The sequence below is a fragment of the Pinus tabuliformis genome, chromosome 8 (genome assembly GCF_031772625.1).
Source record: "Pinus tabuliformis cultivar Carrire ecotype Pingquan chromosome 8, CPIR1, whole genome shotgun sequence".
In the NCBI taxonomy this organism is placed as follows: domain Eukaryota; kingdom Viridiplantae; phylum Streptophyta; class Pinopsida; order Pinales; family Pinaceae; genus Pinus; species Pinus tabuliformis.
Window position 1 is genome coordinate 1,897,982,619 of NC_142294.1, and position 72,089 is coordinate 1,898,054,707.

At 36.4% G+C, this 72,089-nt stretch overlaps 1 protein-coding gene across 1 annotated transcript; it reads right to left on the reverse strand.

The window, feature by feature from the left end:
• Positions 1-32,423: 32,423 nt before the first annotated feature.
• Positions 32,424-34,380, reverse strand: LOC149243977 (peroxidase A2-like). Its single transcript, XM_089367895.1, has 4 exons — positions 34,126-34,380; positions 33,490-33,681; positions 33,187-33,352; positions 32,424-32,821 (listed from the first exon to the last, which is right to left on the reverse strand). Exons 1-4 carry the CDS (start codon positions 34,345-34,347, stop codon positions 32,424-32,426), a joined length of 978 nt encoding a protein of 325 aa, XP_089224021.1. The 5' UTR covers positions 34,348-34,380.
• Between the last annotated feature and the right edge of the window lie 37,709 nt (positions 34,381-72,089).

The following is a 72,089-nucleotide window of genomic DNA, read 5'->3' on the forward strand; positions in this document are numbered from 1 at the left end:
AAAAACAAATTTCTTTGTTTTTTAAAGTTAAACATTATAATTTGAATTGGTCAATGCTAAACTAAAAGTGGCCAGCAGGCAAATTGATTGCTATAGTCATACCATGGAAAATGCTAATAAATTGGTGAATAATTATAAAACTAATTCCTATCAAGTAACACATAAAAGAAATTGCATCTTAAAGAAATCAAATTTAACCTCATTTTAACTCAATATAGACATGGAATTTATATTTTATTCATATTATTGGATAAGATATGATAGTGGTAGAGTAAATTTATTTTGCAATCTTGTGTGTTTTTTAGTATTATAAGATTATTTTCTAGGTTATTAAATACACATAGTATAATAATGAAAGAGTATATATATATATATATATATATATATATATATATATATATATATATATTTTACATGAAATTGATTTAATTAATTAATTAGATAAATTTAATGCAATGAAACTAATTTTTAAAAGAAAATATTTCCAACAATATTAAGATTAGCTATATTTTTTTTAGCCACGTAAAATTCATAAATATTACATGAAAATAACTCATAAATATTACACCGACGAAACTATATTTCATATATTATTATTTTTACATAATATCACATATTTACATAGTAAGTTAGGCATTTAGATGGTTTGACTATATTAGCCACAATCTAGTTAGTTGAGTAAATATCTCAACAACACATTAATTTAGGACACACTTTCACATGGCTAGTTGATGATAAGGAAATTGATCTATTGATTTTAGACTAGATACCAATTTTATTCTTAATTTTATGTGAATTTCAATATTGATATAAGTTTGTATTTTTATTTCAATTTGAATATCAATGTATGTTTTTTATTATTTTAATTCTATGTCAATTTAATAAATCATAAGAATGAACATAAAAATCAATAGTATATAATATATAATGTATATTGTATATATATTGAAATGAATGAATTGAAATGTATATTGTATAAATGTAGAATATAAAAATTATTACATATTACTTTCTACTTCTATTTCAATTTCAATTTAAATATTGTTATTTTGTTGATGTGAGTTATGATGATTTGAATTTTAAATCTCATAATTTACATTATATTTCATAACATAGTAATGATTTTTAATTTAAATATCAATTTATTTCTTAATTTTGTATTTTATTCTATATAAAAAAAAAATAGAAAATTAACCTAAATTAGAAACACAATATTTACTCTACAACTTTTACTCAACTCCTTCCACTATTCTATACAAATTTCTATTATTACAAATTTTTTTAATTGTATATTTATTTCAATTATTATTATTATTATCCTTTTAATTAACCAATTTTATTATGGTTCATACTTACTGGTAAAACAGATTTATCTGTAAGCACATTCTGCTAATAAATTAATATAAAAAACAGTTGATATAAAATGCAACTATACAGTATACTCCACCAAAAAAATCACTATTAAAAACCCAGTACTTCATCACTAAGAATATATCAAATAACTATACAACATGCAACACCGATAAATCAATTACCAAACTATTGATCTGAGAAATAATACATTCCTGAACAATTTCAGGGATATGACAATAACACAATGCATATTTCTGACATTTAATATTTATAAACATAACCTATAACATTTAAAGATTTTCTAAAATATACAAAATAACAAAAGAGATTGATATTACTATGGTGAGTAATGATCTTGAGAGTGACAAGATTGTTGATATGATCCTGAAAGTGACAAGATTGTTGATATTTTAGTGATGTTTACTAAAACTAGCTTGTTATTTAGTTCTTTTATCATAGTTTTCAAGTTAAAAGCTAAGCTTCTTTTCCAAAATAAACCCATATTGGTTAGCTACAACGTGGCTAATCATAATAATCCTATAATATTCAAGGCATATAATAATTAGCCACTTATAACTCAAGACTATTACACTCACAAAACCATATTTAATATATTATTATCTTTACACAATATCTCATATTTATACTGTAGGTTTAGATAGGTTAACTATATTAACTACAATCTAGTTAGCTAGGTTAACTATATTAACTACAATCTAGTTAGCTGAGTAAATATCTAAACAACACATTAATTTAGGATCACTCAATGTCACAAATTTGCTCATAATAAGGAAATCAATCTACTGGTTTAAGACTAGATAACAATTCCTATTTCAATTTTCAATATCAATGTAAATTTCTATTTTTATTTCAATTTGAATATTAATGTATGTTTATTTATTTATTAATTCTATGTCAATTTAATAAATGAAAAAATAGAAGTAAAAATCAATCCATAGTATATAATATATATTGAAATGAATATATTGGAATATATATTGTATGATTGTAGAATATAAATATTAACATATATTAATTTTAATTTTAATTTTAATTTAGAGAATTTTCTTTGTTGGGAGAAGCCATCACCAAGGTTTAAACTTTAAATCTCATAATTTACATCATATTTCATAATAAAGTAATCATTAATTAAACTACAAATAAGAAATTTTAATTTAAATATCAATTTATTTTTTAATTTTATTTTTTATTCCATATTAAAAAATTTAAGGAAATGATTACCTGACTATCCATTAGAACTTGTTTGTATGGAGTTTTTCATCATTTTCACAAAAAAGAGCAGGTCTCTGGGACTTGAGCTCAACTATTTCCACTATTCCATATAATTTTTTATTATTACAAATCTTTTATTAATAATAATAATAATAATAATAATAATAATTATTTAATTACCCAGTTTTGGTAACCCTTCTATCACATACGTATTTACTTATTGGTACAGATTTATCTGTAAAGACATTCTGTCAATAAATTAATATGAGAAACAATATGTAGATATAAAACGCAACTATACAGCATACTCTACCCAAAAAAAAATCAGTATTAAAAACCCCCGACTTCTAAACTAATAATATATAAAATAACTATATAACATAGAACACCGATAATTCAATACCAAAGCCCCCTATTATCAAACTATTAATCTGAGAAATAAATGCATTCCTGAACCATTTCAGGAATATGGCAATACCACAACGCATATCTCTGACATTTAATCTTTATAAACATAACATATAGTTAACGACAAGTCGAATAATACTTCAATACATTTCATTTATTTTTATTGACTTAATCTTCAAAAAATGGCACACTCGATTATTGAAGATAGAAATACATTGTATATAAGTGTGACTTATTATGGCTGTACCTCTTCATTATGAATTATGAATTAATAAATCTACAATTGTGACGAATTTCCCCACTTGTCCCAGTGAGGGGTCGATTGTTTCCCATTTTGACCATGGATACTTTGAAGCTGTTGAAGAACGCCTCTTGGTTCCTCGTATAAAATTCCACCAACTTCCTAGTACTTCCTCCATTGGAATAAAGCAGCTGGTCTGAATCCAGTAGGCCTTGGCCAGAAGGTAGATTCTCATAATACTGTTTGTCGAAAGTAACCGGAGTCTGCAAATCTAGAAGTTGATCATTTTACTGTTTCATATCAATCCCACACACCCTACGCACATGTATATTTCTTGATCCTTTACACAGTTCATGTCTTTAAGCGTGGTTATTAAACGTTTACCCTTCACACTTTTTCATCCTCTGTGTGGCTAAAATAGATAATGTGTTCAGATGAATCTTATAAAGATAAATGGATATATAGATGAGACAACCTGAGAGAGTCACCAGATCATTTTCTGTGAGGCCTACATCCTTAAAATTGGAGATGAGTGTTGAAATATTCGATGTTGGGGGCGGAAGGCTGTTAGCTACTGCTGCTTTGCTTGCTGTTAAGCTATCTCTCCTCCCCAGCTGCACCTCCCAATATGGTCCTCGTGTCTGATCATAACAAAAAGAAAATTCTCCTCTTTTAACTCCAGAATCTCATTTTAAATCTATAATCTTCATAAATATCTGAACAGATAAATGCCCATTTATGAAATTTAAACTTCAGCAATAAAGCAGTAAAATTTTACCAAGACCACAGAATCCCATGCTGCCATTGCAAGAATATCAGCACATGAAACTTTTCCAGGGCATGCAGATTCAAGCTCTTCTTTGATGTAATCTATGACTTCGAAACCACTGGAAGAGTTGAGGTTGGGAGCTGCTGTCTTCTCTTCCTCAAAAGTCGGTGTGTACAACCACGAATGTGGAGATTCACGAAGTGTGTACAAAAACAACAAACTAGCCTATTCATCAGAACATCCATCTTCCTCATGAAGCATGGAAAGGAAATGTAAGAACTCAGGAAAGACCACTTCGATTTCACCATCATAGATGTACCTGGAAAAGAGATCGAAAAAAATCCCTTGTGATGGTAACAAGTTCAACATGCAAAAAACATCATGGAGGGAGGAGAGTGCAAGACTCCATGATAGATATGCAAAGGTTCAAAATAGGATGAGAGGAAAGACCTTGTCATCTAGCCCTCCTTCTTGTTCCAGAAATGTTGACGGTGTTGGATCCGCCAACATGTTAGGGGATCTCCCTAGTAAGAAGTCCCAATTAGACCTCAAACTGTTTGGTGTAGGAGTCCCAACAGTAGGTCGTATGGTAATGCCTTGACTGTGGTTTCGCACAGAGGCAAGTAAGATGTCCCTCTTAGTAGCAAGGGTGTGACAGCTGTAGTATGTTAAGGAAGGTGCATGAGAGGTTCTAACACACTAAGGATGAGGTGAGTGCGCCCCTTGGAAACCTGTAACAATACACGGCTTGGAAGGGAACACACAAGAGAAGATGCATCACAAGCTGGAAAGCAAGTTAGAAAGAAATCCAAAGTGATGGTTAAACCAACAACACATTTCAGAAAGATTCATACATGATTATATAGAATAGTCCATACATGCATGCGTAAGGAACAAAAAACATATATCATTTAGAGTAAACAAGATAGCTGGAATACAATACAACATATGCATGAAACATGCTGGATGTTTTATATTAAGAAGTGTAAGTACCAGTCATACAATACATCCATGTCCAACCACTAGCCACAACCACCTGCTCCTCCAAGGAGATATACTAGCTTTACATAGTGGAGAAGCCAAGGCGCATTACAATATTGCCCAAGATTTCTCTACGATACTCCTATCGAAGCTTGGCTGACCAAAATCCCTTACAATGAGTTATGAGGGACCATTTATAGCAAAGGGTGGGGTGGCCGTTGACATTCCCCTTTGCGACAATTCATCTATCCTCATGATTCTTCATCTACTCTATGACTGTTACATCCAACTACCGACAATTGAACTTACAATTGACAAGACGCTACATTACAATAAACATGTACCCATGTGAGAGAAAATGGCTTTAGCAAGTGATGAAAGACATCACTATGACTTGGACAAATAATGGAAGACCAACTCTTCGACATCCTCATGGTGGTCGACAATAGCGAACTGATGCCAAGATTGGTAGTCCGCGATGGTTTCCGTGTAATCCAAGGTGACATATTTTTGGAACCTGACTCTTGCCTCCATAGCATCTGGGTACACTTCTCAGGCTTCTCTGTCAACCTTGTCTGATAACATGCACATCATTGTCTTTAGTGTGGCCAGACCAACAACATACTTGTGCATGGTGTCTACAGTGATTGACAAGTCTAGGTTGGTGGCTATGCACATCAAATCGTCAAAGTACGATTCAAGGTCTAGTTGGACCTATGCCTTTGTCTTCCCCTGGGTGAGAGTCCTAATAGATGGGATCACATCTGCGTGCACCACAGCATCCATACTCTTGAATACATGTGCATGGGAAGCCTATAGATTAGTGATGAGCTGGAAGAGCTCTTCATAGTTTTGGATCTGACTCCAGATGCATCCCTTTAGCTCAACCGGTCTGGGCTTCATAATCTTAGGCAAGTGAAGTTGGGCTCCATTGTATCTCATCATCCATGTTTTCATGTAATCCACAACAACATGCACGTTTAAGAAAATACATGCTCTTCTAACACATCACTACTGTCGTCCGTTGAGATAGACGACTGCCTTATGCCTGGTACCAAACTTGGAATATAACGCCTACATGATTGTGTCAAGGGAAAATACTTCATCCAGTATTTCCTTCTCCAATTCTGCTCAAGCGGATGTTGTAACGAATTCTCCTCCTTGCTTGGTTGTTTTCAACTCATCCATTTACTTGTTCTTGGCTATCAGAAAGCAAACACTCGAGCTAGTGGCTTCAACATATGCTCTGGTGGCATCAGCCAATGCTACTGGATGTTTACACATATCATACACGATCACTCATTCCTAACACTACACAGGAGATGTATGATCTCCCGGAGTTGAAACTCTGCGAGATTGCACAACTCTATGTTGAGACTCGTCGAATGAGATGTTGTGCATTTCTCCTTCCAGTTGATGTCTAAGGATCTCAGTGTCTCCTTGGTCACTTGGGACTCGCTCATCTTATAGATGTGGTGAAGCTGGTTGGTTGACATCTTTATGGTGAGGCATTAGGTCAATGTCTTGCTCTAACTCTCGTCACTCCATATCCATATCTATTTGTTCAAGTGCTTGCTCTATCTCCTGAGTGAAGTCCTGCTCTTGCGGTGGTTCACCCTATTTTCCTCATGCTAGCTGTTTTGATGAGTCCACTAGTTGTATAGGCGCAGTTCATCTATCTATACAATTTTCACCCCCTATTGTACATGTTCTTGTTGCACTTCCTACTCATGTCTGCGCAGCTCTTGTTCCTTCCATAGTTTCTCCTTCAGCTCATGTAACTCGTTCTCTGTTTCCTCCATTCTTCGTTTCTCTATCTGCCTTACGCATTTCTCTTGTCGTGTTGTTGCCTCTTTTCCTGTATTTCATAGCAACTTTCTCCATAAATGGGTCTTCTCAGAACTTGCATATTTTCTCTTCCTCCATGTGATCGACAATCTTCCTCTTTCCCTTGTCACGCACTGGTCTATTCACCTCTGCTACTACTGCTGGTGCTCTCTAGGATGTTGCTTCACTATCCATTCCACAGCGAGGCCGACCAGTTCATTGAGTCTGTAGGAGTTGTAATAATATCTCCATGGGTCCTCCTCCGCCCAATGACATGCCTCATGGATCCAGTTGAACGGTACTCTTGTGCAGTGAGCTTTCACAAGATAATGCAAGTCATACTGATTGTAACTTCAGAGGTCGAATGGATACTTCTTCATCTGCTCTACTTTGACATCCACATGCTTGAAACTCCGTATCTCGTATAACTCGATCGACAAAGGAAGAGTGAGCCAAGGTGCCTTCTTCTTTTCATGCAGCCTAGCTATCAGTCCTTCTAGGATGTGATATGTTGCTTCTTGCATGACGAGTATGTCCAAGGAAAACTTTGGTAGAACATGCAAAGACTTCTCCGTGCTATACATCCGGATGAAGGTGCCAGATGGTGATGCATACCAATCAGATATGTATATCAGTGCCTGCATTGCTTCCTTCGACATGCAGGGTGGATCCTGTTCGAATATCATGTTGTAAACCAAGGTGACAAAATGATCAGACAGTCGTGTGATAACTCCTCTAAAGCTTCATTCGGACAATGTCTTACAATAAGTGTTCACAACAGTCTCTGTCGGTGTCCATGCCGACTTCAAGCCTGGGAAGTGCTGTCAGGCACAAATTGCATCCAACATGTAGGCAGACATGTAGATCTCCACTTGCATACTTTGGGTGGCTGTTGAGCCCTTGTTACCTGTTTCGTCAGTTAATGAGCCAACATTCCGGACCAGTTGCATGTTTTTCCTTCTCTGGCTAGTTGGTCTAGTGCGATCACCCAACTCTGTGGGAAGGTTTCTATGATTTCTTGGCCATACAATTGACATGCAAAGATGACCAACTATTGATACACCTTCTGCAATATATTCTTCTTGTAGATCTGGTTGGGTGTCATCCTGAATTTAACCAGCTCCTTTACCCAGTTCTTCAAAATGTATCTGGAGTTGGCATTGATGCTAGGTAAGCTGAAGGGTGTCTCCGTGATGATCCTGAGCTCCGATATCTAATACATTTCATCATAATCTTGTGCCCTGAAGGTAGAAATATCCATCCTGCTGACGCTGCTCAATATCATCATCTTAGGATCAGTGTGCGAGATGACCCAATGTATCATGTCTGCACATGGGAATGCGTGTTATCTGCATGCAATCTGGTATAAGGCGGACTTATGAATGTTCACATATACTTGGTAGTCTTTGAGGTCTTCCCCAAAATTGCCTGCAAATGCATCATTGAGCTCTTTCCATTTCAGCTTGATGCCATTATCTACAATCAGTTTGGTATCTTCCTAGATTAGTAGACTTGCACACACTCACTCGACTGTTGCTCCAGTTGCACTTCCGTTAGTGTCCTTTGATCCTGATCTCTTGGTGGCCATTGATCCTGAACCGGTAAGAGGCAGACGAACATCTTCTAGATCTGGAGACAAAACAATGTGCATGGCAAGAAATCTGTTAGTGAAAAGAAAATCAAACTTGAGGAACAACATTTGGGAATTGACTAGCAAGGATTGTGCAATTTCTTTTGGGAGGCTGGCTGATTGGCTTCCAGAACTATGCAAAAGGCAGTCTGGGCTATCTAGGGAGGCTGGTTGGCTGTTGGATTTTCACAATGTGCAATCCAGGCTAGCCTGTGGGCTATTGGAATTGCGCAATTAGAAATTTGAGCCGGCAGTGGTTGAAGGGCCAGTGACTGCATTGCGCAATTTTCTGGGCTATCAGTCACTGTCCCTTAGAATTGCACAATGTTGTCGTGGTAAGGAAGAGTCCAGGCCATGGCTGCTTAGACCTGCCAACAAGCAACTAAAAGCAAATGTGATTGTGAATGCATGGCGATACTGAGTGTAAGTAGGAGTAAATGATCATGCATGCAAACAGTGAATGAAAGATTTAGAAAATGGAGCAACATGTATATGGGTGAAGCGAGTTGCTGAATCGACGACCATTCATGCAAAACAATTTCATGCATGTGACAACAGTGAGATGCTAATGAAAACTGAAATGGTGCTAGTACAAGCTAGTATGCATCTAAACAACAGCAAGTGTTCCTAGAAATCAAGCAAACAACACTCATACAAGCGAAAAGACAAAAAGCGACAGAAATGATGCAAAAGACAAGTTAAGACAACTTACCCATGAATAGCTGATCTGGATGTGTCAAAGAGTCATGGATGTGCTGTGGGATGTCAAAGCTCCAAGATCGATGTGAATAAATGAGCTCTGAAGCGTTGAATAAATAAGTTTGAAGCTCATGATGTGCATACCACAAATCTAGGAAAAAAACGACACTTGGAGGAATGATTCTAAAATGATCTTTGCATGTAACCTCCAGCTGCTAAAAATAGCTCCCTAGAATCTAGGAATGACTTTTACATGTGGCTTTTTCTATTCCAAGAAAAAGAAACCCATGCATGCAAGTCAAATTTTCTTGGTCCCGTGTAGAACCGACCAACTCAACTGCAGATGCAACAGTGTTCTCAGGTGGCAGGAAAAATGTGCATTTCTAGGAGGGAGTTGGGCTGGATGCCCAGGAGATTTGCACAATTTTTGGGAAGAGTAGCTGACTGTTGCCTAGGATTGCACAATTCCTGGGCTGAGCAACACTACTGGGAGGAATTGCACAATTTTCTCAGTGAAGCTTGATTGGCAGATTTGCGCAATTCTGGAGCCTAACAGGCTGCCAGTCAAGATTCCGAAATTTCTAGAGGGAAGGATGGCTCCCCTCTAGAATTGCACAATTTCTTGAGGAAGCTGCTTGGCCTGCAGCTAGACCAAGTCTGGAGAAATGGCCTATGAGGGGGATGCAACAAGCTCTAATGGATAGCCTATCATTCTACAATAAAATCACTGAAGCTTGTGTACTTGACAAGGCAAGACATGCTGTTGTAAAAGGTTGGTAGGGAGGCTCCAAAACGAAGCTAAGGAAAAATTTTGGAGGGTGGTTGTAGCCTCTACAACAGAAGCATATATTTCTAAGGAGATATATGAAACATGAAACATTAAGGGAATACTTTAGCAAGGTTTGGAGGAAGGTCTTGCGGTATATGCACTTATATTTTGGTATTTGTGTCTATAGCCTTAGTTTTTAAGAACTAAGATGATCTAAAGATAGTAAGGGAAGGGAATTAGTTAAGGGTTTCTTCTTTGTTAATATTAAAACTTTGGATTCAACATGTTGATCCTCAAATGGAAAGATGTGCAACTGAACATGTATGGCTGAAATTACTTACATTTCGATAGAGTTATATAGTGAATCCATTGCAGGTAAAATGGGAAACAATTTGGGTTGTTTTTTTCCAAAAACAATTCTTGTGAGAGGATGTTTAAATAAATTGTTGTGATATTGTTGGAAATAGGTCTAGGAATACCTAACAATATGAAAATTGAGGTGGGCAATACAATCTTCATCCAAATTTCCAATTATGAGGGACTAACTTTTTGGTGTAGCTCTATTGTTTTTATGTGAACCTAAAGATTGTTTAGACATTGTGAAAAATGACAATAAATATTTGAGGAAGTTGGTCTTCACATTAAGAAGTGAGACTTACACAAAGGAAATGCCCTTGCCAATTTATGTGGTAACACATAATTGGTCTTAGCTCTTTCTTGCGATGAGGATTTGCTTCTATTATTTCATTCCAAGATTGGAGGAATGATGTCCATCCCAAATAACATTTAGGTCATGTGATAAAACTACTAGAAGAAACTGAATGTGCCAGTGAGGTGATCATAAAGGTGATCTTTGATGTTCCTCCATTGGAGCAAGATTTCTTTATAATGCAATACTTATCGCATTAAATTTAAAGTTGAGGTTAGGATATTTACAAAGATACATTGTTGAATTCAGTCTATGGAATATTGATTGGAAATAAAAATGATGAACCTGATAAATATAATGTCCTAGTTACAAAGTTTTTTGAAAAAATGGAAAAAACTAATAAATCATATATCTTAGAAATGGGTATATCAATATAAATGACAAGAAAGTCTTAAAGGAGGGTTTCAAGTCAATATGTCATCAAAAAGAAATGATTGAAGATACAATTGACAACTCCAAAATAGAGAAGGGGGTGTATATTGGTTAGACAAAAAAGGTATTTTCCTCTATATATCCTCATCTCCCTTCTATATCCCTTCCTTACTATGGAAAATATGCTCTTGATTGGTGGTGTTTTCATCACTAAAAAATACAAGAATTTTGTTGAGGCCACTTCGAAACCCAAAAGCATCTTCATATAAATTTTTATATATTATAAATTCAGGGTAGGAGAATCACGTATATATGAGATAGAAAGAGAAACTAAGTAATGTTGGGGATGTATATAGTTTTTATAGAAGGAAAAAAATCCATTGATATGTAAACTTCCATCGATATTCCACTTTAATAGTTCATCATACTATATTTTATAATATTCTAAAATCTTAGATTATAAAAAATATTTCCTTAGATGAGGGATTAATTAATTATTATACTCATGAAAATTTATGAAATAACTGAAATAGAAATGGAAAGCGCATGATCATGAAAACACCATCCACAAAATAAACAACAATTATTTTGGGAAACAAATATTAGGGAGAATGCAATTGTTAATTGATGCATATCATGTTCTATCTTTTCTTCGGTTATAAGAATGAACATATAAAGGAATGAGAAGTCCTATGGAGTTACCATTCATGATGTGACCTAAGCAACTGCTATATAATATTCTTATCCTATATTATACTTAGAAGATGCCACTCCACACTACAAGGAAAAGACCCTCTAATGGAAGCTTTTGCAGAAGCCCCTATAAAAATAGCCCAAAAATCCATTTGTAGCAGAGGTCACTAGCAGAGTTGGGCAGGTGGATGTTTTCTGATGATGCGTCTATAATATACTAATGTGTTGGTGTGTTACTATAACTAGATGCACCAGTTCTTAATATCATATCGTGCTCCATTACAGAGTTATTCTTTATAAAAATAAAAAATATAAATAGTACGCTAATAATATAAGGAATTCAGTGCCTATACTACTCGATAACATCGAAAATGGGTTAAATTTAAAAAGATGTTGGCCATAAAATTAATTTTTCCGAGTCTTGTGCTATATTGTCATGACGTCCCAATGCTAAACATGTATGCAAATGCCCTAGTGCATAAACAATATTGTGCACCGTTGTGGGGTTTTTAGTTTAAAAATAGTGGTGTTCTTCTTATGTCATAGCATTAGTTTTGTTAATTGAATTGAAGGACCCAATTCAATATAAAGTGGTGCACCATTGTAGGGTTATTTTCTATACAAATACAAATAATGGTGTGCTACATATATAAGCTACACCGATGCATATACTATTCGATAGCACCGGGAAAAGGTTAAATTTTAAAAAAATTGTCGGTCGTAAAACTTGTTCTTACCATTTTTGTCCTATACTCTCACAAATCGTGTAATAAGTGTTTACAAAATCCCCAATGCATAAACAACATAGTGCACCATGGCATGGTTTTTAATTTTAAAAATGTTGGTGTGCTTCTTTGATAATACACATTGGTGTCGTTAGTAGAATTGTATAATTTGGTGCCTAATATACAGTCGTTCACCATGGAAGGGTTATAATATATATATATATATATATATATATATATATATATATATAAACAATGCTCTGAATAGAATAGGTGCACCGGTTCCTACACCATTCGATAGCAATATGCAAGGGTTAATTTTTTTTTTTTTAAAATCAGTCGTAAAATTCATTTTCACTATTTCAGTGTTATATCGTCAAGAAGCATTGGTGCTATCCCTATTTATGAAAGCCCTCATGCATAAACAACATGTTGCACATTGAAGACATTTTAATTTACAAATGGTGGTCCCTTCGTACAAAATAAGCATTGGTACAGTTAATAGAATTGTATTCTCGGTGCCTAACAGAAAATAGTACATTGTGGCAGGTTATTTTCTATAAAGTTATAAAAAAAAAATGGTGTGCTTACTAAGTCGGCCAACCCAATGTGTATATTAATTGGTAGCACTAGAAAAAGGTTAAATTTTTAAAAAATAATGTCAGTCATAAAATTAATTTTCACCATTTCGATGCTATTTTCACCATTGTAAGATTTTTAATTCTAAAAACATTGGTGCACTACCCATATAATAAGCATCGGTGCCAATAATAAAATTGTATATCTTGGTGCTTAATAAACAATGTTGCACCTTTCAAGGGTTATTTTTAAAAAATAAAAAATTACGGTGCACTAATTAACTATGGAGCACCGATGCGTATGCTACTCAATAACATCGAACTAGTGCTAAAATTTAAAAAATGTTGGTCGTAAAATTCATTTTCACCATTCTGGTGCTATAATCCCATGGAGCCTTGGTGCTATTGCATTTTCCGAACGCCCCGATGCATATACAACATGGTGCACCATCGTAGGGTTTTTAATTTTTAAATAGATGCACGTTAGGTAATTTGGAGCACCGGTGCGTATAATACTTGATAGCACTAGACAAGGGTTAAATTTAAAAAAAAACCGGTCATAAAATTCATTTTCACTATTTCAATGCTACACTCCCACGAAGAACCAATGTTATTTATTTATTTATTTATTTATTTTCTCTTAATGACCTGCTGCGTATAAAACATGTTGCACCATGGAAAGGTTTTTTATTTAAAATTAGTGGTGCTCTTCTTGCATATCTAGCGTTGATGTTGATAATAGAGCGATATCCCCTGGTGCTTAATAAACAATGTTGCACTATTAGAGGGTTCATTTTTATAAAATTAAAAAAGCAATGGTGCACTAACTAAATAGGAAGCTTCAGTGTGTATACCACTCAATAGCACCAAAAAATTGTTAAATTTAGAAAAATGTTGGTCTTAAAATTCATTTTCACCATTTCAATGCATAAATTCCCTGTAGATTCAAACTGTTAATTGTATTACTAAAATAATAGACTTGAATCTACTCTAATCATCAACATAATTAATTAATCGATCAAGAAATCATGAAGCATACAAGAGAAAGGATTCAATAAACACATTAAAAAATGATTTTTTGGTGAAATCCATAGCTAAAACCCCCCATTATATGTGTATTGCATTAGTCTGAAAATATAGAAGCTTACAATGCTTTTCTTGTGTTGTTTCCTTTGGAATTAGACCCTATTAATTAGAAAAATTCCCCAATTGGAATTTTGCAATCCATCAAGGCCTTCCTCTTATGACATGCATCACTTGCACAATTTGGATTATTATACAATTGATAGTACACTTCCCTTGAGCTCTAATCTCAACTGTGTAGCTATTAGATATGACATGTATGAGTTATTTATGAGTGAATAATCAGTTAACTGGTTGAACACATGAAGGAGCACCCCACTATTTGACCTCCTACTAGTTCTTACATTAGTTGGAACTACTTTAATTGACTTTAACTAAATTAAACTAAATTAATTAATTACAACTCAAAATAAACTCAACCAGAGCTCCTATAAAGTAGGAGACACTCTACATGACTCTAGTTAGACCCTCAAATTGAATTAACTAAGCAAACTAAGTCAAATTAACTTAGTTAACTCATACAAGTTGTATTGCAATGTGGAATTAGATTTTTTTCCTAATTTAATTCAAGGGAGAATTAAATCAAGATTTTTCTTGTTCCATTTTCAACGCTCCCTACCAATAGGAAAGGGATTATCAGATACCCCAACCCTGCCTCGATGGAACTCAAATTTTCCTCTTAACCATGCCTTAGTCAAGTAGTCTGCATCTTGTTCCTCTACAGGAATGTACTCGAGCAACATGATTCTCTTATGCACACAATCTCGTAGATGGTGATACCAGATGTCGATATTCTTGGAACGATCATGAAAAATGGGATTCTCAGAGATTTTTGTACAACTTTGATTGTCAAAATAAATCATTGTAGGATCCATCTGCTGACCAAATAGCATACCAAGGACCTTCCTCATCCATATAGCTTCACAAGATACTTGACTAGCAACCATGTACTCTGCTTCTGCTAAACTAGGTGCAACTAATTTCTACTTCCTGATGTAAAACTATTGCTGACCCAATAATAAATATTCCCCCTTATGGTCTCTTCCTGACTGATGGAATCCCTACCCAATCTGTATATGTGAAGCCTTGCATCGTCACTCCCTCTGTCCATTTGTACCAAATACCAAACTGAGTTGTGCCTTTGAGGTATCTCAACACATGTTTAGCTGCCTTCCAATAGAGTTTGGTTTGCTTAACCATTGCTTGACTAAGCTAGTTAACTGTGAAACATATTTCCAGTCATGTGTTCACCAAGTACATAAGTGAACCCACAAGCTACCTATAAATAGTAGCCTCAAATACTTCAGCTAAAGTAGCATATTCCTTCCTCCAATTCTCCACTAGAGGAGTCTCCAGGGATTTTCTTCTCTCCATGTGGAACTTCTTCAGTATCATGTTGGAATACTTTCCCTGAGAGAAAAATAGTTCCTCATCTCCATTCCATACTTCCATACTGAGGAAATAATGCATGAACCTCAGGTCCTTAATCTTGAATTCTCTTGCAAGATCCTCTTTGCAAGATTTTACTAGCTTCTCATCACTTTTAAGAATTAAATCATTCACATATAATATTATAATCAATAATTTACCTTCAACCACAATATGGTAAAGGTTTGCATCTGCTTCACTTTTCGTGAAGCTTAACCTCATGAAATAGTTGTCAATCCTTGTGTACTAAGCATGAGGTGCTTTTCTCAATCCATACAATGCTCGCTTGAGTCTGCGCACATGCAACTCTTTGTTAAAGGTCTGAAATCCTTCTCATTGTTTAATGTACACCTCTTCCTCGATCACTCCTTTGAGGAATGTCTTCTTCAGATCCATCTGATGTATCTTCCATCCCATCTCCATTGAAAGTGTTAGAATATATTTGGTTTATGAGTACACTTCTAATATATTTGATTTAAGAGTACATTGCTACTAGAGAACAAGTCTCCTCATAATCAGTTCCCTCCACCTCAGAGAACCCTCTAGCCACAAATATAGCATTGTGTTTCTCAACACTCCCATATATTACTTTCTTTACCTTGTAAAGCCATCTGGAACTCACCACTAACTTGTCTGCTAGTCTTGGGACCACTTCTGAAACAATGTTTGTTATAATAAATTCATACTTCTCTACCATGGAATCAACCCATATTGGCTTCTACATTGCTTCCTCAAATGAGGATGGCTCAATCTCTACACTCTTGTTGATCATAGCCATGTAACCAGTGTACCAATATACTGACCTCCTCTACCTCCGTTGTGATGTGGGTGATCCCACATTCTATATAGTATCATGCATCAATATGTTAGCTTCTCTGGTGTGCTTCCTTTTATCTCTGGAAGTCTCTACATGAGTGGGTGATTCCACTCTCTGTTCCTTTGCATGTGGCTGCTCCAGATCATCCTAAGGTTCTTCCTTTGGAGATAAAATATCCTCATCTACTTGTAACTAAAGATCCCTCTCAAGGGAACATTTCATGGCCTTCTCTTCATCAAACTTCACATATCTACAAACCAATGTCATCTTGTGAGATGGAAGGTGCACCCAATAGTTGAGAGGTGTATCCATGTACCCCATAAATATACTCAACTCAGCGGTTGGCTCTATATTTTTCCTTACGTCCTTCTTACCATAATAGTAAAATGCTAAACCAGAGATTATGAAGTGTGCCACATCTAGTTTCTTACCTGAAAAAACTTCTTCTGGTGTACTCATCTCGAGAATCTGACGAGGATTCATGTTCTGCACATATACAGTTATGTTGCATGCTTTAACCCACAAGTGCAATGGTGGGCCCTGATCATGTAACATTACCTATGTAGCTCCCACAATAATTATGTTCTTCTTTCATCCACCCCATTCTATTGTGGGTTATGGGGTGTTATTAACTCTCGTTGAATGCCTTATGATGCATATAAGTTGTTGAATTCATTTGACTCATATTCTCCACTGTTATCGCTCCTAAGAGCCTTCACTTTCATGCTAGTGTCTTTCTCAACAAGTGCTTTATAATCACAAAATTTAGACAACATTTTATCTTTCTTTTGCATGAAGAAAATCTAGCACTTACATTAGAAATCATCTACAAATATTACATAATACATTTTCTTGGTCTTGGTCGTGGAGGCTGTCAAGAATGGTTCACACACATTTGAGTGAACTCTTGCAAGGATTGCTTGCGCTCGACTCTCCTTATCATGAAAGGAGGCTTTGGTGTACCTTCCCAATGTACACCCTTTGCATATATCTCTCTTCTCTAGTGCACCCTTGGGAAGTCTTGTAGAAATCTTCTACATGATCATCAAAGCTCCAAGGTGAAGATGGCCCAATCTTCTATGCCATAATTCACCGATGTCTTGACTTTGCACCTTATCTGCTTTTGTGCTCAAAGAAACATAGTCTTCGACATCCAATTTGTAAAGTTTCTTCACCTAAACCCGGTCCACTTCAGTTGTCCTGTGGCTATGTGATGAAGCAAAGCCTTTCCTTTGATAAATATCACATCGTAGCCACAATCTTCCAACATAGCAACTGAAACTAAATTCTTCCTCAAACCCAAAGAATACATGACATTTTTAATATGAGAGGAGAACCATAATCCCTCTAAAAATAATAGTAGCGATGTCAATCATGCTATACCTTCCATCATCTCCTATCTCGATGTGCATCTGGAGGTCCTTCTTGTCCAAGTCACTGAAAAATTCTTTAATGCCCATCATATGGAATGAAGCTCAACTATGAAGATACCAGACACTACCCATCACTGATGTCACCATGCATGCAATGAGGTTTAAATACAACTCAAATTGTTAAAATCTTCATCTACACTCTTCATGCGGGCTTCATGTCGTCCTTCTTGTGCAGACACTTTGTGGCATAGTGTCCCAGCTCATGATAGTGAAAACATTTAATATTCGACAAATCCCTCTTCTTGCCTCCCTGACTGGAATCTCCTTTGGATTGTAACTTTGTTCCTTTCCCTTTCTTTGCCTTTCTAGCTAAGGGACAATTATCCTCATTATCATGGTTGGATGAGGTTCCATCTTTGGTGCTCCGCCTTATCTCTTCTTGCACCAAGTCGGACCAAAAACACTCCCAGTTTAGTAGATTCTCTCTCCTGTTTACCGAATCCTCGTAGTTGTGCCAGTTCTTGGGAAGACCTATAAGTGCTAGGATGACCATGTCATCTTCTAAAACTAAAATACCAATGCTCCCAATCTCATCCCGAAATTGGGTGAACCTGCTCAAGTATTGTGGTATTATGTCGCCCTTATCGATCTTGATCTTCCGAATCTTGTCCTTCAGTGCCAACTTCCTATGGTCACCGCTATTTTGAAACATGTTGATCGAGGCTTGCCACATTTCATATGGTGTATCGTTCCCATGGAGGCTTGACACAATATGATCTTGAACTCCTTCTAGTATGATCCTTGTCACCTTTGCAACACATTTCTTTCACTCTACCATATCTTAAGCATCTATTGTTGCAGGCTTAGGAATATAGTTTTCTATGATTTCCTTCAGCTTGTTGTCTTCCGACACTGCCTCCATCTTATCCTTCCACGGAATAAAATTTTAACTGCCCTCAAGGGCATATTCGAGTCTCAATCCGTAGAACAACATCCTACTGGCTCTGAAGAATGATCCTGCAAAATTGATTTCACTTGCAAATGAAAAATCATGTTCTCCTCTTCTAGTGTGATTTTTTCTCTGATACCATGCATAAATTCCTTGTAGATTCAAACTTCTAATTGTAATCTACTAAAAAAATAGACTTTAATTTACTCGACTCATCAGCGGAAACAATTAATCGATTGAGAAATCACGATGCATACAAGAGAAAGAATTCAATCAACACATTACACAATAATTTCCTCGGTAAAGCCACAACTAAAAAGCCCTTCTATCTGTAGATTTCATTAGTCAGAAAATATAAGAGGATTACAATGTTGTTCTCAAGCTCGAGAAACCTCTGCGCTATCTCTATATGTCCCACTACTTCTTAGACAAGATTAGGACAACAACTAACCAATTTTTGGCTTTCCGAAGTCCCTATTTCCTTGCATTGTTTCCTTGGGAATTATCCCCCTATTAATTAGGGAAATTCCTCAATTGGAATTGCGCAATCAATAATAGGCTTTCCTCTGACTGCATGCACCACCTGTGCAATTTGGATGACTATACAACTGATGGCACATTTCCCATGAACTTCAATCTCAACTGGGTAAGTCTCAGATTTGACATGCATGAGTTATTTATGAGTGAACCATCAGTTAATTGGTTGAACACATGAGGAAGAACCCCACTATCTGACATCCAACTAGTTCCTCCATCAGTTGGAACTAGTTTAATTGACTTTAACTCAGTTAAAATGAATTAATTAATTACAACTCAAAATAAAGTCAATCAGGTCTCCTATAATGTAGGAGACACTATATATGACTCTAGTTAGACCCTCAAATTGAATTATCTGAGCCAACTAAGTCAAATTAACTTAGTTAACTTGTACAAGTTGTCTTGTGATGTGGAAGTACAATTTTATTCCTAATTTAATTAGTGTTGTTCAAGTGCTATACTCAAATGAAGCATGAGTGTTATTCATTTTTTGAAACACCCTGATGCATAAATAACATGGTGCACTGTGGTATGTTTTTTAATTTAAAAAATGGCATTGTGATTCATACACAATCCACATTTTTAGGTACTCGAGCGCATCGGAAAAGGGTAAAATAAAAAATAAAAGAATTGGTTATAAAATTCATTTTTACCATTTGCAGTGTTGTAGATCTCTCAAGCACAAGGGCTAATTTTGGCCTCCCATCGATGTTTCCCTTACTTTCCATCATTTCATCCATTGCACACTACATGCCTTTCAAATTTTGTCAAACAATGGTAAAATTTTATTTTTTCGATTATGTGGAAACCATGCCTCCCTGATGACCAAATGTCGATCTAATGTCTATGTTTCTCACCAACTTACTTTTTTAGTAGAGTAGAATTGAAAATTAAGTAAGAAAATTCATTGTATTTTAATTTTTGTTTTTCTTTTTTGTGTGGTGAGTTTGAGAGGTTTGGCTTGCACGATTCATGGTGCATTCCATAAATTTACTGGGTGGACCACTAATTGGTGCGTAAAAATTAACGCACCATAATTTTTTAAATATTATGTAGTATGTTTGGTCAATGGTAATGCACTGAGCTGTGAATTTGCATGACGCACTGATTTCAAAGTTTTAGTTTTCTAGGTGGTGCATCAAGTAATGGATCGAAAGCACCTCTAACCAATATGTCAAATCAATGCACGAGGAAGTTATTTTCGAGGACAGATCGCCATAAAAATTATTATTTTTTTCACCAATGCATCTACTAAAAGCAACTTCTCGGTGCGTTTATTTTTACCAAACGCACCACATAATATTAAAAAAATATAGATCATTGCGTTTGTTAACCTAAACGTTTCGATGTGGTGTGTCAACATAAAATTAACGTACGGGTGTGAAATGTTATGTAGACACACTACATTGAAAAATAAAAATAATTAATGTTATATATCTATGCGCATCGAAAAAGGTGCAGCAAGTCGATGTAATTAGTTGTCAATCCCAAAAGTTTAATCTAATTTTAGTAATTCACTTTTAAATTTCTTATAATAAGAATAGAATTTTGATCTTCTTACTTGGATGTTATGATATCTTTATAGCACATTAACTTTCTCTTATTTTATTTTTTTCATTGAAATCGAGTTTATATTTAAATTTAGTTATAATTGTTCTTTTGATTTATTTATATTGTCAATATAAACCTTTTCATCTATCCTCCAATGGTTAACTTAAAGCATCATATTTAATCCAACCTCTTTTAATAATTGTGTCAGTTAATAATATTTAAAGCAATAGTGGAAGCTTTTCTCTCCTCATGTTGATTAGATAGTGTTTATATATAAGTACCTAAAAGATGAGCAAGGAGTGACGATAGGGTGATGGAAATGATTTGAATGGAGGTTTAAATTATGGTTTCAGGGTAGCTTCATAATCTCCAATGGACTGATAAGCATACATTCCACTTTATCGGCGGTTAGAGTATTGACATGGGTGTAGCGTTTGTTTTATATGGATTCTGAATATATGCATGGCTGCCTCACATGACTGACATTCTTCATTTCTCCTAAGAGATTATTATTTGGGGTTTTATATTGTGCATCATGGATTATTCTGGGTTCTTGGGTTTAAATCTATTGGTATCTGCTCATTTCAAAGGTGTAGTGCGGTCCTCATGGTTTATGCGGAGGAAGTGTATTACAACATGGTGAGCTCCAATAGGGACTCCATTTTTGTCTCAAATGGTGTAGTGGCCAGTAACAGTGGTTTTCTCATAGAGTCTTCTGGGTTTGTGGCTGTGGATTCGAACTCGCTTGAAGGTTTATCATGGGACCCTAGCCACATGGTTTTAGGGGGTATCTAGTCTTCTTCCACTTGTTCGTTTATCACACTAATGTCAAAAAGTGTTCGGTTCTTCCCTTCCTTGACAGAGTTTCCCCTTCGGGCGTTGGTAGGGGTTTTACTCATTCATTTCCTAGTTTTTCAAATGATGGGTATATTTACCTTGCCATGATGCTTATTAGGGGTATAATGGCGGTGGTTTTTATTTTCCTGGATCAAGCAGTGGTTACTCCACCTTATTATTTCCTCCACAGTTGAAAAATTCAAGCTGTCTTGAGGGTTTCTTCCTAGGGGCATCTTTTAGCCCTGTGGATCGTCACATCAAGTGGGAAGTGCCTAAAATCTTTTTTAGCGAGGGATATACTACCGAGGAAACTATTTTTGGTATGGGGCTATAAGTATTAGTGCATTTGGTTTATGTCAATGATATTCAGGAGGAAGGGATCAGTTTCATGTCTTCCTACCGAAATTAAAAAGAAATCTTAGGCCCTAAAAGGTCATCTCAATATAGTTCCTTATAGTCATTGTGTGGGGCGATGATGTTAAAATGGAAAATGTGGTATAATTGGAAGAGAAGTCACTAATGTTCATGCTCGAGGGTAGAAATTTACATTGGTCACCATCCTAGAGTGACATGACAAGTACATAACACCAGTGGTTTTTGTTGCTCCTAATTTTTTTCTTTTGTCCATGGGTTGGATTCAACTTCCTTTTAAGAAAAAGGAAGATGTGGGTTAAGTTGTGAAGGATGTTTAGTCCATAGAATCCACTCTAATTATCTTCAAATTATGAATTCCTACCTTTGATGTGTGCAAGGAGTGGATGGATGAAATCCCAATGTGTGTGTGATTTCTAGGCCTCCCCTCAATTATGTGGTATTCTGAAAGTTTTACAAATTTGGGAAACATATTGGGGTGTTTCTTAGATGTTGATTATTCCTTCCTATAGAATTAGGATACATTTGTTGCTAGGGATTTGGCTTGCTTGGATTTATGTAGAAAATTGCATGCCACTATGAATATAAGACAAGGGGGAATTCATATTTAGGATATTGACTATTAAAGCCTTCCCTTTCACTACACGAGGTGTTACTAGCTTGGACGCTTGGTGAAAATTGTAATCTCTCTTTCAAGGGTTTTTCAAATGAGGTGAATACAACAAAGAAATGGTAGATAGTAGGGGAGGATTTAGGTGCATCCAGTGGGGAACCCTCACTGGATAGTGGATGGGTGTAGGACACAATGACCAATGTTTCAGCCATCTCAAGCTCAAATATTTTCTCCAATTTCTGTCCATTATTTATGGCTTCTATATCGATGATAGTGACGAGGGTTGAACTATCTCATGCGTTTTATTTGTATCTTAGTAATTCAGTCCCTCTTTCTCTGTAAAATTTACATATTGGTTCTTATTTTACTTCAATTAATATTAGTCCTCCTTTGTTCTGAGATTCGATGTGTATGAAAATTTCTATACTTGTTATTTTTCCTCCTTTACATAAAACTCAATGTTCTATGCCTTATAGATCATCATGTTACTCTTCTCGGGAAGCCTATGTGATCTTGGGTTACTCTTGGGAGTTGGGTGAGGGAGCTTTTCTACACAATTTTTGATGTCGTCTTGTGATTTTGATACCTAGGGGTTAACCTAGTACTTTGGGTTTGATTCCAATGAAGGAATCTTCTCGTAAGGGGACGGGGAGGAAATCAAACATATCTATGGCCATGGAAAGTATAATTTGGAATTAGCTTCGGGTCATCAAACTTCTATGGATGGGGCACTTATAGCAATGAAATCCCTTCAAGGGGTTCCCTTTTAAAGATCTTATCACTTAATTTCCACGGGTTAGCAAGTTCTCCTAAAAAAATCGCACTGAAGTGACTGTTCTCATTGGAAATTCCCGATGTGATATTTCTTCAAGAAACCTTTGGGGATGGAGACTATGTGGTAAAAAAAATTAAGCACTTATTACCTTCTTCGTACTTTATTGCAAGTGATGTTTGGGGTCATTTTAGCAGTCTTTCCTTCGAAAGGGATTCTCGCAAGATCATGGCTCATAATTTGTGCAGTGTCCAATCTAGTTTGGGACTCATGTGGTACTCCTCATATATGGATAAGGTTTTCACATTTATCGAGTTGTATGGGCCACATGATGATCATGTTTCTTAATGGACTTTGTTGTATGAGAAGTCCCTTTTGAGATCTGCAAATCTAATCTTGGGTGGTGACCTAAATTTATTTTTGGGTGATGCAGAGTCTTGGGGTTCTCGGGTGAGGATGGATTCCTTGACTGACTTATTTACCCATAAAATATCAATCCGTCATCTAATTGATGCCCCCGCTATTTGATTGAAACCCACCTAGAATAATAAAAGAGTGGTGGAGGATCAGGTTTCCAGGGTTCATGATTGGTTTTTGGTGGTAAAATCAATTCATTAGTCCATTTTACTTATTCGGCTATGGGTTGGTTTAGGTGGGATTTTTTCATCATTGGTTGATCTATATAGAGATCCTCGGAATGATTTGTAAACCTACTATATTTTTTAAAATGAATTCTCATTGGCTAAAATATGAGGCATTTACTATGTTGGTTAAGAAAAAATGGATACCTTATGATGGCAAGCTGGGTCTTTCTGCTGCAGGGAAATTTGCTGATAATCTTCAACATATTAAATCTGTGGTAAAATACTGGGAATTTACTTTGCAGAAGAGGGAGGAGGTGGATCTATTCGAGGTTGAACAAAATATTGAGGCATTCTCTATGCTAGGGTTAGAGGGCATTCGATCTTAGGAGTCACATGAGATATATCACAAATTCGTCGAGAGGAGAAAGGATATATTTATGTAGAAGGAAGATACTTAGAGGCTTAAAAGTAGATCCACTTGGCTAGACAGTGGCAATGAAAAAACCAAATTTTTCCATCCCTATGAGAAAGGTAGGAAACAATAAAATAAAATATGGGGGATGAAGGATGAGGAGGGGTGTGCAATATCAAACTTTGATGGGATTTCCAATATGTGTGTCAATCATTTGAGGAGTCTTTTTGAGGAGCCTTGGGGTGTAAATATTGTTGAGATTATTACGGTGGTGCAATTCTTCCCATGATATATGGGTGAAGATGAGAAATAGGAACCACTAAGGGATGTTTCAAAAAAGATAAGAGCCCTGGCTTGGATGGTTGACCTACATAATTTTTCACTACTTTTAAAGAGTTTATTGTATCAGATCTACTCCAGGTTGTGAATGAGTTGCATTGAGATGATCAAATCCTTCCTATTTTTAAGTTTGACTTTCATTGTACTCATCCCAAAGGTTGACAATCTCACCTCCTTAAATATATGGGCTTCCACTTAAATTCGAACTCTTATCTAAAAGATGATTGGCACTAGCTTTTGGCCACGCTAGAAAAAGGCTCACTTGTTGGTACTTTCAGTGGTTATCTCCAGTAACCAGATTGCTGTTGGTTAAATCTGTACTAGAAGTAATACCAATTTATTAGATGTCTTTTGCATGGATTCTTGAGGTTATCCTAGAGAGATCTGGAGGTTGTGTTTCAAATTTCTTTGGGAAGGATTAAAGTATCAATTTGTATTGCTTTAGGTTTGTTGGAGTAGGTTTGAAGTATTGTAACTCCCCTGGGGTTGGGGCCTGAATAAAAAAAAATCTTCTGTTAAAATCTCTTGCTACTAAGAGTGCATGGTGGCTTCTATAAAAAACCATGGGTTGAGAATATCATGGGAAAAAACCATAGACTAGAGAATTTTATGTTTCTATTTTATTTTGTTTTATTTTAAGTGTTAAATATTAGAATCTCCCCCATACTAAACTAGAGAGCACCTGTAAGCTCAAAAAAAAATACATTAATCACTAACCAATTGATATAAAAACCCATATTAATAAAAAACTTAAATATCTATAGCTAGGTGCTCTCGAACTTATTATGGTAGAAATGTTACATAACGTTTAACATTTTGATTAAATCAAATTACATAAAAATAAATAAATAAATAAAAATTAAATCAAATAAAAAGATTAATGTAATGTAAACATTTTAAATGGAGCATAATGAAATAAAATGAAATAAAAACAAAGATAACCTTATAAAAATAAAATAAAAATCACCCATAGTATTGAGAATCTATGGTATTAACCTATGGTATTCATGTAGAATATATACATTTATTGATTATTACTTTTATGATTATATTGTACAACTTATAACAGTAATAGATTTTTATATCTATATTTTAGTTAACAATAATTGTATTTATATTTTTATTAATACACTTCTTTTATGTATATATATTTATAGCTATTTAATTTTAATAATATATAATTAGCGAGGATTGTTTTTAACATTTATATCCTAATAATTATGTTTTGAAATTTATTTTTAAAAATATCAAATAAAATTAATAGTTTTTTTCATGAGATGCATATACTTATAGCATGTTAGTTTTCGTGTCACATGTATGGTTTTTGGAGGAGTTGTCTATAATGAGACTTTTTGGAGATTCCGGTGACGGAATCTGGCAGAAGAAATTGAGGTTAAATCTTGATTTGTTGCAGTTAAAATGGTTTTTTAACTGCATATTTGGATTCAGCACCCTGGAAAACCCCTGGGACGCTTTCATTGTGCAGAAACTAGCTATCAAACTTGCGATTCCAATAAATTTCTACCGGATTTCGACCGGAAAAACCGGCCGGAAAAGCTTTCAAAAAGTCGCGTTATAGACAACTGCGTTTTTGGATACTGAATTAATAATTAATAATATGTTTAATTTTAATTTTTTAATGGTTTTTGGATATTAAATTAATAATTAATCATGATAATTTATTGAATATGTTTAAATTATATTTTTTTAAATAATTTATATAATAGGTAAGATATGAAATTATTCATTAAAAAACTTAATTTTTTTTTGTATTTTTTTTTTAATCATTATATGTAATTAAGTCAACATTATAAAGAATTTAATTAATTTTTAATTTTTAATGTTGCTGGGTATATAATGCAAATATCTAACTAGTTTAGTTATCATTAAGTAATTCTATTATATATACTATACATTTTTATAAATAAAATGTTTAAAATCTTTTGTAACTTTAAAATTTCAAATTAATTATCACTATTTTGTTTTACATATAGTTATTTTTTATATTAAAACAAGTGTTGCATGGACTTTAGTCTTTGCCACTTAAGTAGATGTTATGTATTTGGAGAAATTACAAATTGATATATGAAGTAGAAAAGTTAATTGCTTATCAATAAATATGAACTTGCATAACTTTTTGGCGGGTAGTGACCACTCCTAAGTTGGAACATTTGCACTTTTACTCCTACATGTTAAAGTATTGAAAAAAAACATAAATAATAACTCTCGATAGGTATATTTATTTATTCATTTTTTATGGAAATACTTGTTTAAGTTATGGTGGACCATAAATGATGGTAAATAGTTTTACTTGAGTGTGAGATATCTTTAAGGATTTTAATTATGAATCTTAATAATGAAAAATCATTGCACAAATAAATATTGCAACTACATCAAGAAGTTATGGCAAAAAAAGATGGCATAAATATTGCAACTACGTCCAAAAATTATACCTTCAAAATTCTGATCCAATCAATTGTTTGACAAAAACAAAATTTTCAATAATATTGAAAAATAAATCTTTGTTTTTTAAAGTTAAACATTATAATTTGGATTGGTCAATGCTAAACTAATAGTGGCCAACAGGCAAATTGATTGCTATAGTCATACCATGGAAAATGCTAATAAATTGGTGAATAATGATAAAACTAATTCCTATCAAGTAACACATATAAAAAAAATTACATCTTAAAGAAATCAAATTTAGCCTCATTTTAAATCAATATAGACATGGACTTTATATTTTATTCATATTATTGGATAAGATATGATAGTGGTAGAGTAAATTTATTTTGCAATCTGGTGTGTTTTTTAGTATTATAAGATTATTTTCTAGGTTATTAAATACACATAGTATAATAATGAAAGAGTAGATATATTTATTGGTACTATTTTCTTTTAATGTTTTAAATGAAATTTATTTAATTAATTAATTAGATCAATTTAATGCAATGAAACTAATTTTTAAAAGAAAAATATTTCCAACAACATTAAGGTTAGCTATATTTTTTTTAGCCACATAAAATTCATAAATATTACACGAAAATAACTCATAAATATTACACCCGCTAAACTATATTTCATATATTATTATTTTTACATAATATCACATATTCACATAGTAAGTTAGGCATTTAGATCATTTGACTATATTAGCCACAATCTAGTTAGTTGAGTAAATATCTCAACAACACATTAATTTAGGACACACTTTCACATGGTTAGTTGATGATAAGGAAATTAATCTATTCATTTTAGATTAGATACCAATTTTTATTCTTAATTTTATGTCAATTGCAATATTAATATAAATTTGTATTTTTATTTCAATTTGAATACCAATGTATGTTTTTTATTATTTTAATTCTATGTCAATTTAATAAATCATAAGAATGAACATAAAAATCAATAATATATAATGTATATTGTATATATATTGAAATGAATAAATTGAAATGTATATTGTATAAATGTAGAATATAAAAATTAATACATATTAATTTCTATTTCTATTTCAATTTCAATTTAAATATTATTATTTGGTTGATGTGAGTTATGATGATTTGAACTTTAAATCTTATAGTTCACATTATATTTCATAACATAGTAATGATTTTTAATTTAAATATCAATTTATTTCTTAGTTTTGTATTTTATTCTATATAAAAAATTAACCTAAATTAAAAACACAATATTTACTCTACAACTTTTACTCAACTCCTTCCACTATTCCATATAGATTTTTATTATTACAATTTTTTTAACTGTATATTAATTTCAATTATTATTATTATTATCCTTTTAATTAACAAATTTTATTATGGTTCATACTTATTGGTAATCTGTAAGCACATTCTGCTGATAAATTAATATCAAAATCAGTTCGTTGATATAAAACGCAACTATACAGTATACTCCACTAATAAATTAATATTAAAAACAATTTGTTGATATAAAATGAAACTATACAGTATACTCCACCAAAAAAATCACTATTAAAAACCCCCTACTTCATCACTAAGAATATATCAAATAACTATACAACATACAACATCGATAAATCAATATTACCAAACTATTAATCTGATACATTACTGAACAATTTCAGGGATATGACGATAACACAATGCATATTTCTGACATTTAATATTTATAAACATAACCTATAACATTTAAAGATATTCTAAAGTATACAAAATAACAAAAGAGATTGATATTACTATTGTGAGTAATGATCTTGGGAGTGACAAAATTGTTCATATGATCTTGAAAGTGACAAGATTGTTGATATTCTATTGATGTTTACTAAAACTAGCTTGCTATTTAGTTTTGTTATCATAGTTTTCAAGTTAAAAGTTAAGTTTTTTTTCCAAAATAAACCCATATTGGTTAGCTACAACGTGGCTAATCATAATAATCTTGTAATGTTCAAGGTATATAATAATTAGCCACTTATAACTCAATACTACTACACTCAGAGAACCATATTTCATATATTATTATCTTTACACAATATCTCATATTTATACTATAAGTTGGGTGTTTAGATAGGTTAACTATATCAACTACAATCTAGTTAGCCGAGTAAATATCTCAATAACACATCAACTTAGGATACACTCAATGTCACAAATTTGCTCATAATTAGGAAACAAATCTATTGGTTTTAGACTAGATACCAATTCCTATTTCAATCTTCAATATCAATGTAAATTTTTATGTTTATTTCAATTTGAATATCAATGTATGTTTATTTATTTATTAATTCTATTTCAATTTAATAAATGAAAAAATAGAATTAAAAATCAATCCATAGTATATAATATATATTGAAATATATAATCTATATTGAAATGTAAAGACATTGATATTTGAGGAGTGATATATTCCACAATTTCTCAGGCATGCTTTTAAAATCCTCCATTGTCTTGCTACATTCTCAGTCATACCCATAATGCCATCATCTTTCCAGATAGGGAAGGGACCATGCCATTCTGCAATTAGTTTGTCCCAAGTAAAATAACCTTTTCTGTGGAAAAAGGAAAGGAGAGTCTCAGGCAAGCTGATTTCCTCCTGACCCCTCAAGAAAGGATCAAGTCCTATGAGAATCTTGCTACCAGTTTGGAAACTCCAAATAAGATTCTTTAGAAATAACCCTTCTATCTTACGAAAGCTTTTCCATATAGATGAACCATGAAAGGATCCGATAGTTCCCAACCTGTACCAAAAAGAGATATCCTTGCTGCCCATATACTTCTTTTTTATGGTATCGCTCCATGGACCCTCTCCAAAATCCCTCTCCATAGGGATTTGCATAGAAGGGCCTTTCCAAAACTCTACAGGTCCAACAGCCCCCATCCACCAAGATTTTTTGGCAAAGAAATGGCAGATAACTTAGACAAGTGATATTTTCTTTTCTCAGCCTCACCGCCCCTGATAAAATTTGTTGTTATCTTGTTCATCTTCTGAATAATGCTTGCTGGGATAAAGAAAAAATGCGCCTAATAAACCGCGAGCTGAGTTAGAACAGATTGGGTCAGAATGACTCTCTTGCCATAGAAAGGCATTTATACTCCAAGTCTGAAATTTTTTTGTAGTATCTTTCTGTTATCCATTGCGAGTCTTTTGGGTAAAAGATATTTACCTGAATCTGATTGCCTCTAAAATTGCCATTCCCATCTCTATTTTTCCACCAAATCTCTCGAAATCAGGATGCCTCTCCAAATCCATCTTTTTCTCGTGGCTGGTATTCCACGATAAAAACTTATCTTGGGAAAATCTAAAGAGGAGGGGCTAGCAAGGTCCACGTCTGTGCTCAATTTGCAATTCTGAGGATGAAACAAACTGTCATATGTTCCTTCTTTGTCAGAAGACGCAGCAGATTTGGAAATCTTTGGAAATTTTATATGGTTTCCCTCATGCTTCTCACTCGTCCATGTGAGAAGCTTTTGTTTGGTGGAGTAGGCAAAAGAATTCCTGGAGGCTGCTTTTCATCATTACTCTATGGTGCATATGGAGATGGAGGAAAAACAAAATTTTTAAGGAAAGCAAAGAGCCTTTCATGGGAATCATCCAAAGCATATCTTCTCCCTTTGATTCCTTACCTGAGAAGCCTCCCAAGGAAATAAGATTGGTCCCCAACATGGATGATCTATCTCATAACTGTTTACCCGAAAGCCTTCTTTCATGGAGCGGCTCAAAACAGCTCCTGTGGCTGTGGAATCCACATCATCATGGATGAAAATTCTCAATTTCTTATTTCATGGAATGGAGGAAAAGCATCTGGATGCAAAGCGGAGGCGATGGCTCTAGCAGGGCTTCTCTCTTTCTGTCTCTTCTTTAAAATTCAGTCCGTCTCAATTTTGGGGATTCCAAGTAATGGTTGATTTGTCCTAGGAAAGATCCATATTAGCAATCCTCAACTTGCAGGCTGGATGAACAGGATTGTTTTTCTTTGGGAAAGGATGGAAGGATGTTGCATTCAACACATTTATAGGTTACAGAACAAGATGGCTAACAATTTATCAAAGGATGGTCTGCTTACAACTCCAGGTATATGGCACATGAAGGTAATTTCAGACAAGCAAGTGTTCTCTATCACAGAATTCTCTTTACCTGAAGCTTAATTCATCTTGCTGGTGTTAGGTATGTTTTTTGTCTATTTTGACCTTGCTGAGTAATTTATGCTTAGATCAATCACCTTCTTGAAATTTTGTTGTATCCTCCATGGAGGATCTAAGTTCTCAAACTATATGTATTTGCAAAATATCGTTTATGAGGCCCCTACTACAAAATTTGATTGTCTTTATGAACGATCATCAGATTTATGTTTTTCGGGGATCTCTTTCCTCTTTATAAGGTTTTTTTTGTCACGGATTTTTAGTCCGTTATCCAGCTCTTTTGCAGTTCCAGGCAATGTATTTTGATCATTATACTCCTATATTGAAATGTATATTGTATGAATGTAGAATATAAATATCAACACATATTAATTTCTATTTTAATTTTAATTTTATTTTAGAGAATTTTCTTTTGTTGAGAGGAGCCACCACCAAGGTTTAAACTTTAAATCTCATAATTTACATCATATTTCATAATAAAGTAATCATTAATTAAACTACAGATAAGAAATTTTAATTTAAATATCAATTTATTTCTTAATTTTATTTTTTATTCAATATTAAAAAAATTAAGGAAATGATTCCCTGACTATCTATTAGAACTTGTTTATATCGAGTTTTTCATCATTTTCAAATAATAAAAAAAAAGCAAGTTTCTGGGACTTGAGCTAGGACTTAAGCTCAACTATTTCCACTATTCCATATAATTTTTTATTTTTACAATATTTTTTTTAATTTATAGGTTTATTATTATTATGTTACATACGTAAAACGCAACTATACAGCATACTCTACAAAAAAAAATCAGTATTAAAAACCCCCGACTTCTAAACTAATAATATATAAAATAACTATAAAACATGCAACACCGATAATTCAATACCAAAACCCCATATTATCAAACTATTAATCTGAGAAATAAATACATTCCTGAACCATTTCAGGAATATGGCAATACCACAACGCATATCTCTGACATTTAATCTTTATAAACATAACATATAGCTAACGACAAATAGAATAATACTTCAATACATTTCATTTATTTTTATTGACTTAATCTTTAAAAAATGGCACACTCGATTATTGCAGATACAAATACATTGTATATAAGTGTGACTTATTATGGCTGTACCTCTTCATTATGAATTATGAATTAATAAATCTACAATTGTGACGAATTTCCCCACTTGTCCCAGTGAGGGGTCGATTGTTTCCCATTTTGACCATGGATACTTTGAAGCTGTTGAAGAACGCCTCTTGGTTCCTCATATAAAATTCCACCAACTTCCTAGTACTTCCTCCATTGGAATAGAGCAGCTGGTCTGAATCCAGTAGGCCCTGGCCAGAAGGTAGATTCTCATAATACTGTTTGTCAAAAGTAACCGGAGTCTTCAAATCTAGATCTGTCACAGTGTTGTTATCAAAGCAAAGTTGTTGGAGCGACGTTAAGAACTCTGTTTCAAGAGTGGGATATCGACCTGGCTTGAGTCCCATGAACCTAGAGTTGAATGTTGCACAACGTGCCTTTCCTATTGTATGGGCACCTGCAAAACATATCGATCACTTAGTATCTAAAACTTTCCATTGCAAGTGCTTGAAAAAATTATCAGTTTTCTTGGTTCCTAGTGACATAATCCTGAATAATAATAACCCTTTTACAAAATTTAACATTACACTGAAACTTTGTAAATTACAGAATGTTGGATTAGAAGTTGATCATTTTACCGTTTCATATCAATCCCACACACCCTACGCACATGTATATTTCTTGATCCTTTACACAGTTCATGTTTTTAAGCGTGGTTATTAAACGTTTACCCTTCACACTTTTTCATCCTCTGTGTGGCTAGAATAGATAATGTGTTCAGATGAATCTTATAAAGATAAATGGATATATAGATGGGACAACCTGAGAGAGTAACCAGATCATTTTCTGTGAGGCCTACATCCTTAAACTTGGAGATGAGTGTTGAAATATTCGATGTTGGGGGCGGAAGGCTGTTAGCTACTGCTGCTTTGCTTGCTGTTAAGCTATCTCTCCTCCCCAGCGTCACCTCCCAATATGGTCCTCGTGTCTGATCATAACAAAAAGAAAATTCTCCTCTTTTAACACCAGAATCTCATTTTAACTCTATAATCTTCATAAATATCTGAACAGATAAATGCCTATTTATGAAATTTGAACTTCAGCAATAAAGCAGTAAAATTTTACCAAGACCACAGAATCCCGTGCTGCCATTGCAAGAATATCAGCACATGAAACTTTTCCAGGGCATGCAGATTCAAGCTCTTCTTTGATGTAATCTATGACTTCGAAACCACGGGAAGAGTTCAGGTTGGGACCTGCTGTCTTCTCTCCCTCAAATGTAGCAGTGTCATCCAGCAGCACTGAACCATCACATCCCTACACATAATTTTCATTTCTCTATAAAATATTCATTATAATTTAATCAAATATTTCTGTAACATTAATCCTCTTTATAGTGATAATCTCTACTGGTACGAATGTGCCATCCATCTTTATAGTGAACGCTTAGCCGTGATTGATATGTCATTTACAAATAATCTGAAAATGCTTATAATTTTTGTGCTAATTTCATTGTAACCATTTTACACCGTGTCATCTATTCTGGTCAGGATCCGGAAACACCAAAAACACTCTTGCGGGGATCCCACTGATCACGGGGACTAATTTAGGGGAACTGATTTAACTGGACTTTTTTTTTTTTTTTCTACTAAACAGATTATATTCCCACATAAATACCATGAACAAAATTATAAATTTTTACAATCCTACAATTTTCAGTACAATAATACTAAAATTCCACAGATAGATAGAGTTACTTACATTAACAAAGCAGTCATGAAAATGCAGACGAAGAAGAGAGCCAGCCATGCGTGCCTCCTGAGCTACGGCCCTTTGAACTCCGGCGAAAACAATGGCTTCAGCCTGTGGACAAGTCCACAGATAGTAATGAGGTCTTAATGATCCAGGAGGGCGTGCTCCGGAGGTTACCCTGCATGCAGACATCAACGCTAAAAGAAAGCAAAATCTGAGAAGAGCAGCCATGATAGAGCCCCTTTCAATGAGTAGAGAACACAGCGAAATACTAGATCTGTCTGATATTCTCCAGTTGGGTATAGAGCAATGAATATTTTTGAGTTGTCTTTATATCTGATTTATAGTAAGATCGGTTTGGCTCTGGGGTTCAATAGGGTAAGAGCTAGTAAATATAAGGACGCTTTCTTCATTCATGTGTTCCGGACCCATTCAATTGTCCTTCACAGTCCAGGGGGATTATAAAGAACCCATTCAATTGTGCGTGTTCTAGATAACCCATCACAGTCGATTTTTTCCTTTTTAATAATTATCAGATAAAGTTGAGATTGTAACTGAAATTTTGTTTATAATTTTACAACTGTTACTCTAATTTTATAGTTTTACCATTGTTATTCTAAATTATAGATAATATTAATTATAAATTAAATTAAAATTAATATTGACCATTATACACTAAGTTAAAGATTGTTTCAATATTTTTTCATCTTATTTATTAAATCTCACTTTATTTCCCCATAAACAAGAACACCAAAATGTAAATACGCTGAACCAATCGATAACCTTGTTACACTAAATTCTAACCAGACATAATTTACAAAAACGACAAAACAAACAAACAAACACATTATTATAATTTGCACAGTCATATAGTTCATTCATATAAATCATATAGTCCATCGCAAAGATTTGTTTGAAGTGGTCTCACAACAAAACCGGGTTGACAATCCACTTCAAAGGAGGATATTTATCATGGATTTGAAAGTCAATTTGTTGATTATATTGGATGTTTATGGAATACCGAAGCTCTCTTACTTTCTACTTTTATAATTTTTAAAATATAAATTTTGAAGTAGCGAAACTTATGTGAAAGTATTTCAGAAGGTTATACCTGCACCGTATTTTTACTGAAAAGAATATAGAATTTTTAGCATTGGCAATAAACCATCAACTGAAACCATGATGAAAGCTCACTGAACTAAGAATGATAATAATCAGTTAATTTCTCGTTTTCCTCCTTTTTGCCTTTTCGTCTTTGGACCATCTCGCAATCTTTTATAGATGAAGAGAGAGGATTTCGGTGCTAGCAAATTTTCAAACAGCAGTGCGTTTGTGTATTTAGTGTATTGTGGTTTCTTAATTTACAAAATTTTTTTATGGTGCATCATGTTATTTTTAGGACCGGTGCTTTTGAATAATTTAGACGTAATGTCAAGGAAACTTCTGCGCTCACCTTTATTAGTGACCTCTACTACAAATAAATTTTTGTGCTATTTTTATAGGGGCCTCTACAAAAACCTCTGCTACAAGGACTTTTCCTTGTAGTGAATTGCTCTAATAGAGCATGATAGTGTGATAGGACTTGAAACTTGAACACCTTCTTGTGGAAGTACAATCATAGCAACTAAATATTAGCAATAAGAAATCCTTTATCTATTACAAGCACAGTGTTCAAAGGAAAACTAGATGTAGTTAAGAGCATAATCCTTTCAAAAGTGAGAGTAGGCAACTCTTGTGAGGTAAAACTGCATCAAGACAAAGGGGGTGCATGCCGGAGCAAAAGTGAGGAGTGAAGGCTCAAAGAGGCTTCAAAGTGCACTATGTTATCAAAGGAAGGGAGAGAGAGGGCTCAAGGGTGCAGGGAACAAGTTAGAGGCTTGAAGGGGAATCATTGTTGTCTTGGGGTGTGCTATGTGCTCAAGGGAAGCCAAAAAGGGCATAGGGCGCAATTGTGAAGCATGAAAGAGGCAGAGGTTAAAGCCTCCCCTCTGCACTATGCACTCAAGGAGACTAAGAAGGGTGTAGGGTGCATGTACAATGGATGAAGCTTGCATGCTGTTGCTTTGTAATGCATCATGCACACAAGGAGGGCACAATTTCTAAGAGTAAGGGTGGCTTGATGTTTTGGAGTGTGCTAAGGAAGAAGGCCTAGTTTCTTGGGGTGCAGTTTTCCATGACAACAAGGCCTTCATATCCAGAAGTGCACTCTTGTTTGAAATGGCAAATGATCAACTTAAACAAGTTCAAAAAAAAAAAAAAGACTGGAATGCTAGGAGGAAGGATCTGCAGGTACTTAAAGACTTTGTCGCAACCATGACCAAATTGTGAAGAGTTACAAAATATGAATGGTCACAAGAAAGAAACTTTGACTTCATAATGACACTTGTACTAGGAAGAATGTGTAAAAACACTAGCAAAATAAATAGGAATGATGGCATGAATACCAAAAGCAAACAAGAAAGGAAACATACAGGAATTACTTGTAAAGAGTATAAATGAGGAGCTCCTTAATTCAAAGAAGTGTGCTAAGCCATAATGAGAATGATTGTGTGAAGAAATTTAACTAGGTTTATGATAAATAGATTACATGCAAAGTCGAGACATGCATGTTCACCACTTGTCAATGGATGAGCGAGTTAGTTAAATTAAGTGAAGTGGGCTCCTATTTTCTAGGAGTGTGCTCACAAGCAACAAGAAAAGTGCATGCATGAAGATGAGGAGGCTACATTTCTTGAGCTAAAGGGGTACACTTGACTAGAGGGCACACTCAATAAGTCGAAGAAGTTCACTCCGATAGGGCACAATTACTTAGCCTAAAAGAGTGCGCTCAACTAGAATGCAATGCATGTCATCTTGGAATGCACTTTTGCTCAAGGAAGTCGTAGTTTCATCCACGAGTGCCTCTTATAGCTGTTGTGTGAACAAAGGTGTGTTTTTCTTAGAAAATATGTGATTTTCCTGCTTTTGTGTGTGTGATGCATCTCAAGAAAAGCCAATTACTAAGTCAACAAATGTTATGCCTTCTCCTATCATTGAGTAACATAACACGAGTGCTAATAAAGATAAAATGACGACACTTAGAAAAAATTCACTGAAGTGGAGATGACACTTAGAGAAAACACGAGGATAGTCAATTAAACAACATGACAACAATAGGTATCTTGGAACAACAGTTCACATAGGCTCCAAAATTGAATTAAGAAAATATTTTGGAGGGTCATTGTGATATGGTGCTCAAAAATGAAAGTTGTTGGATTGACGTGAAACCTAAACGATCACGTATATCTCGTCTTCTTCAATCTGGCGCAACACGTTTCCCAAAAAATGGACGTCATATGCTCTCGGAAATGAGTTTTGATCGATTTCCCAAACATGCAAATTTTGGCCAAAAAAATACTGCTCAATGTGTATTTTGGGCCAGTGGCAGGCTGCCACGTGACCTCTCCTAATTGGCTAAATCTCTGATTTATTTTTTGGCCTTGCCACAACTTGACACGAGTTAGGCCAGGGTGGCCCCGACTGGGATGGAGTTGATTGGTTGTTGGTTACATGGACAAACAAGAGGCTACCACACGGCCCTGCCAGAGGCTTCAATGTGGCACCTTAGTGGCCACTAGAATTTTTGGAGAAGGTCGAATTAACTGCACAAGAATTGATCTTAGCACCTATTACAAACAAGTTTCCACCATTTCTATTAAATCATGGTTAGTCCTTATTAAAAGGACCTTTGAAATATTAATTTAAATTAAAGGTTGGTGGAGGTTTGGGTAAGGGCCAAGGGCTAGCCCCAGCACTGGTTACCGTGCCCATACGAACCAGGGGCGGGACCAAGGGCCAGCTCTTAGACCTAGGCCCCCAACCTTAAAACAAACCATGCAACTATAACGCTGAGACACAGGTCCGAAGCGGAGGGGGCCAGACCCAGAGCGCCAACCCCCGGTCATATGTGGCACCCATGTGACCACCGACGTGAGGCGAATTTAATCATCCCATAATTTACGTAGGGTTTTAGCTGATTTCTCACCCCATTAGCAGAAAATGGGGCGAAATTGTAGGGCACTTAGCTGGACCTGGAAAATTTGTGGGTCAGCTACCACCAAAACTTGGAATGCTCATAACTTTCTCATTTTTTGGTCTTTTTGGGAGAAGGAGTCTAGATAAGGGTTTTTGATAGATCTAGAGTTGTTGGAGCATATTTTGAAGCCATTTGATCATTGTAACTCATTGTAATCACCATTTTTATCATAATGAAAGAGGGTTGAGCATTGGAAGTTGGACAAGGAGACGTTGCCCAAGAGGGGTGAACTCCTTCATCACTTGCATGTGTTGTGGTTACTTATATGGTTTTATTCTTTGTTATTTTCTACAATTTATGAGTTAAATTCATGTTGAAATATGTGTATGAATTCAACATAAAGAGTTGTTGAGAGATTAAATTGTCAAATTAAATATCTTAATATTAATTATCAACCTAGAGTTCGTAAGCATGAGTTGCCTTGCGCTTTCTCCGTTCAAGGCCAAATTAGAGTTTTAATGTTTCCTTATAACAGTTAGTGGAGTAATAAACACATTAACACTTGCAAACATTGAGATGTCATAAGGAGACCCAACAATCAAATTTAACCTAGATATCTCATAAATCTTTACAAACTTTGCCTACCATTCAAATCTGAACCTAACAAGCTACTAAACTATTTATGGCTAATCTTAAGTAATGAAAATGAACTACTAATCACACAAGACTCAATCAAACAAACACTCAAATGTTGGTTCTAGCTCTTCCAGTTTATACCCAAAACAAGCAAAGATCTTCTACTTAAATAGTTATTCAATCCTTAAGAAATTTGTACTAATAGCAATATGTACCTAATGGCTTGTTACCCTACTAACAAGGATTTTAGAAGTTAAGTACTAAACTGAACAATCACTCTATTTCACTCTGTAACTTGTTAATGGGATTCTGTATTTACAATCAAACCACTTATAAGTCCTAATTAATCATAATGATGAAAACAACTTCAAGCATCTAGTCTACTCAATACACATCAGTTTAATCAAACAATTTCGGAGAAACTGTACTTTAAATCACTCTGTAATCACACCAATCCTTATTGCAAATAACATTACTTGGAACCAATGTGCTACTGTTAAAATATAATTGATATCTATCTTATGAGAAATGTAATCAATCACTCCACAAAACAGGGGAAATCATTTATCCAAATAAACTAATGAAATCGATCATCACATGAAACGGGGAAAATCATTTATCTAACTAAACTAATGAAATTTATCATCACACAAAATAGGGGAAATCATTTATCTAACTAAACTAATGAATTTACATTTAACAACTAATCACCCAAAGAATTCTTTTGTATTCTACGTTCATTCCACACAGTCTATTAATCAATCCAAGAGTCTATTTTCCAAATGAAATAGGGCTAAAGCGATAGTAAATCATCCAACACTTATGAAAGCAATCTTAATCATCAATCCAGTCAGCAAGCAATCCTAATCATCAATCCAATCAGCTTAAAACCAAACTGAGAGTATACCAATTACAGTGTGCAGGCAATCAATGAGGATTTCCTTATGTCGTATTTCCTACAAAATAATTCAATAGAGAGTCAATTCGATCTAGTTCTTTAGAGGAAACGAAGAACAATTTGGTGGATAGACTAATATCACTCTAATTAGCTTGAATCCAATTCATTCCTAATCACTGAAGAGATTTAAATATCAAAGTAATTTCAACACTATCAATGGATAAATAAATTCATTTCATTCATCAAATGACCATGTAGCACACCTCTGTCGATTATAAATCAATACGATATCAAGGTTTATGTACATAGCATAACGTTGTTCTAAAAGAAAAACTAGGATCACAGAGGAATTCAATTGCAGATTATGGAAACAAAGGGTTTAAAAGAAACACCAACGCATCTGCATCCTCTAAACAATCAGATTAAGACAATTCTCATGTAGCAAACCAAACCAAACTAATTCCCAGTGAAAGAACTAACTGTAACTAATCACACAGTGTCACTTTTATGCAATATACAAAGCTAACCCAGATGGGTGGGCTCGGCCAGACCTGGGAGCTGGCTAACTTACAGTAAAGGAAATATTTTGAATGCGATCAATTGGTCATCTTCAGCAATTCATCAAATGCTTAATCCAAATTCATGGCAGAACCATTGCCGATATATTCGATTAAAAACAAGTCATGAAATACATAGCAAATACTTCAATGTTTGAGTGCTAGCTTAACATATTACATCACAACCTTTTATAGGCTTTTAGTTAAATTTAAACAACTGAGCTAAAGCTGGCAAATCGTAATGTCCAACTACTCTAATCTTTCAAAGTGGATAGCTTTGAACAACTGGTCCATATTGGTTCAACAACTTGTAACCGATCCCGAACTTAGTGTTTACTCCAGTCAGAGAGGATAAGCATGGATCCTTAGTGTAGCACTCTTTACATCTAGAAACATGCGGTTAGGTACTGAGCATAAGATAGCTCTTGGTTCACTACATGCTGCTTCATACTGTCATTCCTACACATCTCTGGAAGGTTTACACTTTGATCATAATAATAAGCTAGTTGAAGGAGTTGCTACTTATATCTACTAAATTTCACCAATAAATAGTAAAATATAATCATAAAAGAATTTACCTCAAAATGGGGATTGGAAAATGATTAGGATAGGAGAATAGCAAATAAGTGGGTTTGGCGATGCCAAAAAGACCTAAATAGGGATGAAAAACTTGTAGTGATAGGCAAAAAATGGGGGATCAACATCCTCCCATGCCGATTGTGAGGCATGCCCTCATGCATCCAACAAAAAGGAAACTATATTCAAATGAAAGAGATTGTGGTCAAAGACTAGGAGTCCTAATTAGGACCTGATTCCCTTGTCTGATAGGTGGTGAACAGTTTTGAAATTGCAGTGCTGATCCCTTGGGATTCAACCATTTAGCATGCTTGTTCCTTACCGCTTTCCATTGAAGAAGGTGCTTGTTCTTCCTGGCCAAGGCATTGTTCTGGGCATACAACTTCATGTTGGAGTACTGTACTTGCTGGTTTACATCCCTTACAAAATGGAATAAGACCTTGTATTTATTTCCCTGTTCCCTGAGCTTGGAGATTGTTTTTCAGAGCTTTACAAGCCATATTTTTAAATTTTCTTCAGCATCAAATGTAGAGGCTATAGTCGGGTTCGTCGATTGTTGTGAGGTGCTACCTCTAGGTGACTTCCCCGTACATTCCTTTGGAGAAGACTGATGTGGGGAGGCCTTTGTGGTGCTTTCGGTTGCTAACAGTCAGGCGAGAGACAAAGTCTCCATATCCCGTGCGATATCCACAAGGATTTTTACTTTTTTCGTGGCAATTGGATCTTCTCCAAGAGACATTTTTGATGGAGGGATATCAACATCATGGGAGGAGGAGATATCGATATTGTCGAGGCTAGTGGCTCCAGCCTTGGTCTGCAATGCATGGGCCATGCTTCGAGTCTGATGGCATCCTTGAGCTGAGGTCTCGGCTGCGGAATTGAGGGGAGTGTTGAAGGGGAACAGGGGTCACTTGCGTTTAGTCTTAGGAGTGGCACTTTCAGGGTTTAGTGAGGGTTTTGCTAGAGATTCAAATGTGTTGCTTTCGGTCATGGGACTCAATTTGGGCTAGCTGGGCTTAGGCTGATCGTGCTTCCTTTTCTGGGGTGAGTACATTTGTATTTCCATAGGAATCGTTCTTGCGCCATCCTTCAAACTGCCTGTAGCTGTATGGGGGAGTGCAGAAACAGGAGTGGGGGAGTGGGTAGGGGTATACTCAGACTTGGATGGAGGCGTTGCATCATCAGTTTTTAGGGAGTGGCCCACTATTCATTGCCGACCCTTTGTCTACGTTTCTTTCCCAGGGAATTCCTCAATGAGGAAGTCCTCCCACGACCGCTTCCTTTTCTTAAGCTCGGCAACCAATAGAATTTCAATTAAACTATGGTGATACAATACATTTTTTGGCTTCTTTCCATGTGAGTGTACACCATTTGCCATTTTGTGCAAGCTTAATCTTAGAAAATGAGGAATATTCAATTGCATATCTTCAGTTAAATGGACCATGAGCCAAATATGATAAAGAAATACAATGAAAAATCTTCCTTCGCAAGTCACGAAGCACTATAGCATCATCAGTAGTGGATGCCATCGCTTCTCAATGCAGTTGCTGATCACTCCTTTCACCTAACTGATCGACCGATAGACAGGCTTCAAGAACATGGTGCAATTTGGTATTTCTAACTGCCCACCCTTAAACAATTTCTCACCCATAGTTGGTAGCCCAATAGCGCTACTTATGGATTCCTCTTTGACTTTGAAGTTTAGGTTACCGACTTGGGCGTGCTCGCCATTGAAATTCCATGCGAACGCCATTGCAACCTGATCATTATAACCTTGAAACTTCTGGAGAAAAGTCATCCAGCTTTTCTCCTCCAGAATTCCCTTGCATTGTTCATATTCTGTGTTGCACGAAAATTGAACAAAGGTGTGTTTGTGCCTGTCTGCTCCGATGGTGCCTACTGTCTACTGTAATTTCCTTTTCTCCCAATTGTCTGCACTGTTGGTCTCTTATTGATCCTTCCCCCATGATCACAGTCGCCATCTACTTTAATAGTAGATGAATGACCATCATGATGATAGATTGGATGTGTGGGATCGATGGTGATTATGGTGATCGTCCCATCTTCAACTAGTTTGGAGTGTGGCACTTGATTGCAATGTGTGATCCATTGAGGGAGCGTGTGAGTCTCTTAGCTGTGAGGTGCGCATTCTCACCATGAAACGATGGCCAAGCAGGTGAGCAGACATCATTACATAGCAAGGATAGATCATGAGCGCTGGCGGTTATGGTTTGTGTCTTATCAATGTGCTTGAGGGTAATTGCTTATGGGATCGGGAATAGACAGGTAAGGGAGTAGGATATATGATCATGGTGATCTTAGGATAGATTCATAGGCATGCTTCTATGATTAACATTTTAACCACCTATCAGTTAAATTTAATCAGAATACAAGTGTGTACCAGAACTACTTTAATGATTTGTGTCTGGTGTGTAATTAGATGTGCTTAGGCAAAAACTTCTGCAATTGTGTGTTGCTACCTTGACTCTAGAAAATTTCCATATTGTGACTTCATCGAGTTGAGTATTGATTCCCTAAATATATACTTACACAACAGAGTGAACTGGTAACCACGATCATTCTTCAACTATTAGTGAAGACGACCCTGAATCAGACAACATGTTAACATATATAAAAAAAATGATTTCTTTTTATGATGCAGAAGGTTTCTTCGCATATATTGTGACAGCAAATGTGCGATTATAGGACCCAAGTTTAGGTAAAATCTCAGGACCCTCGAATCTAATATGAGTTGCATGTGAAACATAAGCATTTGAATGAAATATGGAACATAGGCATTTTGAACAAAGTATGTGACATAGGCATTTTGAACAGAGCATGATGAATCATAATTCTGGGACCCTAATACAAAAAAAACTAAATCCAAACATAGTATAAGACATAGGCTGTCTGACATGATTTCGGAGCCTTCAGATTTAATGCCATAGAGCGAGCTGCTTATTATTTTTTAAAAAAGAGAACTGCTTATCAATCCATCGATTTTGACCAGGCTTGAAATGATGACTTCCTGGGGCATTTCTTCTTTAGGGAGCTAGAAATGACCAGAAAGAGAGCTCCATGGGGGCTTCTTTTCCATAGTTATTCCTTTGGGCTAGGAAAAGAATAATTCAATGCCCAAAGGATCCCTAAATTACTACTACCTTATTTTAATGAGCCTAAAGTAGTTAGTGCTCAAGGCATTCATGTTTAGAGAGTCTAAATTACCCATAGTAGACTCCAGGGGGTTTCCTTTCCATAAACATTTCCTTGAGCCCATAAAAGAACAATTCTATACTTGAGGAATCCCTAACTAATATTGGTCCATATTATTTACAAGCTTGAATCAGTCGATGCTCGGGAGCTTCATGTTTAGAGAGTCTAAAGGCTTCCAAAGGAGACTCCATGGGTTCCTTTTCCATAAATAAATCACGAGACCTGGATAAATGAATAAACTTGCTCCTCGTGAATTCCTACTTTATTCTACATGGGTTGTGCGAAGGACCGCCTTCAGATAATTAATCAACTGAACCAGCAAGGGGCTCGTCATTGGCATGAATCAGCGCCAATCCTTGATCCCCTCAAACTTCCTGCAAAAATTGATCATGTGAAAGTGGTTTATGATAAACTTTAAGCCGATGGCCATTTACTACAGAAGGAGTCTTGACATCATCGATAGTACAAATACGAAGTGAACCGTTATCAAAAACTTCGGTTACCTCATACGGTCCTAACCAGCTAGTAGAAAATTTACCTTTGAAATGCTTAAACTTACTATCGTATAACAAGGCCCAGTCACCTGGAAGGAAGAATTTCTTCTTAATAAATTTGTCATGCCATCAGGCTCTTTGGTTCGATACCAACGTAGTTCTTTGGTAAGCATCTTGTTAGATCTCATCAAGCTCGTTTAATTGCATCAATCACTATTCTTGAGCCTCATTTAAATTCATGCCCAACTAACTAGTAGTTCTCAAAGTTTTTACCTAGAATTCGATGGGCAAGAGTACTTGTTTACCATAGACTAATTCGTAAGGTGTATGCCCATTCACATTCCTCCAAGTGATCCGATAAGCCCAAAGTGATTCTAGTAACTTTTCTGCCCAATATTTGTGATGTAGTTGAATTTCTTTTGTGAGGATGGATTCCACCACTTTGTTCATGGACTCCACTTGCCCATTACCCTGGGGGTGGTAAGGGGTCGATTTTCGGTGCTTAAATTGATATTGCTCCATAAGTGCTTTGACCAAATTTGATGTAAATTGGGTTCCTTGATCAATGACGATTTCACGAGGCACCCCAAATCTTGTAAAGATGTCCTTGAAAAAAACCTCTACTACTGCCTTTTTAGTGTCAGCATACAACGCTTTAGCCCCCACCCACTTGGTGACGTAATCAGTGCACACCAAAATATATTTATTCTTGTTTGACATTGGGGAGATGGGCCCTATGAAGTCCAATTCCCACTTCTCAAAGGGTTCAATGACAATTTGTGGTTGAAGAGGCATTTCATCAGAGGCGACTGGTCTCCCCATTCGTTGGCAAGGGTCACAACTAAAAACAAACTTCTTGGTGTCTTTAAATAGGGTCGGCCAATAGTATCTAGTACGAAGAACTTTATAAGTCGTTCTTTTATCGGCAAAATGGCCACCGTAAGGCTTGTTGTGACTGGCACTTAATATATCATGCATTTAATATTCCCACACACGCCACGTCATAATCAAGTCTCGCCATGTATAAAACAGATCTCCCTCGATCCAGGAGAAACTAGCACTGCGTTGCAATATATTGCGCCTCTCTCGGGCCGACAAGTTTTGAGGTAATTTTCCTGATACTAGATAATTGGCTACATTACCGAACCAAGGAGTAACAATAGAAATGGAAAATAGAGCTTCATCTAGGAATTCGTTGAGCATTGGCGTTGGCATGCTTCCCTGTGTAAGATTCAAACGAGATAAGAAATCAGTTGCCAAGTTATCTCTTCCGGGCCTATCAATTATAGTTATATTGAATTCTTGTAGAGGCAACAACCATCTAGTTATCCTGCTGTTAGTAATAGGTTTATTCATTAAAAATATAATAGCAGAATGGTCTTTATGGGAAAATGTCTCATAATTGGTAATATAATGTCTAAACTTTCCTATAGCATGCACAACTGCTAACAACTCTTTTTCAATAACCGTATAATTTAATTCAGGGGGACAGAGATTTTTTCTAACAAAGTAAATGGCATAGGGAAAGTTATCCTCCCTTTCCCCCAAAACTGCTCCTAGTGTAGTATCTAAAGCATCTTTATAAATATGAAAAGGTAAGGACCAATTTGGCCCTCTTAGCACCGGAGCGGTAGATAATCTCTCCTTCAGTACCTAAAACTCCTATTGACAGTTGAGCTTCTATACGAAGTCAACATCTTCAGTTAACAATTTGAATAATGGTGCTGCAATTCTAGTCAAATTCTCAATAAATCATCGATAATATCCTGCGTGCCCTAAAAAACATCTTACCTCTTTTTGCAAGCTCGGAATAGGGATATGCGAAATTACCTCGATTTTTGCTGGGTCAACTTGAATTCCTTCAAATGACACATGATGGCCTGGAACAATTACCTTAGTTTGCATCATTCTACATTTATTGCTACTAAGGGCTAGATCAACTTCTTGACAATGGATCAATACCTTCTCTAGATTCTCTAAGGCCTATGGAAAGCCATCTCCGTAGACTGTGAAGTCATCCATATAGACTTCCACACAGTCATGGATCATATTAGAAAAAATGGCAAGTACAGCTCTTTGGAAAGTGGCGGGGGCATTACAAAGACCAAAGGGAAGGACTTTATATGCATAAGTACCCCATTGGCATGTGAAGGTAGTCTTTTCCTGGTATTCTTCAGCTATTTGTATTTGATTGTACCCGCTGTAACCATCTAGGAAAGAAAATTATTTCTTACCTAAAAGTGTGTTGAGAACTTGATCGATGAAGGGCAATGAAAAATAGTCGTGCAATGTGGCCTTGTTTAGTTCTCTGTAGTCGACGTGGATCCGCCACTTGCCATTCTTCTTTGGAACTACTACCAGAGGTAACACCCACTTACTATCAGAAATGGGGTAAATGAAATCTGTGGCCAAACGTTTCTCAAGCTCTTCTTTGAAAATGTCTTTTAATGTTAGGTTCATATGCCTTTGTGGTTGCCGAACAGGTCTCATTTCTTCATTTGTATAAATATGGTGGATGCAAGTGTCTAGATGTATACCCCTCATATCCAAGTAATCCCATGCGAATGATCCGGTTTGGTCACAAACCATACTCATCAACTACTGCTTTTGTTCTGCAGTCAATCTTATACCAATATGTAAAATTTTCGCTTCAAATATTTCCACTGGTTCTGTGGTGAGCTCATGGCTTTCCTCCATTGCTACAAATGAGGCGAAGACAGTTGGGTGGTAGGTTTCCTGAAACTTATCACTAAACACATGCTGATAAACATTAAAAGAGATGGGATAATTGATACAAGATCTATCTGCTAAAAACTGTTGCAAAACATTCTCATTAGAATGATCCTGGATACCTGTAGACTGATCTAATGTTAACAAGGGGAACATACAGTCTTTGTCTCCATATGGGTTTTTGAGCAATAATGGTACTTCAGCAGTTGTCTAAGTAGGTGGAAAAATAGACAATGTTTGATTCTGAGGACCATTAGAAATGATAATTTCCCCATTTCTGCATCCTATGATGGCATTAGTCATTGCCATCCATGGCCGCCCTAGGACTACCGAGTGTCCAGGCCTAGAGGTTTTTGGGGAAATGACTATAAAATCTATGGGGTGTTGCCAAGAGGCAATAGTAACTACTATGTTCTCCATGGATCTTATTGGTCTAACGATGGATTTATCTGCCATTTCTAAAAGGATAGGGGTGGTTTTAAGTCCCAATTGTTGTAATGACATCATTGTTTCATAAGTCATGGCATTTACTGCTGCCCCTAGATCTACAAGAGCGTTTAGCATAAGTACTCCATTTATTTCAATAGTGGCAATGGGATTTTCGGGGTCATTGTATTTGGCAGGCATGTCAGAGATCATAGTGGACATTTGGCTCATGATTTTGACCTTCTATTTCTTATGCCCATTTCTTCCCAGTTTCTTAATGCAAAGATCCTTGACAATTTTGGTGTATATGGGAATGTCTCTAATTTCTTATAAAAGTGGGATTTTAATACAGACATTCCTAAGTTCATTTTCTAGATCATATTCAAGAGGGACCTCTTATTTCTTTACTATTAGTCTTTCTGGGTACGGTGGTTCAGGTGATTCTTATTCCTTCTGTTGTTGTTTTTTGTTTTGTGAATGATTTTTGGATCACGTGGAGGGTACCTCTTATTGGATGATGATAACTGATTTTCCTTTATTGAATGTCTTTCCTAATCGTAATTGGATTTCATTTAAAGGAATGGCAATGATCATGTATGTAGGAAAAGGCTGAATATGAATATTTTTCACTGGTTGAGGTAACCTATTATGGTCTTGGTTAGGTACGGGTTGTGCAGGAAACAATGTAGGATAGGGTGGGTTTATGGTAGCAGGTGCCTACAAAGAAGATGGGTTAGTAGGTGCAGGTAATAATTGATGCAAAGGAGGTGGTGGCATCGTAGATTGTTGATACATATTAGGGTCATACACTGGCTAATAGGTTTGCATGGTCAGATTGTATGAAGTACTTGGCATATTTGGATAGGGCACATAGAATTGGGGTGGAGGTTGATAGTTGTTGGCATAGGGGTTTGACCTCCAATTCTGGCTGCAGGTAATATTTTGTGGTTGCTAAGCAACCCAAGGAGGGTAGGATGCAGGAAAGGTACATGGCTAAGTCTGGCTATAACCTTGAAGATTTGGATCTGGAAACACATTTTGACTCTGGCCTCTCCAGGTGGGTACTTTGGTTGCCTGAGATTGGTTAATGGTTTCAGCATTCCCCTTGTAGATGGCCTGTAAGTCGGGAAGCGATGAGAACATCTTGGTCGGGTGCTCTAAGGTACAGATTCCACAGACGTCGATGGTGCTTAAAGGACATTCCCTTTCTGCATGTTTATGCCCACACTTGGAACAAAAGACTGCCATGGCTGCCTTCTCAGCTTCCTTCTTTTGTTTAATTTTCATGGTGTCTAGCTGGTCACTGATTATGTTCAAGATATCAGTTTTAAAATTTTCTAATTGGTTCTCGAGCTCGACTCTTGTAACAACATTAGCCACATTTTTCTTTTGCACATAGTCTCTAGAATTGTCTCTAAGTTCCTGAAGCTTTTTACCTACTTTGGCTTGGCTTCTAGAATAGGTGCGACACAGCTCCATGACTTTAGTAAATTGTTTTTTATAAATGTCTCTGCCACTCAGAGTAGGTTTAATGTTTCAATGCAATCATCTTTAAGTGCTTTTAGGAAAGCATTTCTAATAATCTTTTCATCTCAGTTGGACCCACAAGATTTGTGGAAGTTGTATAGGAACCATTCAAGATACTCTTCTATATTTTCATCTTCATTTTGCTACATCCTAAGGATATCATTGATGTCCCTACTCTTGCAAAAATCTTGATACTTTTTAAGAAAAACTGATCTCATGTCATCCCATGTCTATATAGTGTGTTGCCCTAGACTCATGAACCACCTAAGGGATGCATCTTTTAATGTGGTGGGAAATAATTTGAGTTTATGAGAATCATCATAATAATTATAACTGCGACATAAAATATTGAATTCAACAAGAAAGGCATCAGGATCTTCAAATGATTTACCGTAGAATAATGGGAGAGATGCCATTGGAATGCTCCTCATTGTGATGTCACGTGTCACATCTAGGATAGGGAATCCGAAGGTGATTTCCTCTTTGTCTTCCTAGTTGCCCCCTCTAAAGAGATTCCCATTGCATCGAAGACCTTCTCCCTATTCTTAAAGTTCTTCGTTGTGTCTATCCTCTCCATCTTGGTGATCCATCTCTGCTACCAGCACTCGCTTGGGTTTGTTGATTATGGAGTGGATAGGGGGTATTGGAACACAGTTGATGTTGGTTGATTTCTCGTCCAAGAGGTCTTTCTGTTCTACTGGTTCTTCTACAAGGTTGTCAAAGATAATCTGTTGAATGATCCTTTCCCCTCAATCTAGGAATTCCTGATCTGAAACCATGTTGGCATCAACACTTCCTCTTTCTTGTCTCAGTCCTGCATATTGATTAGAAACAGTGAGAATGGGTGTATTAACTGATCCAAAAGTTGTATGAAATATAGAACTGGAAATAAATCTACCCTTACTATCCCTAGGTCTACCTGTACTCCTATGCATAAAGATAAAGGAAATAAAAAAATTCAAGGACAAGCAGTGATTGGTTAGTCTTTGGAGCAACCCCAACAAGATTGGATGCGTGGCTCTTCACTCACGTCTTACCATACTCTCTCCGCCCTCTAACAGTCCTGCAAGATCCTAAAACTCTAATGATAATGGTTATCTGAATAAGAAATGACAACTTCCCCGACAACGACACCAAAATGTTGAGAGATTAAATTGTCAAATTAAATCTCTTAATATTGATCGTCAACCAGGGGTTCGTAAGCACGAGTTGCCTTGCGCTTTCTTTGTTCAGGGCCAAATTAGAGTTTTAATGTTTCCTTATAATAATTAGTGGAGTAATAAACACATTAACACATGAAAACATCTAGCTTCATAAGCATACCCAACAACTCAAATTTAACCTAGAGATCTCGGAAATATTTACAAACTATGCCTAGCATTCAAATCTGAACCTAACAAGCTACTAAACTATTTATGACTGATCTTAACTAATGAAAATGAACTACTAATCACACAAGACTCAATCAACCAAACACTCAAATCCTGGTTCTAGCTCTTCCAGTTTATACCCAAAAGAAACAAAGATCTTCTACTTGTAATAGCTATTCAATCCTCAAGCAATATGTACTAATAGAAATATGTACCTGATGGCTTGTTACCCCACTAACAAGGATTTTGGAAGTTAAGTACTAAACTGAACAATCACTCTATTTCACTCTATAACTTGCCAACTCAATTCTTTATTTGCAATCAAACCACTTACAAGTCCTAATTAATCATAATGATGAAAACAACTTCAAGCATCTAGTCTACTCAATACACAACAGTCTAATCAAACAATTTCATAGAAATTGTACTTTAAATCACTCTGTAATCACACCAATCCTTACTTGCAAATAACCTTACTTGGAACCAATGTACTACTATTAAAATCTAATTGATATCTAACTTATGAGAAATGTAATCAATCACTCCACAAAACAGGGGAAATCATTTATCCAAATAAACTAATGAAATTTATCATCACACGAAAGAGGGAAAATCATTTATCTAACTAAATTAATGAAATCGATCATCACATAAAACAGGGGAAATCATTTACCTAACTAATCTAATGATTTTCATTTAACAACTAATCACCCAAAGCATTCTTTTGTATTCTACGTTCAATCCACATAGTCTACTAATCAATCCAAGAGTCTATTTTCCAAATGAAACATGGCTAAAGCAATAGTAAATCATCCAACACTTATGAAAGCAATCTTAATCATCAATCCAATCAGCTTCAAACCAAACCGAGAGTATACCAATTACAACGTTGAGAGAATCAATGAGGATTTCCTTATGTCGTATTTCCTGCAAAATAATTCAACAAAGAGTCAATTCGATCTAGTTCTTTAGAGGAAACGAAGAATAGTTTGGTGGATAGACTAATCTCACTCTAATTAGCTTGAATCCCATTCATTCCTGATCACTGAAGAGATTTAAATATCAAAGTAATTTTGGCACTATCAATGGATAAACAAATTCGTTTCATTCATCAAATGACCATGTAGCACACCTCTGTCGATTATAAATCAATACGATATCAAGGTTTATGGATATAGCATAACGTTGTTCTAAAAGAAAAACTAGGATCACATAGGAATTCAATTGCGCATTATGGAAAAAAAGGGTTTAAAAGAAACATCAATGCATCTGCATCCTCTAAACAACCAAATTAAGACAATTCGCATGCAGCAACCCAAACCAAACTAATTCGCAATGAAAGAAGAACTAACTGTAACTAATCACATAGTGTCACTGTTATGCAATATACAAAGCTAACCTATATGGGTGGGCCCAGCCACACCTGGGAGCTGGCTAACTTACAGTAAAGGAAATATTTTGAATGCAATCAATTGGTCATCTTCAGCAATTCATCAAATTCTTAATTCAAATTCAAGGCTGAACCATTGTCAATATCTTCGATTAAAAACAAGTCATGAAATACATAGCAAATACTTCAATGTTTTAGCGCTAGCTTAACATATTACATCACAGCCTTTTATAGCCTTTTAATTAAGTTTAAACAATTGAACTAAAGATGGCAAATCATAACAGTCCAACTAATCTACTCCTTCAAAGCGGATGGCTTTGAACAACTGGTCCATATTGGTTCAACAACCTGTAACCGATCCCAAACTTAGTGTTTACTCTAGTCAAAGAGGATAATCACATATCCTTAGTGTAGTAGTCTTTCTATCTAGAAACATGCGATTAGGTACCAAACTTAAGATATCTCTTGGTCCACTACATGTAGCATCCTGTTGTCATTCGTGCACATCTCTGGAAGGTTTACACTTTGATCATAATAACAGGTTAGTTGAAGGCATCGCTACTTATCTACTAAATTTCACCAATAAATAGAAAAATGTAATCATTAAAGACTTTACCTCAAAAATGGGGATTGGAACAATGATTAAGGTAGGAGAATAGGAAGTAAGTGGGTTTGGGGATGTCAAAAAGACCTAAATACGGATGAAAATCTTGTAGTGGTAGGCACAAAACAGGGTATCAACAAGAGCCATAAAAAATCATTTCATTAACTTGCAATTTACATAATCCTCAAGTAGTTTCACATACAGATCAAGTTTGGTATCAGAGCTTAGGTTTTCTTTGCTATTATGAGGATTTAATTGTTTGCAAGTGTTTTTGATGCTTAGAAGGTTGAATCTCAAGAGAGGAGAGGGAAATCTTGTGGGTGAAGGTTCTCAATTTGGGACAAGGATAACGAGTGCACATTTGCTGCAATCTTCACCACAAGTTTCACCTCAAGTTATTCCTAAAGCTTTAATAAGCATGTCACATGAAGGAGGAGCTGATAATATGTCAGGGGATGAAAAGGCTTTCAGAAAAAAATTCTTTGACGTGACTGAGATGGTGAAATTTCTCTATGAAGAGAGAAATTGAATATTGCAGGGTGAGAGTTCCAAGCCTTCAAAATGATAGGGTCCTTCTCGAGGAAAAGGAGGAGATGATGACAAGCCTTCAAAAGTAAATAGTGACAAACCACCATCTTCTCCACCATCATCCTTGCCTCCACCCTCACCTTCATCTTCTTCCTCTTCCACAACAACCTTTACTCAAACACCTCCACATACACCAAAGGGTCATGGTAAAACTCCCTTATTGGAACTTGATAGTAAATTTTATTTTCCTATGTATGATGGTGAGGTGAATGATGAAAGACTTGATAATTGGGTTCATTAACTTGAAGTATATTGCAGGATTCAAAACATGAAGGATGATGAAAAAATGATTCAATTGGCTTCATTAAGGTTGGAAAGTGCTGCTTTGATTTGCTAGGAAGCCAAAACAAAAGAGGAAATGAAAAAGCATGGCAGGGTTTCAACCTCTTCGATAGATTTTATTGTTGCACTTAGAAGACAATTTTATCCTTCAGCTTTTATGCAGAAATCAATTATGGATTGGTAGAATTTTAGACAAGGAAAAGGACAAAGTGTTCAAAATTATACTCAAGAATTTAGAAGAAGATCACTAGTATTAGGTGTAAATTTGTCATCTCAAGACACTTTGTTAAAATATATTGGCGGTTTACATAGCTACCTTAGGCACACTATTCTCATGTTCAATCCCACAAACTTATAAGAGGTTTGTGTTCAAGCCACACATCTAGAAGTAAGAGGGAAACATAGTTGATATGAGAAAAGTGAAAGTTCCCTTGAGTATGGAGAAAAAGGAAAGGGTAAGTTTAGGGAAAAGGGAAGAAGAATGCTTCTATTAAAATGGAAAAGGAAAAAATCACATGCAAACTTTTTTTACAAAAATGGCCATGATGAAGACCATTTTTGGAAACTCCATCCAGAGATGAAATCAAACAAACTTAAAAACAAAGAGAAGGAGAAAACAGTTGCAGTGATAGAACATGACTTAGGTTCAGATTCATGAGATGGAAACAAGATTACAACAATTTGTTTGAAAGGTAAGAACATATCAAGCATTAGTTCTTCAATTTTTTCTAATGATAATCAAGATGATGAAACAAGAATTGAACTGTTCCATTTTAAAGCTGCTTCAAATCATAACAAAATAGACACACTATTTGATAGTGGTTCTCAAGCAAATTTGATTTCTGAAGACTTAGTCTAGAAGTTAAATCTAGAAACCATTAAACATCTAAGAACGTATCCTTTAGGCTGGATATGTAAGAACGAAAATTTGCAGGTAATAAGGAAGTGTATCCTAAGATTTTCAATCAATGCAAAACTTTCTTGACGAAGTTGAACTTGATGTAGTTTCTCTTGAGATTTCAGGTATTGTTTTGGGAAGCCCATATCTTTATTATAGGAGGGAAATATTTACGCGCAATGAGAATAAGTATCACTTGTTCAATAATGGAAATTAGTACATAATTAGAGCGCATATGAACAAGATGAGTTCGTCTCTTATGCATGCAGGACAAATGAAGAGAATTGTGAATGCAAGTCAAAAAATTTCTTTGTTAATGTTCAAGCATAGATATGTTGCGAATGAGGCCTTTCAAGGAGATGCATCAAATGAACAATTTCATTTCAATGAATTTGCTAATGGTTATAATAAGTTGTTTCAGCGCTCTAAAATGTTTCTTTATAAAAGAGGTAAAGAAGATGAAAAACAAAATTCAACAACATATATCATTGTTGAATAGTGATGGGAACAAGGTGCCAGTCCTAAAGGCTGAAAAGATCAAAGAGCAAGCGCCAAAGAAAATTCATAAAGAAGGCATAGGTTCCACAAGTTCTCGGTCATTTCAAAATGGTACATGGCAATGGCGAACACACTTGGTCAAGAGTTGAGACAAGTACAAGGAAAAACAAGCTCAACATCGTCATGTTGATAGTGTTTGACGTGAGAAGAATTTCAAGTTGTTTAAGTTTCCTTTGATTGATGACCAAGGAGGGAATATGTTTGTTTCTTCAAGGACAATTTGTTGTTCTGCAAATTCTGGGAAATTGCAGCAAGATGGTATCTACAATAGCAAGACAGGGTCTCCACAATCAAGGAAAAAGACCAATTTTCATGAAAAGCTCAAATTGTTAAATTTAGGCAAATTCTAGTGCTAAAAAATATGCTTAAAAATTAAAGTTATCATATTGATGTCAAGCCTAAATGACCATTGAGATCTCTTCTATCTAAATCTAGCGCAACTCGTTTCACAGAAAATTGACATCGTATGCTCCTAGAAATGAGTTCTGATCAGTTTCTCAAATAGGAAAATTTTGGCAAAAATAACACTGTTGACTGTGTATTTTGGGCCAATGGAAGGTTGCCATATGAGCTCTCATGATTGACTAAAAATATGATTTTATTTTTGGGTCTACAACAACTCGACACGTGGCAGGCCTACGTGGCATTGACTAGGATAAATTTGATTGGTTGTTGGTTACATGGACCAACCGGAGGCTACCACGTGGCACCTCGATGGCCACTAAATTTTTTAGAGAAGTTTGAATTAACTCCATAGGAATCGAACTTAGCACCAATCACCAACATATTTCCACTATTTGAAGGTTGGTAGAGGTTTGGGTATGGGCCGAGGGCTAGTCCCGGCCCGGGTCACAGCGCCCATATAGACCAGGGGCGGGACCATGGCTTAGCCCTGGCCCCTCCATCCTTAAAACAAGCCATGCAACCATAGCACCAAGACCCGAGGCCGAAGCGGAGGGTGCCAGACCCAGAGCGCCAGCCCCGGGGAATATAGGTCACCCATGTGACCACCGGCGCGCAAGGGGATAGAGGTGAATTTAATCATCCCACAATTTGCATCAGGTTTTCGCCAGTTTGTTTCCAATTTAGAAGAAAATGGGGTGAAATTGTAGGGAAATTAGTCAGACTTGGTGAATTTATGGGTCGACTAATAGAAAAATGTGGAAAGCTCAAAACTTTCTCAGTTTTTGGTCTTTTTGGGAGCAAAAATAGGCTAGATAGGGGTTTTTTATAGCTCTAAAGTTACTAGAGCATGTTTTGAAGCCATTTGAGCATTGTAACTCATTGTAATCACCGTTTTTTAGCCTAATGAAAGAGGGCCAAGCATTGGAAGCTGGACCATGAGACGTAGCCCAAAAGGGGAGAACTCTTTCATCACTTGCATTTGTTGTGGTTACTGTTATGGTTTTATTCTCTACTATCTTTTGCAATTTATGAGTTAAATTTATGTTTAAATATGTTTATGAATTCAACTTAAAGAGCCATAAAAAGTCATTTCATTAACTTGCAATTTACATAATCCTCGAGCAGCTTCACATACAGATCACATCGTCGTAGCAACAATAGGGCCCCACTTTGGTGAATTAGGATATGAAACCTTTTGGAAGTAATTTGAGGCACCAAACAACATTCTTTCGGGGTAATCTATATTTCTTAAGTTATGAATCCCTTAGTTATATTCGCTAGATTCATACCTTACAAAGGTGTAAGAATCACCTTAGTTAGAGTTCCTATGCAAACACTATGCCACCCAAAATTTGACCTTACTATTTTGACAACCATAAGTAAAGAGGATTCCATGTCAGTCCATAATATTCATGTCAAATGGGCTAGTCACATGATCATGATTAAGAATACTCTTAAGGAGTCCATATTGTAACTCTTGTTAAGAGATGAAGGAGTCAAATTTAACCACTAGTAGGTTATCGAGGTATGTTATAGCCATACCACTTGGAGGAAAGGGATTTATATTCTATTGGAGTGCATTTTATTCCATAGATGAGTAGAGCTTCAAAGAGTGGATAGGGAGAGAGAAAATATATATATTTTATGAATTGCAGTAGCCCACAAGCCACAAGTGTCAGTAGTTTGTACTCATATCCATTTTACATTTAGACAAATAGAGGAAACCTACGTAACCTTGTTGTTGAGATTTCTCCTTAAAGGGTTTCCCAGGTTATATCTTGTGTTGGTTATGGTTTTTTAAGTTTTGTTTTGTTGTTCTCTATTTTCTACATATTTTATCTATTGCATACATAAGCATAACAAAAATAATTAACGGACCTAGAAATATAAGAAGAAATTAACCCTCATAATGCAAATTCTAGATTTGAAGTATAATTTTATTATATCTGTTGTGAAAAAAATTCTAGTGGAATATCTATAGAATTTTACAAATTTAAGATGGAGATTTCAACTTAGAGGTTAGACTAGAGAGAAAATCAAGGGATGAAGAGTAACCATATAAGTAGTCTAAGAAAGAACCCAAAAAAGAACGAGCCAGTTTCAGTGTCCTGAACCATTCATGGGTCCCTTCCCTCTATTCCTAAGTCCCTAGATTTTTCTCCCCTCCTTTGTTTCCTTCTCCTGTATTGGTCTGCGTTTGTATTTGTCTATGATCTCCTTTCTTTTATATGTTTTGATTTTGGTCTATAATGTGAAGTTTATTTTTAATCAAACAATTATTTAATAGTAATATAATTTTAATACATAGAATTATAGATAGTTGACTCTTATTATTTTATATGTTAAAATATTAATAATTGTGTTTTAAGAATGTTGGATAAATAAAAATGAAAATTAAATAAATTAAAATTAAATTTATAAATTACTAATTAAATTAATTAATTATTTTAATTATTTATTTGGATCCATTGACATTTCTTTTTTACAATTAAATTTTTGACCGTTGCATCTCTGATATAAATTGGTGATCTGTTGATCTTGCTCTCCAACCTTGTCTTGATGATGAACCTTGATAGAGGTTCGAAATGCGTCGACCCTAAGATTTCTATGTGATTTCTCTAGAAGATCTTGGCTTAAATCATGGGTCACAGAAGCATCCAATCTGAGATGAAGTAAGTGTGTTAAGGAATGATAAATCTTAAACATTGATGAGAGAGGGCCTACTACTAGACTAAATAATCCTAGAGTAAGATCCAATTATGATGGGTATATTTCTGAGATATATGAAACACGAAACATTAAGGGAAAACGTTAGCAAGGTTTGGAGGAAGCTCTTCCGGTATATACACTTATATTTTGGTATTTGGGTTTATAGACTTAGTTTTTAAGAGCTAAGATGATCTAAAGATAGTAAGGGAAGGAAATTACTTAAGGGCTTCTTCTTTGTTAATACTAAAACTTTGGAATCCCCATGTTCATCCTCAAATGGAAAGAGGTACAACTGAACATATATGGGTGAAATTACTTGCATTTCGATAGAGTACTATAGTGAATCAATTGCAGATAAAATGGGAAACAATTTGGGTTTTGTTTTTCTTCAAGAAAAATTCTTGTGAGAGGATGTTTAAATCAATTGTTGTGATATTTTTGGAAATCTATTTAGGGATAGGAATACCTAACAATATGAAAATTGAGGTGGGAAATACAATTTTCATCCAAATTTCCAATTGTGAGGGACTAAATTTTTGGTGTAGCTCTATCATTTTTATGTGAACCTAAGATTGTTTGGACATTGTGAAAATTGAAAATAAATATTTGAAGAAGTTGGTCTTGACATTAAGAAGTGAGACTTACACAAAGGAAATGCCCTTGGTAATTTCTATGGTAATAAATAATTGTTCTTAGCTCTTTCTTGTGATGATAATTTGCTTCTATTAGTTCATTCCAAGATTGGAGGAACAATGTCCATCCCAAATAGCATTTAGGTCATGTGGTCAAACTACTAGAAGAAACTAAAAGTGCCAGTGAGCTGATCATAAAGCTGATCTCTGATGTTCCTCTATTGTAGCAATATTTCCTCACAATGTAATCTCTATCCCATTAAATTTAAAGTTGAGGTTAGGATCTTTACAAAGATACATTGTTGAATTCGATCTATGGAATATAGATTGGAAATAAAAAAGATGAAACCGATAAATATAATGTCCTACTTACAAAGGTTTTTGAAAAAATGGAACAAACAAAGGAATCGTATATCTTAGAAATGGGTATATCAATCTAAATGACAGACAAGTCACAAAGGAGGGTTTCAAGTCAATATTTCATCAAAAAAGAAATGATTGAAGATACAGTGACCAAATCCAAAACAGAGAAGGGGGGGTCATATTGGTTAGACAATAAAGGTATTTTCCTCTATATCTCCTCATCTCCCTTCTATATCCCTTCCTTACTATGGAAAATATGCTCTTTATTGATGGTGCTTTGATTGCTAAAAAGATACAAGAATTTTGTTGAGGCCACTTCCAAACCCAAAATCGTCTTCATATAACTTTTTATATATAATAAATTCAGGGTAGAAGAATCATTTATATTTGAGATAGAAAGAGAAACTATGTAACTATCAGGGATTTATATAGTTATTACACAAGGACAAAAATCCATTGATATGTAAACTTCCATGGATATTCTACTTGAATAGTTCATCATAATAGATTTTTTAATATTCTAAAATCTTAGATTATATGAAATATTTCCTTATATGAGGGCTTAATTAATTATTATATTCATGCAAATTTAGGAAATAACTGAAATAAAAATGGAAAGAGCATGAACATAAAAACACCATCCACAATATAAAAATAAAAAACATTTATTTTGGGAAACAAATATTAGGGAGAATGAAATTGTTAGTTGATGCATATCCTCTTCTATCTTGTCTTCAGTTATAAGAATGAACATATAAAGGAATGAGAAGTCCTATGGAGTTACCTTTCATGATGTGGCCTAAGTGACTGCCATATAATATTCTTATCCTATATTATACATAGAAGATGGCACTCCCCACTACAAGGAAAATACCCTATAGCAGAAGCTTTTGCATAAGCCCCTATAAAATAGCCCAAAAATCCATTTGTAGTAGAGGTCACTAGTAGAGTTGGGTGGGTGGATGTTTTTAAATGGTGCGTCTATAATAAACTAATGTGTCAGTGTGTTACTATAACTAGATGCACCGATGCTTAATATCATATGGTGCACCATTGCAGAGTTATTTTTTAAAAAAAGTAAAAAAAACAATGGTGCGCTAAATACATAAGGAACTTCGGTGCGTATACTACTCGACAACATCAGAAAAGGGTTAAATTTAAAAAAATTTAATTGTAAAATTCATTTTTCCGATTCTAGTGCTATATTTTCACGACGTCCCAATGCTAAACATGTATACAAATGCCCTGGTGCATAAACAATATGGTGCGCCGTTGTGGGGTTTTTAATTTAAAAATAGTGATGCACATTTTATATCATATGCATTAGTTTTGTTAGTTGAATTGAAAGCCCCAATTCTTAATAGAAAGTGGTGCACCATTGGAGGGTTATTTTCTATAAAAATACAAATAATGGTGTGCTATGTACATAAGGTGGACCAATGCATATACTATTCGATAGCACTGGGAAAGGGTTAAATTTAAAAAAAAAATGTTGGTTGTAGAACTTTTTCTCACCATTTCGGTGCTATACTCTCACAAAGCATCAGTGAAATAACTGTTTACAAAATCTGTAGTGCATAAAAAACATAGTGCACCATGGCAGGGTTTTTAATTTTAAAAATATTGGTGTGCTTCTTAGATAATACGCACTGGTGTCATTAGTAGAATTGTACAATTTGGTGCTTAATATACAATCATGCACCACGGAAGGGTTATTTTTTATAAAAATAAAAAAACAAATGTGCTCTGAGTAGAATAGGCGCACTGGTGCCTACACTACTCGATAGCACTGGGCAAGGGTTTTTTTTTTAAATCAGTCGTAAAATTCAATTTCACTATTTCAGTGTTATACTATTAGGAAGCATTGGTGCTATCCCTATTTATGAAATCCCTCATGCATAAACAACATGCTTCTCATTGAAGATATTTTAATTTACAAATGGTGGTGCCCTTTGTATAAAATAAGCATTGGTACAGTTAATAGAACTGTGTTCTCGGTGCTTAACAAAAAATAACGCATTGTGGCAGGTTATTTTCTATAAAAGTAAAAACAATGGTGCACTGAGTAAGTCGCCCAACCTGATGTGTATATTAATCGATAGCACCAGACAAAGGTTAAATTTAAAAAAAGGAATATTGGTTGTAAAATTAATTTTCACCATTTCGGTGCTATACACACATAAAGCACTGGTGCTTTCCCTTTTTATGAAAGCTTCAGTGCATAAACAACATGGTGAACCATGGCAAGATTTTTAATTTAACAAAAATAGTGCGCTACTCATATAATAAGCATCGATGCTAATAATAAAATTGTACATCCTGGTTCTTAATACACAATGTTGCACCTTTTGAGGGTTATTTTTTTTTAAATAAAAAATTACAGTGCACTAACTATGGAGCACCAGTGCATATATTGCTCAATAGCATTGGACTAGTGCTAAATTTTAAAAAATGTTGGTCATAAAATTCATTTTCACCATTATGGTGATATAATCCCATGGAGCCCTAGTGTTATTTCCTTTTTTGATGCCCCGATGCATATACAACATGGTGCACCATTGCAGGGTTTTTAATTTTGAAATAATTGTACATTAGGTGCATCTAGAGCACCGATGTGTATACTACTCGATAGCACTGGACAAGGGTTGAATTTAAAAAAATGTCTGTCATAAAATTCATTTTCACTATTTCAATGTTATACTCCCATGAAGCACTGATGCTATTCTTTTTTCTGAATGACCTGATGCCTATAAACCATGGTGCACCGTGGAAAGGTTTTTTATTTAAAATTAGCGATGCTCTTCCCACATATCAAGTATTGATGTTCTTAATAGTGTTACTATCAGTATTTGCATACTTCCACCAGGGATCAAATCTGCTCTTTGCATTTTCATTTTAGGTGTCTCATACTAAATTTTTTGGATCATTTGACTAGGTCATGTCAAAATGGTCCACTGATGGTTGTCTTCTTCTCAGAAAATCAACTCTTTCCTCATGAGGTACATTTGCTGACCCATCTCCATGTTGTATTCAGTTGTGGTTTCAAATATGTCACTTTTAGCGTCAAGGCAGTTGTCTTTCCATTAGGTCTTAGGGTTCATTTCGAAGGTCAAAAGCATGGTTTCAAATGTAAATAAAGGGCAGCAAAGGTATGAGGATGACCAATAGACAAAGAGTGATTTCTAGTAAGTCATGGTGATTTTACAAAGATCTTATGCCACTTATGTAATTTTCATCTCAAAAACATGTTTTTGAGATGAAAACAAGGTATTTTTTAGTTGATTTATATTTTTTTTATGTAATTCAATTCATTTCATGTAATAAGTGTCCCAGCTGCCCCAAGCATTTCTCCTTGCTGCAAGAAAACGAAACCATTGAAGAAAATCAATTCTATCCAAGCATCATCCACCTGAAAAGAGACAAAGAGAGAAAAGAATTAAACAGAGATCTGAAGACAAAGAAAAAGTTCCAAAACATTAGAAAGTGGGTTTTTCTAAAGAAAAATCAAAATCAACCTCTATATAAAATGTCAAATTCATTTTCCAAATTCATCACTTTCATTTGACAAAGAGAAAGAAGAGCATTGAAGGAGAGAGGGGAATTGAGGCCAATTAGTGGCCAAGTAAAAAAGGAGGCGCTGCACACAGAGGATGGAGCACTTCGCACAGAGGATGGAATGCTGCGCACAGAGGCTGGAGCGCTACGCATTGGGATGGAGCATTGTGCATAGGGCAATTCTTCCAGTGCAATTTTGCACGGCGTTGCGCATAGAGCCGGAGCGCTGCGCACCTGTAAAGGGCGTTGTGCATAGGACCAACAAGCGCCAAAACACCCTATCAACCATCCAAATCGTGTTTTTTGCCTTCTAGAACTTCTAAACAAGTAAGTGTAATCCTTGAAATATCCTCCCGGCATTCAGTTCATCATTTTGAAGTTGGTTTGCTATTTAAAATTTCAAACCCTAGGTTGCCTACAAATCCCTCCACCTATCCCTTATACCCTAATTCCCTCAAACAAATCCCTCCACCTATTCCTTATACCCTAATTCCCTCAAACACATTCCTCCACTTATCCCTTATACCCTAATCCCCAAAACAAAATCCTAAAACCCTATTTACTAAACAGCCCCTACCAATATATATTCCATCCTACACCGCATAAGCTCATCTCCCCTTCCCTTATCCCTGTCCACCATAATTCACTCCTTAATTACCTTCTCTAGGGTTACAAAGCTTCAAAATTCAACAAACATGGAAAAAGAGGATAGAAATTACGAGGAGGAGGAAAATAGTGGCAATGAAAGCATGGGAGATGAACCTCAGCATCAGAGAAAACCACATAAGGGAGGCAGAATTATGAGAGAGGAACTATCAAACATCAGAGAGTTGTAGGCTTCTCATATGACTATCACTTGTTTCAGGCAGCTAGGTTGTTATGAGTTTTGTGAGCAGGTACAAAGAGTTCAACATCATCCTGAGTTGTGTAGGCTTTTTATAGTCAATCTCCGTGATAACAAAGTAACTCTTGCCGGGGTGACATTTATAGTTTCGTCCTCCATCATTTTTTATGCCACAAGGATTCCAAATGTGGGGGAAAAATGGTATAAGGCACAAGATTTGGATGAGCACTACTATGAGCCATACATTAAATCTAGGTACAGAAATGAAAAGAAGAGGACATTTCCTTTCAGGTTCCTTGAAGATAGGTATGCCCCTATGATGAGGATTGTTGGAGAGGTAAATCCCCTCTGCGGACAGAGGCGATCCCACTAGCCCGAAATGGGCCTAGCAACAGTCAAACAATGCTATCATGCAAGTTCCTAATTGCAAATTAAAGGTGGATTATGAGAACCTACTTGGATTCCAACGCTAGTGTTGTAGAAGAGTTGACACTCCTGCTCCTTTGCTCCAGCCGGTCACGATCCTCACGATCTCCGTGAATGGACACCTGCACATGCAAAGAACGACACGAATACAAGCATAAAATCCAATAGATGCAATTATATATTGGTCAGAAAAGATATAATTCAATCATCATCATAATGAACAGCAAGAATGGAACCATAATGATAGTCATCTATTATTGATAATCAACAAAGGAGTATACAACCGAAGTTCTGACGTCAAATCCTCCTTTGGTTGGGTGATCAGATACATATGTCTTGCAAAGCTTGTCGGGATCAGGAACAAGCCTCTCTCTCTCTTTGATTATGAAAGCAAAGAAGACTCAACAACAATCTCTCAGACTTCTGCAGTATCATTCTCCCTATGCTCAAGAACTCAAAAAAACTAGCTTGTCAAATGCACCAGAACAAGCTTTTATAGATGGAGGAGGAGGAAGAGATACAATGAATCCAGACATCCATGGGATAAGCATTATCCTTGAAAAGCTATTATGGATAGAGATACGATGAATCTCGACATCCATGAGATTGGCATTATCCTTGAAAAGCCTCATGAGTCGAAATGAAAAAACTCACGGGCGTGCATTTGTTAAAAAACTTTTCCAAAATTGGTTGGCGCGGGTAAGATTCTGAGACAGAGCGCCAATGGGCGCGCCCTCTTTGGATAGTTTCCCCATTGGCGCGGGTGATACACTGTGGATCCGCGCTAATGGAAAAAGGGGACTTTTTAAGGATATTCTGCAGGAGATGTCTTCAAGGCATATGAAGTCCATACTTAGGGTAACATAACGCAAGTGTTTTCAAGCCATGTCACTTCTCACAGGTCCTGGAATGAGTCCTCCAAAGTGCGGGAAAGGGGTAACAGGGACGGTGACCAATGGTGACAAATTACTGTGTAACAGATGCCCCCTAAAGCATGAGGCCAGAGAGAGAGAGAGGGGTGAAATGCTTTACAAGAACACATGCAGCTGCCGTTGGAGAATCTGCATAGAGAGATACAACTGATAGCTCAAGTACATGATAATAGAGTACATAATAATCTAGATCCATGGTATGGGCGCAGCCATCCGGTTAGGATCGATGAATAGACTCAGGTATGGTCGTAGCCATCCAGTGAATGAGTCATGTAACAATAATCCACAAAATCGCAGCCTAGATTCCAACAGACAAAATCCAGGGTCTTGCGCTCCATCTCGACCCAAACAAAAGTACAAGTTCAAGCATGTGAATATATGAGTTGAAGTCGAACATGCATGAACATCGTCTAATTACCAGTCAATAATGAAAATTGTTAACAGACGCGAGAGGTACCACCAATAATGATGGCCCTCAAGGTAATATAGGTACAATCTACGGCATGTGAATCAGTGAGCTGGCATCAAACACCCGTAGAATCATTCGATCAGAGGCCAATGATGAAAACCTCACGTCGAACACGAAGAACCTGCCATTGAGGCATGCAGGCTCCAAGGCACCGGTAGGGAGTCTCTAGATCAGCTTCCTGGATAATGAGCTGAAGTCGACAGGAAGTGACCTTGATCGAAGGTGGGCCATAGTGTTTCCCACATCATCGACACGAGATAGAGAAAAAATGTTGTGGTGGATCAGAATTATGTGAGCTATCAGAAGGAGGTTGTTATCTTGCAAAGGTCAACTTCTCTTGAAGATATCGGCGGCACGACAATGGAATTAGTAGTATCTGACATCCATGGATCAAAGGTCATGGTGATGAGGCAATGAGCAGATGAGAGGTCAAACAGGATTACCAAAATCCACGGAGGCAAGTGAAAAACGAGATGAGATGTCCCCACCCAGACACGAAAGCAGACAAGTGCCATGTTCAAGAGCGACATACTGCCGACATGACAATAATTATGGTTCCATTTTTCCCCACCATTTCTGGCGAGTACCCCAGTTATTTTTATTAACAACCTTGATGGGGATAGCATATGCTTGTAACGTCATCTCGACAGATTCCAATGTCTTCATGTTTTAACGAGTCTGACAAAGGAATAACTCGACGTCTTTTCATGTTTAGAGAGTTTGAAAAGACAGCAGAAAAGAAAACTCCAAGGGTGCCCTTTTTCGTAAAGTTGTGTCTCTCGAGCCCGAAAAAGCATAAAACAATGCTCGAAAGAAACGCCCGACCATTACGATCGAGGAGTACTTTTCATGAGTAGCAATTTCGACCTGAAAAAGTAAAAAAGCAATCGAAACCATGTCGCTTCGTAACCGTTAACGAACCTGAAACGACAGGGATCCGACGATCTTTTCATTTTTTACACAGTTGGAAAAGAGTTTAAAGACCACTGCCTCTTATTTACGTTTAACGAGTCAAGAGGGATAACTCAACGATCTTTTCATGTTTAGCGAGTCAGAAAAGAGCTGAAAGATGACTCCACAGTGACTTTTTCGTGTATTTACCGAGTCCGAAAAAGTATAAAATACAACTCGTTTCACCATTGAAGTTGCGTAAAAGACCTGTCGTTGCACAAGAAGCAAGCTTAAAATCCATTTTCGACCAAAAATATATTAAAATATTCAAAAACTAAATTTTTAAACCTAAGTATAAGTCAAAAAGTTTATAAATATGGTGAAAATGGTAAAAATAGAATTACTTTTACTTTTTACCTCTCTGAATAGTAGCAGTGGTCTGTTTGGGGAGTGAATTTCAGACGGTGATTACAGCCAATCCGTGCAACCATTCGGGATTTCGTCGGTTCCAGGTAAGAGGCGCTTCCCTTAGCTCCATTTCCATACATTTTTTATGCATTTTGGCTTCCTGATTGACCTCTGCAAGGGGGAATTAAAAAAATTAGGGCTTCGCCCATTAGCGCGGGTATCTAATTGTGCCAACTGCACAACTTAATTTTCCGCTTGAAATTTCCCATTGCATTTTGAATTTAACTGTATTACAAGTTTACCAGTGATCTAATTGCGGTTTATGCATTCTTTTGGGTGCAGGAAATCAGGCAAAATGGTAGTAAAATGGAAGGAATGAGAACATGATGCCGAGGATGCTTTGTTCCTTGAGGATGAAGGGTGCATGAATGCCCTAAGGGACTGTGGGCTTAAGAAATTCTTTCTTATGCCTTACATGCGCGCTCAACCTAAGCTACTACAATTCTTAATTGATCTGTGGGATGTCGATGACCAAGTGTTCTGTTTAAGGGACCAAGTGTTGGGGCTCGATGTATCCGATGTCTATTTCATCATGGGGTTATCACGGAGAGGGGTGAGGCCAATTTTGACCGGGAGTAGACCTTCCGGGGAGAAGATGACTGAAGTTCGAGACCGAGTGTGCCCAGGGGCGCGATTTGGAAAGAACAGTGCAAAGGTGGATATTCCCACCGTTCCGGACTTGGTTCTCAGGGTGATACTATTCACCATTACTCGAGCTGCAGGAGTGCAGGTGCCCCATGAGGCAAGCAAGAACCATCTTCTGTTGGTCGCAGAATGCCTAAATCCTACCCTCTTTTACTGGGTCACCGCAGTGACTACTAACATCAAGAGGCAGCTTACAAAGTGCAAGCGAGGAAAGGTAAAGCAGTTTGGGTATGGTTCGATCGTGGTATCGTTCTTCTTGAAATGATTACCAATTTTTTAGGGACAGGGAGCTATAGTGGTTGATCCTTTGCCACGAGAGCCTAGGATGGCTCGCAGGGCAGCACTGATGCCCAAGGGAGGAGGGGGCCAGCAGATGTCCTGGAGGCCCGAGTTCTTCATATGGCTCTGCCATCAGCTGATTGTGGTGGAGGATTGGCCCTATGCAGGGACTGATTTCACCGAAGACCCAGATCTCCCACTACCCGAGGGAGAGGAGTGGGACGAGGAGTTAGGTAAGATCTCTTTTTGTTTTTGATGTTTCATATGTTTTTTTTTTGTTAATACATGTTTGTCCTAACAACAATTGTATATACATGCAGATGTTGGCCCAGAGCGACCAGTTGGCATGTCTCCCATCGCTCGGAGGAACCAGCCCGTAGTCGACCCTCAGGAATAGGGTGCCGAGGGAGATGAACTGATTCAGAATCTCGAGGGACTCGCCCGAGGGATTCCTGATTATGCTAGACTAGGAGATATGCCACTAGCGTACCAGAGGCACACAGTGGGGGTGCCTTATCGTGTCCATCGTCTGTTGAGACGCTTGGTGCGCGTGGTGTTGTGCTATCATGAGCACCACTAGGACTAGACTCCTAGGTTTCCTTTTCCTGCATATTTTTTGAAAGACATGTCGTCTCCTGATGTATTTGAGAGGAACATGTATTATTTTTTGAACTATATGATGCACGTGGTGCAAACATTGCGACACACATATATATATACATATGCCTATTTCTATGGTTTTATTATTGTACTTTATATGCTTTCTTGTATGATATTTTACATATTACGCAAATGTCTATCTAATACATGGTTAGCCAATGCATCAATTAACGTGTTCAATTGTCTTGGAATGTGTCGATATGTGATGAAATCAAAGTTCCTCTCTAACAATCTCACACATAAATACAACCTTAGAATGTGATGGTTTCTGACAGAATATCGCCCATTGAGCTGGTGAACGATAAGTTGAGAGTCTAGGTTCATTACCAATGTACGAATGCCGAGATTAATTGCTTCAGCAAGTAGTTCAATTACAGCACAATATTTGGAGACATTGTTAGTGGTACGGCGCAAACACACACCTTGAAGATCTATCAACTCGCAATGAGGATCATAGATCACCCACGCCGCAGAGGATAAGTTGCGAGTACTGTGGCAGGCACCATCAGCGAAACCAACATAAGGTGCATCAGACATCTGCACAAGAAGCGAAAGACACAATAGGCGGAAATCACGCCTTCAAAGCTAAAACACACACACACAACACACCTGCTAAAGTACATGTATGTACAAAATAAAGCATACAAGCATCACGCATAGTAATTTTTCAAGTACAGCCTGTTTTGGGGCTTCCCGAGAGGGTTCCCTTCATAGTCAATTAGCTCATAGGCCCCTTTTTGAAAAAGTTTCTTGACAATGTAAGGACCTAGCCACATAGGCTTGAGTTTTCCTGCTCCCAGCTTATCGTTTGTCTAATCGTATAGTAGGACTAAAACTCCCTCAACAAAAGAACGTGGATGGACAGTCTGATCGAAGTGAGTCTTGACTCACTTCTTTTGTGTTTCGATGGCCAAAGAGGCTAGGCGACGGGTCTCATCTAGCCGTTCTAGGTAAAGAAGGCATTCTTCTAACGGAGTAGTGTTGGGAAGTAGCTCGATGGCCAATTTTAATGAAGGGATTTTGCACTCGATTGGAAGGGTAGCCTCCAGTCCATAAACTAGTTGAAATTGAGTGAAATCGGTGGCATCCTTCATAGAGGTTCGGTAGGCCCATAAGGCAGGGAACAACATCAAATGCCAGTTAGACTTATGCATGCTAACGGTACGCTGAAGCATTGTAACCAAAATCTTGTTGATAGCTTCAACTTGACCATTGGCCTGAGGATAGTATGGAGTCAAACTATCATGCTGTAAGCCCAGCTGGGTTGTTAGTTCCGTCCTCATATGATTACGGAAATGCTTCCCATGATCAGTGATGATGGCTTGAGGGATGCCGAATCATGAGATAACGTGGTTGAACAAGAATTGCGCTGTTGTGTGACCGTCTTCAGTTAATGTAGGCATTGCCTCGACCCATTTAGTGAAGTAATCGATGACAATGATAATAAACCCATGCCCCCCGGCCGAGTGAGGGTTACAAATCATATAATCAATGCCCCATTTTGAAAAAGGGCTGATGGTGACAACAGGGTGCAATGGAGCGGGAGGCGCTCGCATATTCCACTGGTATATCTGGCACTCATGACAAGAGCGGACGGAAAGAATGCAATCCTTAAAGATAGAGGGCCAAAAGTAGCCAGCACGGAGGATTTTTTGGGCAGTGGCATATCCGGACATGTGACCACCACAGGCGCCAGAGTGGCAGTCATTCAAAACACGCTCAGCTTCCTCGAGAGTTAGACATCGGCGGAGAACAGAGTCGGCGCCGAGGCGGTATAGTGTGTCCCCAATGATACGGTATGGTTGAGACTGATGACAAATCCTTCGCTGAGCGTCTTTGGACATGCCGGGGCGAAAGGAGGATGTTTGAAGATATATGATGATATCCCTGTACCAGGGATCGAGGGTGCTAATGAGAAACAAAGTCTCATCCGGAATATGATCCTCTGAGTGAGAGGGCGGGGAAGAAGATGGCAAAGAGCAAAGTAACTCAACGAATACAAGGGATTTCTTGGACTTGGCAGTGGTAAATTCCAAGTCGAACTCTTGGAGGATGACAATCCACTTTGAGTACTTGCCCCCCAGCAACTGGCGTGACAAAATATACGTCATGGGGTTGCAATCAGAAACCACGGTGGTAGTGCGCAGCAGAATATAGTGACGGAAGCGTTGGACAGCACAAACGACGGCCAAAGCCAACTTCTCGACATAAGAATATCGAGTTTCCATGTCTAAAAGGTTGCGGCTGAGATAATATACAACATGCTTAGTGTCATCATCGTCAATTTGAATGAGAACCATGCCGATAATGGTGTCGGCGGCAGCCAAATACAGAGTGTAGTCGCGATGATAGTTCAGAGGACGAAGCAATGGAGCGGAAACAAGAAGACTCTTGAGACGCTCAAAAGATTCCTGAGCGATGGTATCCCAATGAAAAGGGACATCTCGCTTTAGCAACCGTGTGAAACCTTTAGCGACCTCGGCATAGTTTGGAATGAATCGTCTTAGAATGTTTGCTTTACCCTGTAAGCTTTGCAATTATTGTAAAGAAGTAGGGGGAGGAAGATTCACTATAGCCTCGACTTTAAGGGGATCCAAACGGATGCCCTCTCGGGAGACGACGAACTCGAGAAGTCGGCCGGATTCAACGCAAAAGACACATTTGTGAGGATTGAGTCTGATACGGTAGTGTCGGCAGCGAAGAAAGATATCGCGAAGGTGTGTAGGGTGGTCCTAACGTTTGGCTAAATGAGCTGGTAGATCATCCAGGTGTGGTTGTATAATGTGGCGAATGTCATGAAAAGCATAAGACATTGCACGTTGGAAGGTGTTGTAGCCAGCAACAACCCCCCCTTATTCAATTAAGTATCAACCATGATACTGAATGAATGGGGACCCTTAGTTAGTTTTTAGGGAAAGCAAGAGTTTCTTTTTGAAGTCGCAATCATACGCTTAGAAAAAGCCTCTTGGATATTTTAAGGCCTAAGTCTATGATAAAAGAGAAAACCTTTAAGGTCGTGTTGCAAAAGGATAGGAAACACCTTCATTTCCCTTTTTATGCGCAAGATCCTCGTGTTAATAATGACATCGCATCGCAAATTGGTAACGCTCATAAAGAAAAACTTAAAGATTCGTCGATCTACGATAACGCCGATCGCTAGATCGCATATCGCAGAAATGAGCCAGGCAAGATATGGTGAACATCAAATTCCTGCGATCTGCGATATTGCGATCGCTGCGATGCCACATCCATGCGATTTGCGATCATGCGATTTGCGACGGTGCGATTTGTGATTGCATGACATGAGAGGGTACGTCAGCAAATCATAAATCACCTTAGTACGAATCCTTCGGGCGCGCCATTCAAAGAAAAGCCACTTACTATAATCTGACCTGAAATCATGCGCTTTTAATGATAGTAAATGAATTAGTTGTCAATTATTAAATGGATTAAAGACGCGTGCCTTGGTAGAGATTTACTTCACGTAAGGTGGCATATTTGTTTTATCTCTTGCATTTAAAACTCTCCCATCACCTTTCTGGATCAGTCATTTCCATTTCACTCGTAATCTGCAGGAACAAAACGCTAAGACGTCTCAGACAGAAACGCAAAGAGAAATGGGAAAGAAAAATAGAGCTCAAAGCTCTGAAGTGAGGGAGAAGACCAAGGAGATGGCGCCCCTATACACAGACACAGCCTGCAATAAAGACGCAGGGATATCAACATGGGAAGACATGTACAGGCTACTAGAGGAAGAAAAACCTAGAATAATGAAGGTGACTGTTGTCACGGGCGCACCACGATCTTCTGAGGCGTCCTTGGAGGACCTAGCATGTTCATTCCTTCACAGAATAGCGGCAAGACCCAAAAATCTACCATACACAGATATGATCAAGTGGATATTAGATGATGCAGAATTAAAGGGCAGACAAT

Excerpts from the sequence above, each read along its gene's own strand:
- LOC149243977 (XM_089367895.1), bottom strand. The coding sequence starts at position 34,347 with ATGGCTGCTCTTCTCAGATTTTGCTTTCTTTTAGCGTTGATGTCTGCA. Across the intron at positions 33,682-34,125 it reads TTCATGACTGCTTTGTTAAT|GGATGTGATGGTTCAGTGCT; the intron begins GTAAGTAACTCT and ends AATTATGTGTAG. Across the intron at positions 32,822-33,186 it reads TGATCTGGTTACTCTCTCAG|GTGCCCATACAATAGGAAAG; the intron begins GTTGTCCCATCT and ends TATGTTTTGCAG.